Source organism: Erpetoichthys calabaricus, chromosome 13 (assembly GCF_900747795.2).
Source record: "Erpetoichthys calabaricus chromosome 13, fErpCal1.3, whole genome shotgun sequence".
NCBI lineage: Eukaryota > Metazoa > Chordata > Cladistia > Polypteriformes > Polypteridae > Erpetoichthys > Erpetoichthys calabaricus.
In genome coordinates this window covers 111,793,064-111,858,713 of record NC_041406.2, presented here as the reverse complement: position 1 = coordinate 111,858,713, position 65,650 = coordinate 111,793,064, and the positions used below count along the sequence as shown (strand labels likewise).

At 40.7% G+C, this 65,650-nt stretch overlaps 1 protein-coding gene across 1 annotated transcript; it reads right to left on the bottom strand.

Moving 5' to 3' along the window:
- Positions 1-34,193: 34,193 nt before the first annotated feature.
- On the bottom strand, positions 34,194-57,257 carry LOC114664044 (antimicrobial peptide NK-lysin-like). The gene is made up of 5 exons (XM_028818025.2): positions 57,109-57,257; positions 53,791-53,894; positions 52,678-52,770; positions 51,120-51,326; positions 34,194-34,336 (listed from the first exon to the last, which is right to left on the bottom strand). Exons 1-4 carry the CDS (start codon positions 57,158-57,160, stop codon positions 51,147-51,149), a joined length of 429 nt encoding a protein of 142 aa, XP_028673858.1. The 5' UTR covers positions 57,161-57,257; the 3' UTR covers positions 34,194-34,336; positions 51,120-51,146.
- Positions 57,258-65,650: the final 8,393 nt, after the last annotated feature.

The following is a 65,650-nucleotide window of genomic DNA, read 5'->3' as shown; positions in this document are numbered from 1 at the left end:
GTACTATGACATTGGTCTGCTATGGACTGCTGCGCCTCCTCTACTGCTTTCTTTTTTTATTATTATTAAAGATCAAACATCACTAATTGATCAGTTGCTGAAAAGACTACCACTGTCTGTCACATGTTCTGCTATATTCATATAAACTCTAAACTTTCCATGTTGTCCAGGGGATAAGTGCTGTGAGTGTCTATTGCTTTTTCGTGGAGTCTAGAATGGCCCAGAAAACCCCAGGATGAGGCGTTTGGTTTCATTTCGAAGCCAGTCATGCCTGCTTTAAGTCAAACCCAAATATATGTTTGTGGCTGTTTCGTTTCACCAGCACGATGAGACTATAGGGGCCTATTTTGTTTCGCAGTCCTGTCATATGCCATCCTGTTTTAAGTATTAATGTCCGTGCTGACTCTAAAGAGGTACGATCCAAGCACATCTCTCCAGTTTTGATGTCACTACACTGGTTACCTGTGTCATTCAGGATTGACTTTAAAATTCTGCTTATGGTTTATAAAGCCTTAAATAATCTCGCCCCCTTCTTATATATCGGAATGTCTGACGTCTTATATTCCAAATCGTAAACCTTAGATCTTCAAATGAGTGTCTCCTTAGAATTCCAAGAGCAAAACTTGAAAGAAGTGGTGAGGTGGCCTTCTGCTGTTATGCACCTAAAATCTGGAATAGCCTGCCAGTAGGAATTCGCCAGGCTGATACAGTGGAGCACTTTAAAAAACTGCTGAAAACACATTACTTTAACATGGCCTTCTCATAACTTCACTGTAATTTAATCCTGATACTCTGTATATTAAATTCATTATAATAACTATTCATTCAAAATCTGTACTAACACCTACTGTCTCTTCTGTTTCCTTTTTCCGGTGTCCTTTTGGTGGTGGCTTGTGCCACCACCATCTACCCAAAGCACCATGATGTTACAACAATGATGAATGGATTAAAAGCCAGAAGTCTGTATGACCATCGGCATCAAGTGACTCCATGAGAACCCTAATTACAAAGAGGACTATTTCATTTATGTTAGGTAGAATGCCCAGAGGGTCTGGGCGGTCTCGTGGCCTGGAACCCCTGCAGATTTTATTTTTTTCTCCAGCCGTCTGGAGCTTTTTTTTGTTTTTTCTGTCCATACTGGCCATCGGACCTTACTCTTTTTCTATGTTAACTAATGTCTTATTTTAATTTCTTATTTTGTCTTTTATTTTTATTTTATTTTCTTCATTATGTAAAGCACTTTGAGCTACTTTTTTGTATGAAAATGTGCTATATAAATAAATGTTGTTGTTGTTGTTTTGGTTTCATTTCGAAGCCAGTCATGCCTGCTTTAAGTCGATCCCAAATATATGTTTGTGGCTGCTTTGTTTCACCAGCAGAGTGAGACTATAGGTGCCTATTTTGTTTTGCACTCCAAGGCACATGCCGTCCTGTTTTAAGCATTAATGTCTGCGTTGACTCTAAAGATGTAGGACCAAGAGCTAAACGAACTTATTCCTGCTGTTCAGCAGAAAGCCTCCTCTCAATTAAAGGCTTCATTTTAATTGTGAATTCGATTGGAGAAGCGGAGCCTTCCTAATAGTGTTTTAAGGGATAAGTGCTGTGAGACTTGAAACGCGAGTGTCTATTGCTCTTTTGCAAAGTCTAGAACGGCCCATAAAACCCTGGGATGAGGCGTTTGGTTTCATTTTGAAGTCAGTCATGCCTGTTTTAAGTCGATCCCAAATATATGTTTGTGGCTGTTTTGTTTCACCAGCAGGATGAGACTATAGGGGCCTATTTTGTTTCACACTCCCGTCACATGCCGTCCTATTTTAGATAGATAGATAGATAGATAGATAGATAGATAGATAGATAGATAGATAGATAGATAGATAGATAGATAGATAGATAGATAGATAGATAGATAGATAGATAGATAGATAGATAGATAGATACTTTATTAATCCCAAGGGAAAATTCACAAAGCATTATTGTCAGCATTGATCTAAAGAGGTAGGACCCAGAGCTAAACAAACTCTATTCCTGATGTTCAGCAGCAAGCCTCCTCTCAATTAAAGGCTTCATTTTAACTGTGATGTCGATTGGAGAAGCGGAGCCTTCCTAATAGTGTGTAAGGGATAGTGCTGTGAGTCTTGAAACGCGAGTGTCTATTGTTCTTTCGCAGAGTCTAGAAAGGCCCACAAAACCCTGGAGATGACGCTTTTGGTTTCATTTCGAAGCCAGTCATGCCTGCTTTAAGTCGATCCCAAATATATGTTTGTGGCTGTTTTGTTTCACCAGCAGAATGAGACTATAGGTGCCTATTTTGTTTCGCACTCCAGGGCACATGACGTCCTGTTTAAAGCATTAATGTCAGCGTTGACTCTAACGAGTGAGGACCAAGAGCAAAACGAACTCATTCCTGATGTTCAGCAGCAAGCCTCCTCTCAATTAAATGCTTAATTTTAACTGTCAAGTCGATTGGAGAAGCGGAGCGTTCCTAATAGTGTTTTAGGGATAAGTGGTGTGAGTCTTGAAATGCTAGTGTCTATCTCTCTTTCGCGGAGTCTTGAACAGCCCACAAAACCCCGGAGATGACACGTTTGGTTTCTTTTCAAAACCAGTCATGCCTGCTTTAAGTCGAACCCAAATATATGTTTGTGGCTGTTTCGTTTCACCAGCAGGATTAGACTATAGGGGCCTATTTTGTTTCGCACTCCCATCATATGCCGTCCTGTTTTAAGCATTAATGTCCATGCTGACTCTAAAGAGGTAGGACCCAGAGCTAAACGAACTCATTCCTGCTGTTCAGCAGCAAGCCTCCTCTCAATTAAAGGCTTCATTTTAATTGTGAATTCGATTGGAGAAGCGGAGCCTTCCTAATAGTGTTTAAGGGATAAGTGCTGTGAGTCTTGAAATGCGAGTGTCTATTGTTCTTTCGCAGAGCCTAGATCGGCCCACAAAACCCCGGAGAAGACGCGTTTGGTTTCATTTCGAAGCCAGTCATTCCTGCTTTAAGTCGAACCCAAATATATGTTTGTGGCTGTTTCATTTCACCAGCAGGTTGAGACTATAGGTGCCTGTTTTGTTTCGGACCTCCGTCACATGCCATCCTGTTTTCAGCATTAATGTCTGCGCTGACTCTAAAGATGTAGGACCCAGAGCTAAACAAACTCATTGCTGCTGTTCAGCAGAAAGCCTCCCTTCAATTAATGGGTTCGTTTTTACTGGGAATTCGATTGAAGAAGCGGAACCTTCCTAATAGTGTTTAAGTAATTCACCATACACCCAATCAGCTTCACGCTTCAAGTTGTAGGCACTCAATCTTGAGATGTTGTTTTCTGCTCCTGTGACTTGGCTTTAACAGCCTAGACACTTGTTAAACATCTGAAGATTTTGATGAGCTGCTGACTTGTGGTTATTACTTTTTGTTTAGCAGTTCCTTGCACAGGATAATACTTACTACTACTGAGCTCCAGAGTTGGGTAGTAATCCGTTACATTTAATCCATTACATTTAGTAACTTTTTAAAAAAAATTGTACTAAGAGTAGTTTTACTGCACCATAATTTTTACTTTTACTTGAGTACATTTGTGAAGAAGAAACGCTACTCTTACTCCGCTACATTGGGCAACACTCGACTCGTTACTTTTTTTCCATTTACACATTAGATACGCTATATTTTTGCCAGAGAGAAGCTGCCAGTGGATCTACTGCATGACTGTTTCACCAATCAGACGTAGCAACAATAATCACATGACTCCGTTTCACAAATCAGACATAGCCATGCAGTCACATGACCACACACAAACTTCCTGTGTCTGCAGCTTGTGAGAAACTTTTTAGTCATGCGGGGCTCCTGTTTACTGCTAAACGGTCACAGCTTCACTGCAAGAACCTTGAGCGCCATCTCCTGCTGAAGTTTAACCAGCACTTCACTGAGTGAACAACAAGCACGTTTTAACCAAACATGCACAGACACAGACAGTCATGGTAAAGTGAGACTTCTTGTACGTGCACAAGCTGCCTTGTTCTAATGTTATTTTCTATCAGCTGTGCAATTTGGAGGGCAAGTGAATATGCAGTATTATACTGTCAGTGTACAGTATATCTTGTCACTGTAAGTAGTTTGCACTGTTCAAACATACATGTTACGTACTGTAGGTATTGGCTTCAAAAGTTTGGTTGTGAAAAACTGAGATTTGGAACTTTGTGTTATTTGTGCATCTTTATTTTGTAAAGACGTTATTTATTTTTACTCATTTTTTATTTTATTATTTGGAAATAGCAGAATTTGAACATTATATTTTTGTCTGACTTATTACAACATTTATAAAAAATAAATCATTTATTATCATCAAGCAGTTACTCAGTACTTGAGTAGTCTTTTCACCAAATACTTTTTTACTCTTACAAATACTTTTTTCTTCTACTTGAGTAATATTATTTTGAAGTAATGCTACTCTTACTTGAGTACAATTTTTGGCTACTCTACTCACCTCTGCCGAGCTCTGATTTTTTAAAATGGTGCACATGTCTGGTGGACGAGAACCTTGCATTCCACTTTGTACTGCTTGCTCCCTCTCTACAGGATCACATTTGGTGACAAATTTGGAATTAATTAGTAGACTTTGAGCTGTGGGAGACACAGAAGAGAAAAGAAAAGCACACTGGTGAGTGACCTTTTATGATTTTATGAGTTTTTTTCCAGCTGTTATGAGTGACACAGACATACGATTGGCCAAGTCAGCCGCTTATGGCCATTGACAGGTAAGTGCCATCCATATGATTCTCAACAACACAAAGGGCAATGACATTTTTTTGATTGTTTTTGTACTTCTCTCTTGAATGTGAACTTGTCAGGTAGGATGAAATTATAGATATGAGCCATGAACTATCAAATCTCCTGAATGGTTTATACTGTATGAGCCCTGAATGAACATACGAATTAGAAGAAGATGTCATAGGTTGAGTACAAGGTGTTTGCAGCTTGGTCAGTCCTTACAACAACCGCATTTATTTCTATGGCACATTTTCATATAAAGAATGGAGCTCAAAGTGCTTTATAAGATGTCAAAGAGAATGTTACAAGAAAAGAAAGACAAATAAGATTAAGCAAGAATATTAATGAATAGATGACAAATTTAAAAAAAAAGTAAGCATTCTTATGAAACAGGTATACAACTAGTGGAAGAGTACCATCCTTGCATACGGTATCATGATGCAAGTCTCTGAAGATAGGTCTAGTGATAAGGCCACATGGGTGGGAGGACAGAAAAACAAACAAACAAAAACTCCAGTTAAGATGGAGGAAAACAAAATCTGCAGGAGTTCCAAGGCCAAAACATCTGCCAATCTTCATTGGACATTCTAGCTAACATAAATGTTCTTAAGTCGTTCCTCATTGTTTCCAGGTTTCGTCTGAAAGGACTCGATACATTGGGTCTCATGGACAGCTGTGTCACACATCTTCATTCTAGTGTCACAGGTGGCTACATAGGACTTTGATCAGGTGGCGGTGAAGTGAAAATTAGAGCTTAGTAAAGATTGCAAATCCCTGTACAGATTGGTAATTCTATGCCTACTGTATTTAGTCTACTAAGTCAACTAAAATGTAGCTATGAAAAAAATAGGATTTTAGCAGTTTGTTAACGTTCCACAGTATTAGCCTAGTGAATGTCTGTTGATAAAGTATTCCAAATTTTAGGTGCATAACAGCAAAAGGCTGCAACACCATTGTTTTGCTTTTTTTTGGGCTTGATTTATGGAATTACAAGCAGACCACCATTAGAAGATCTACAGTTACAACCTGGAGTATAGGGGGACAGGCACTCCAAAATAAGGGAGGGTCCAGATTATTTAAGACTCTATACACCATTAGTAGTATTTTAAAGTCAATTCTAAATGGCACGGGTGACCAATGTAACAATGCTAAGACTAGTGAGATGTGCTCAGATATTCTCTTTCTACTTATGATTCTTGCTGCTGTATTCTGTACTAATTGTAGCCAACTGATGTCTTTCTTAGGTAGTCCTGTTAGGAGTACAGTATAGTAATCCAGTCAACTATAAACAAATTTCTTGCCATCCAGTAAATGTTATAAGAGGTTTAAATTTAGCAATGTTCCTTAAATGAAAAAATGCAGTCCTGGTAATCTTGTTAATATGCAATTTAAAGTTTAGATCAGAGTCAATGATTACCCCTAAATTCTTTACCTCCACCTTGACTATTATGCCTAAGGGATCAAGATTATTTCTAATACACTTGCTATTTCTATATTTACCCATCACTAAAATTTCTGTTTTTTTTTTATTTGGTTTGAGAAAGTTACTACACATCCATTCAGAAATACTGCTAAGACACTGGATCAGAGCACCAAGAGCATCAGGGTTATCAGATGCAATCGATAAATAAAGAAAGCACTAAATCCAGTGTGTGTCCTCCCTAAGTTGTGGGCTGGCTGATGTACTGACTAAGATCAAAAGAGGGCAGGAAGTTTATGAATTCTCTTTCTTTCGGGTCATACTGGTTATCCCCATGAAAACTGAAATTAGCTACAATTAGGAACCTGTTATTATTACAGGAATACTTAGTTATTATTATAGATACTACATCTGAGAATTCCTCAATAAAAGACACATTATGTTTTGGAGGTTTGTATGAGAAACTGTAACACTCTTTGAATTAGCATGGCAAGATACTTAAAAGACGTGAAAATACTAAAACCAGCATCTTTATAGTTTAGTATGCTTGAGTAAATATTCACTAAACCGCTGCTTTTTTGCCTTGGTGAACCAAAAGAACAAAGCTGTAATTTGGAGGTGCTGCTTCAAATAACACTGCCACACCATCAGAGCTGAGCAACGTTTCACTTAATGTAAGAAAGTCGATTTTACTATTACTGATAAGATCATTAATGTAAAATGTCTTGCTGGTTATGCTCTAATATTTAGTAAAGCCACATTTAAGGATGCGGAAGAGCATAGCTGAATTGGAGTGTTACAGTATCTTGAAATAATAACTAAGTTATTCACATTTATGCTGCTTTGTGTGGATTTTTATTAAATAATGGCCTGTTGTTATAGCACTATTAAGATGCACATCTATAGGTGAAATAGCAATTAAGTTATTAATATTTATACCACTTTGTCTGTTGTTTTTAGTTAGACAATGGTCTGTTATTATAGTTCTAATACAGTACACAGCTAAAAGTGAACCCACTACAGAATTATCACATCCTAACATGGAATTATCGTAAACATTAGGGCTAAAGGTACATAGTCAACAAAGACATTGTGATATTTTGAGATATTGTGAAAGAGTACCCAGGCACCAAATCTGTTTGGCTGTAGACTGTCATGTCTGTAAAAAAGCAATCATCCATGTATTTAGGGCCAGGAGTCAACTGTAGGTTTCATCTGATCCGCGGAGCATTGGACATGGACCTGTCACAACGATTCTCACAGCTGGAGTCCTCTACATCCCTGAATGAGGGAAGTGAAGTCCATACCCAGGCATTCCAACAGTCGATATCGAATGTCGTTGAAGCCAAAGTGTGTTAAAATATTCCCAATAGTCCTGGCCTTGTGCTTATCAAGGACTCCTGGGGTTCTTCTTTCTACTTCTCTCTTTTGTGTGCCAGGGAAACACAACACAAAGGTTTTACATTTATGGGATAGAGTCTCTCAAAAAAAACACGTCGCCAGTGTCTGTTTTGATGCACCAGCAGGAGGCAACCATTTACAGCAGTTTTTTTCATTGCACTCTCATCACATGCTGTCCTGTTTATGAGATAATGGCTGTGTTTAGTCTAAAACTCTTAAACCCGGAGGTAAATTATCCTTTTCCTTGTTTTGACCAATGTGTCTGTTCTCATTTAAGTGCTTAGTTTTAACTGTGAAGTTGATTACAGAAGCTGAGCATTCCTAAACGTTTTTATAGGATGAGTGCTGTGAGACTTGAAACGCGCAATTCAATTGCTATTTTACGGAGGATGGAAGTGCCCACGACATGCCGGGGATGACGAGTTTGGTTTTATTTTGAAGCCAGTCATGCCTGCATTAAATGGACTCTAAAGATACATGTCTGGCTGTTTTTGTGCACCAGGAGGAGGTGACCATTTAGGGCTGTGTGGCTTTGCACTCCCATCACATGCTGTCCTGTTTAAGAGATAATGGCCATGTTTACTTTAAAGATCTTAAACCCAGAGGAAAAGGAACCCTTTCCTGGTGTTGACCAACATGTCTCCTCTCATTTAAGTTCTGAATTTTAACTGTGAAGTCGATTACAGGAGCTGAGCATTCCTAGGCGTTTTTAAGGGATAAGTGTTGTGAGACTTGAAATGTGTGTCTCAGTTGCTATTTTATGGAGGCTGGAAGTGCCCACGAAAACACCTTGGATGATGAATTTGGTTTTATTTTGAAGCCAGTTATGCTTGCATTACAGGGAACCTAAAGATACGTGTCTGGCTGTTTCGATGCAACCATTTATGGCTGTGTGGCTTTGCACTCTTGTCACACGCTGTTCTGTTTAAGAGACAATGGCTGCTTTTACTCTAAAGATCTTAATCCCTTTCCTGGTGCTGCCCAACGTGTCTCCTCTCAATTAAGTACTTAATGTTAAATATGAAGGCGATTGCGGAAGCAGAGCATTGCAAGATATTTTAAGAGATAGGTGTTGTGCTACTTGAAGCGTGTATCTGAATTTTTTTTTTTTTTTTGCATATATTAGATATGCCTACGAAACAGCAGGGATGACAAATGTGATTTTATTTTCAAGCCAGTTTGTCTGGCTGTTTCATTGCAGTATCAGTAGGAGACCATTTAGGACTATGTGTCTTTGGGGTCTCGTTACATTCTGTCTTTTCTAATAAGTTATTGTCGCATTTCCTGTAAAGTAATTACACCCAGAGTTAAATGGAGTATCTGGACAATGAATAAACAGATTTAGATGATGATCGAATTGATGTATTTGGGTGTATTTTTATATATTTAAAATTACAATTCATGACTACAAGAGGGTGCCATTTACACACAATTCTCTATTCTGTTCTTATATTTAATCGCACTGATTTGTGTGAAGTCGCTCATTTTTAAATTCTTTTTCTTTTGTTCTTTTTGTCACATCTTGAACTCTGTTCATGAATTAAACTTATTATTGTCTTTTCTGTAACACACTTTGATTCCAGCACTGCAGTAGTGCAACTGTGTATGTCACTGAAATGAGTCCACGACGGAGCTGAATGGCCTTGCTGGGGTCTCAAAATGTCCCTGATGCTCCTTTACCAGACACTTTAATCCAAAGGGATTTACAAATCCTGGATGACCTTTTAACTTACCTCATAAAATGGCCTCTTCTAAGTTGAATGATCCAAGTTCAGCTGTTTAGAAGGTCTTGTCATTTTCTTTTGTGATAACAACATGAATCTCACAATTTAAATTTTACTAGTGGGTGACAGGGAGCAGATAATATGGACCCCCAGTCATGTCACTCACATCTGTGAATGCCAAGTCTGCCGGAGTTTCTGGACTGTGAGATGGACCCTCTGACCATTCACTGTGACATTGCAGAGACGTTCATGAGTAGACATTTTATTTCTAGAGGACAGCACTGTGTCACCTCCCCCAATGTTGATTATTTATTTTTTCATTCTTTAATTACAGCCTTGCTTGTTTTGCCTTTCTTTATTTTAATCAGACTTCATGGAAATTACTTAACTGCTTTTTTCAAAGAGACCACCAGGGGGCAGTAAAGGCTGTGAGTCTTCTTTTCCTTAACTACCAGCTCATTTTCCTTTAAATACACACAACAAACACCCATCCATTTTCTTAATCTGCTAATCCAGGGCAGGGTTGTGGAGCAGATGGAGCCAATCCCAGGAAGCATCAGGCTTAAGGCAGGAACAATCCATGGACAGGATCACAGTGTGAACACACAGACACATCAGGACTGAGCATCACCAGTCCACCTAACCTGCATGTATTTGGAGCACCAGGAGGAAACTCGCACAGTCATTGGCAAAACATGCAAATTCCATGCAAGAAGCACCCAGGATGTGAGCCCCGGTGTCCTTACTGTGAGGCAGCAGCGCTGCCACTGTGCCACCCACACCGATCAACCTCAGCCATTTACTCAGACATGGAGGACAGTCATAGAGCTCACAAAGATCTGATTCTCATGGTCATGAAGTTGACATGTTTAACATGAAAACACAAAACTACAGACACAAAAAATGAGAATTTAATCATAAGGTCAAAACCAACTTATCAGCCATATCTGCTGAGCTGCATATTCTGTTCCATTCTGTAAAAGATAAAAATGAATAAACTTAATACATGAGACTTAAAAACCCCCAGTGACCCCCCAGTTCAAATATTGTACCTGTGTTTGTGACGCGTTGTGACTTTTCTGAAGAAAAAGAGAGCTGCATTACTGAGTGAATAATCACGATTCACCACAAAAGATCACCTCTTCAGTTCTTACTCATAATTTGTATTTACTTTCATTTTCCTCTTCATTTTCCTTCAAATTTCCATTCATAAAGACCTGTTCTTAATACACAGCAGAACAACGGTCATGAAAATGGCTGGGGTGCCAAGCACAGATTTAAAATGGATTTCCAGAATTAATAGCCTACAGGCTCTTGGCTTTGAATCCGTGTGACATCTGATGAAGACGGAACAGAATTATTTATGTTTATTATGAGTGGATGTCCTACAAGTGAGATTTCTGCCCATGTTCCTGTGCCCACCAACACACATAAATGACTGCTGCTGGTGTAAATTTGTGTGACTGCAGTACAATAAGAAATGTGCCTGTCATTATAACTGTGGTGCCTGCTAGGGGCACATCTCCTGTTGGCATTTCTAACTTCTGGACATCAACTTCATAGAACGTGTTCACTCTTCACAATCTGGATGGTCACTTGAAACCAGAATTTTTGGTTTTGTCTGCCAAAATTTCGTCTCTCACAAATTGTTCTTTGTGACCCAAGGCTCTCCATGATTTTCGTGATTGTGTTTTGTCTTTACTCCGTCTTTTATTCTTTTCTTTTTACTTATTATGTGGACAGACCATCTCCTAATTTTGTCCTTGTTGGCTGTCCTTTTCGTCATCAGTTCTGATGGCTTCTAGATGCCAACTGTCTCAAGTGTCAGTGACCAGAAACAAACTGCTGTTTAAACTGAGAAACCAGAGTGACGATGGAGGACTACACTTCTCTCAGGTGACATGTGCTGTCCACTTCACTGGGTCCTGTTCACTCTTTGCGGTTTACATCTGGGATGAGTTAAAACAATCTGGTGTATCCAAATGTGATGACAGAAATCCAAATGTTGAATAACCAAACTGACTGTAGTAGATGGAGCTTTGGAATACAAACAACACACAAAAGATAAGGAGGACACTTGTGTTGTGTCCAGTATGACCAAGGTAAGGTCTGGGCCTCAAGACCCTCAAACTCGATTAATCTTAGAGATGGACAAAAGATAAGATGAGCAGGACAAACAAATCAAAGAAGATGATGAGAAGTAAACATAATGCACCTTATTGGGTGGGAAGAAATAAGACATGAGAGGAAGGCACAGGGGGATGAGAGGAGGGCAGAGTGTGTACGTGTTGATAGAAGTGTATTCATTATTAAACACTGAGCCTGTCACAGATATGGAATAAAAGTCAATAAATAGTCATGATAATATTAGGGGAAGCACTCAAGGACTCCATACTCTTCCTGACCAACACCCTCTAGGATGGAGATGTAATTACTAAGACCAAACTTTTCATGGTGTAAGCCTTGATTTGTCTTTCTTTATAGATTCCCTCCATTTACACATTTCAAAGTTTTTAATTTATACTTTAATACAGCAGGATTAAATTATTTTCTTACCAGTTTCCTTGTGCTGAAACCAAAAAGGAAAGAATCCAACTGGAGTGAAAAGAGAAGAAATTTGAGAGGTAGAGTGGGACTGATGACACCAGTCTCTCTATGCACGTCTTGTCTTGCAATCAGACACAGGCCATGGTGTGAAATTACAGTTAATTATTTCTTGATTTTTTTCCAATTTCAAATAGTATATAACATCAGTTACCCACTGACTTAAAAGAGGAGAGTTAGGATTCTTACAGTTCATCAAGATAAGTCTACATGCCAATAGAGCAGTAAAGGCAATCACAGCTTGTCTGTCCTTCTCCACTTTAAGCCCATCTGGAAATACACCAAAACAGCTGTTAATGGGTTAGGAGGGATTGCGACACCAATGCTGTTTGAAAGGCATTTAAACATTTTTGTCCAGAATGATGTTAATTTGGTGCAGGCCCAAAACATGACTTAGTGAGGCTGGAACTTGATTGTAGCGTTCACAGGTTGGATCTTGCCCTAAAAACATTTTGGACAATTTTAAACGAGACAGATGTGCTCGATATATAATTTTGAGTATAATTGTATGCTTGGCACATATGGAGCTTGAGTGAATTCTCTGCATTGCTACCTTCCACTCCTTTTCTGAGATGTTGAGTGAGAGATCATTTTCCCATTGTCCTCTTGGATCTTTGAAAGGGAGGGACTGTAAAATGGTTTTATATATTGCAGAAATGCTGTCTGAGTCCTCAAAACTGATCAATATTTTTTCCAACATAGAGATAGGCGGGAGGTGAGGAAAATTGGGCAGGTTCTGTTTAACAAAGTTTCTAATTTGAAGATAGTGAAAGAAATGTGTTGCTGGAAAGTTAAATTTGGAATGTAATTGTTCGTAGGATGCAAAGACGTTGTCTATGTACAGATTTTGAAGTGATTTAATCCCAAATGTTTTCCAGATATTAAAAACTGCATATGTTTGCGAGGGTTGAAAAAGGTGATTCTTGTGCAGAGGTGCCACAGATAAAAGCTTTTCTATCTTAAAATGCTTCCTACATTGGTTCCATATTCTGAGTGAGTGAAGCACAATTGGGTTGTTAGTATATTGGCGATAACTTGCATTTATTGGGACACAAAGCAAGGAATATAAAGAAGTACTGCAGGATTTTATTTCTATTGCGGGCCAAGTCTGTGTATGTACATCTATTTGTGTCCATGTCCAGGTTTTTATAGTTTGTATGTTTGCTGCCCAGTAATAAAATTGAAAGTTAGGTAGAGCCATGCCACCTTCTGCCTTAGGTCTTTGTAGGGTCGCTCTCTGGACACGTGGATGTTTTGAATTCTAAATAAATGAGGTTATGGTTGAATTTAATTTTTAAAAAACGATTTATTGATGTATATTGGAATGTTTTGAAATAAAAAGAGAAGCTTAGGAAGGATATTCATCTTAACAATGTTAATTCTTCCAGCTAAAGGAGATGAAGGGTTGACCATCTATGCAAGTCTTGCTTAATTGTTTCCATACAGACAGCGAAATTTTGTTGATAAAGAGCTTTATGTTTACTTGTGATGTTTACCCGTAGATATTTAAACTGATCTGCAATGATAAAAGGGAAAATGTCAAATCTAATATTGTGTGCTTGAGAATCCACTGGAAAGAGCACACTTTTATTCAAATTAATTCTGAGACCAGAAATCTTTTGAAATTCTGTTAGTGCTGTTAGGACTGCAGGCACAGTATTTTGTGAGTCTGATATATACAGTACCATATCATCTTCATATAGAGAAATTTTCTGTTCAAGTCCTTCTCTGATAATCCCCTTTATCTCATAAGTATTTCGACAGTGAACTGCCAGTGGCTCAATGGAGATTGCAAAAAGCAGTGGTGACAAGGGGCATCCTTGTCTGGTACCACGTTCTAGTTTAAAGTAGTCTGAATTAATGTTGTTAATACAAACTGAAGCTTCTGAATTGGTATACAGTAGTTTGATCCATGCACAAATGTTCGGGCCAAACCCAAGTTTCTCCAATGTATTGAAAAGGTCGTTCTATTCAATCATATCAAATGCTTTTCTGCATCCAAAGATAATAATATCTCTGGGGTGTTTGACTTTGCAGGTGAATATATTAAACAGGCGTCGAAGATTGAAAGCTAAGTGTCAGCCTTTAATAAATCCAGTTTGATCTTGTGATACTACCAAAGGCAGCACATTCTCCATCCTTCTAGCTAGGACTTTGGAGAGTATCTTAACATCATTATTCAGAAGTGAGATTGGTCTGTATGATGCACATTGTAATAAGTCCTTACTTTGTTTAGGAAAGATGGTGATTAATGCTTGGTGAAAAATTTGAGGTAGAATTTTATTGTCTCTAACTTCTGTGAATGTGCTAATAAAAGTGGAGTTAGCTGAGTGGAGAATTTATTATAAAATTCGACAGGGTAGCCATCAGGGCCTGCTGCTTTCCCACTCTGAAGTGTCTTTATAGCATCGAGTAATTCTGATAGTGCCAACGGTTTATCCAATTCCTCTGCACTAAGAGTATCTATTTGTGGTATCTGTAATGCATCCAGAAATGCATTAGATTGTGTCTTGTCTTCTTTAAACTCGGTAGAATATATGGATTTATAGTTGTCTCTAAATATGTGCATTATATTTTTATGGTATATCATTTTGTCTCTGTGTTGCTAATTGCTGGGATTGCATTGCGAACTTCTAGCTTGTGAATTTGTTGAGCTAAGAGCTTATTAGCTTTCTCTCCATGTTCATAGTAATGATGTCTTCATTTAAAAAAGAGTTGTTCAGTTTCTTTAGTTGTTAAGAGGTTGAGTTCTGAATGCAGAGCCTGCCTTTTCCTATGAAGATCCTCACTTGGACACCTGGCATGTTCTTGATCTATTCTAGTAATTTCGCTGGTTAGCTCTGATACCTTCTTGGTTTCCAGTTTATTTCTGTGGGAAAGATATGAGATAATCTGTCCTCTTATGAAGGCCTTCAGGGTTTCCCAGAATATTCCTGCAGAGACCTCTGAGGATGTATTTGTCTCTAGAAATAAAATTATTTGTTTTGATATAAATTCTGTACAGTTCTCACCTGCTAATAAAAGTGGGTTAAGACGCCATCTGTGAGATGAGTATGTGAGGCATAGTGATTCTAGTTCCAAGATCAGAAGGACATAGTTGGAAATAACAATAGCGTCATACTTGCAAGATTTACCATAAATCCCCAACGAAAAGCTGCCCCACATTGAAGGCCGCCCCATTCTGTAAGCTGCAGAAAATGCACATTTATATTTATATATGTATTTTAAAACTCTTAAGATAAGCCACCCCATGTTATTAGCTGTGGCATTACTGAATTTACCAATCTGAATTAAAAGCATCTAATTTGGCACGCCCCTGTAGGCATTTGCAACTCTATAGTGACATTATAGTTGAACATGAACAATTAAATTGATAACATTTTGCACTTACTGATATCATGCCATAACACAAGTCCTATGCTGAAGAATTTAAGCTCCAGGTTGTTGCTTTCGCGAAAGAAAAAGGCAATCGTGCAGCTGGATGGCACTTTGAAGTAGATGAAAAACAAGTGAGAAACTGGCAGAAAGATGAGGAAGCTTTGCGCGTGCTTCCGCCACGTAGGCGTGCTAGGCATACAATGGAAGCAAAAATGCCAAACTTGGAGAAGCAACATAAAGATTGGATTCTCACACAGCGTGAGAACAATCAGATAGTTTCAACAGTCGCCATCAAATTGAAGGCATGAGGAATGGTGACTGAAATGGAAACTGAAGACTTCAAAGGGGGTCATAATTGGGTTTCTCGCTTCATGAAATGAAATGGTCTATCTATCTCAGCCAGAACGATGTTGGGACAGAGACTGCCAGACGACTGGGAGAAGAAACTTGACAGTTTTAGAGAGTTTGTAGGCAAGGAAATTGAGACACTGAAACTAACACCGGATGACGACATCAGCATAGACAAGGTCCCAATGCAGATGAATATTCTATCAACATGCACTGTCGATAAGGTTGGTAAAAAGACCATATCAGTTGCTACCACAGGTCACGAGCAGGCAAGGATTTGTCATGAATGGTGATTTGACCCGGAGAAGCCTTTGATTTATGGGGCAAGGCAGGACACTGTCTACGGCCAGATGTAAATGACTTGCGACAAGTCATTGAGCAAATCGCTTTTGATCTCCTAATAAATGCCCTTCCTGATTACCTTGCCCAGACAGTCCAGCAGCCGTCTTTTAAAAATATGGAAGCTTTCATCGATATCACAGAACATCACAATCTGAGAAGGCAGAATGGTCTAATTGCCATACCGGTGCAGGACGTGTTCTGAATCAAAAGCCCGCCTGCCAGCATGGAGACCGTGTCAAAGCCGAAGGACAAACACACAAACCCCCTGTGCTGTTTCAAGTGCGGGGAGATTTGGTACACCAATCCCCTCTGCCCTCAACTCAGTGAGCTCATGGAATGTAGTTGGGCAAAGGGAAAAAGGTATTGTGCACTTGCTAACCCTCTGTCTCTTCCCTACAAAGGAGTGGTACTAGTTAATGGGCATAAGGTGATGGGTTTAATAGATTTCAGGCAGTAACATTTCCATTGTTGCTTGCCGTCTTGTGTTACAGCAACAGTGGTTGGAGAGTAAGACCAGTCTGACCTGTATCCACCACAAAATCTGATGGTACAAGTTTCATCAACTATAAGGGCTCACTAAAAACACTCACAGTAGCAGTCCTCTAGAATTCTCCATATCCGGTGATACTGTGACAAGACTTCTCTGACATTAAAAGAAGTTTTACACAAACCACTCTTAAGAAAGTTTTAGGCCTAGTAATAGACGGGGATACTTTGTCACAAGCTACCTCCACGCCGTGTTTACAGCCAGCCTTGGGGAGTCCTGTGGCCATTCAGTGTGATGTGGCAACTCCTGGAATATCACAAGACAAGACTCAGGATGAAACCATACCGAATGAGGTCGACCTTCATCCTCTCGCTAAATTATTTCAATTCAGGCAGAATTCCGGCCTCCTTAAAAGAGGAGCCATGGAATGATGATTACATTATGTTTGTAAAAAAAAAAAAACAAGTCATTCTGGTTAATTTCCAACACACTCGGGGTACCATGTGACAGGGCCCACACTTTGCCCTAAATAACAATCTTCTCTATTGGGTAGCCAAGCATGAAGGGGAGGTACGGTCGTTGTTGTTAGTGCTGTAGTCGTACTTGTGGAAAGTTTTGAACTAGCATACACCCATCTCCTATGAGCCCATTTGGGAACTAAAAAGACTCTAGAGCACATTAAGCTCTGATTCTACTGGCTGGGGATTAATGAGGATTCCTAAAAAGGACTGAGCTCCACTAGTCCCCATTCCCCTTATTCATATTCTCTTTGAGTGAATTGGGGTTGACCTAGTAGAACCCCAAGAGCCCTCAGCTAGAGAACAAAAATATATTTTGCTACTTGTTGGTTATGCTACCCAATATCCTGATGCTGTCTCTCTACATACACCTACTACAAAATCAATCGTACAGGAATTGGCAGGGGTCTTTGTGAGAGTCGTCATCCCTCAAGAAGTCCTAACGGACCAAAGGATACCTTTCACCATGGAGACGTTCAAGGAAATGACTGTTACTCGATGTGTAGCATTTGAAAACCTTGCTATACCATCCTCAAACCGAAGGTTTTGTAGAGAAGTTTAACCAGATCCTAAAACAAATGCTATGTAAGGTGGTCAGTGAGGATGGAAGGAACTGGGACCAGTTACTTCCCCTTCCACCACACCTCCATGGTTTTCTCACCTTTTGAATTATTATATGGGTGACAAACCTGCAGCATATTGGACATTCTAAAAAAAGGTTGAGAGCAAAAGGCACTCCCTTTGACAAATATATCAGAATATACTCTGTAATTATGTGATAGATTTGGAAAAATCCAGCCTGTCCTTAAAGAAAACACAGAAAAGGCGCAAGCAGCACAGGCCCGTACTTATGACCGTGGTAAGTTTCTTCAGGAGTTCTGCCCTGGAGATTGTGTCATAGTCCTGATACCCACCTCCCATTCCAAATTATTGGCTCATTGCCAATGCCCATACAACATTAAGGAGAGGAAAGGGCTCATTGATTATTTGGTGAATCCACCGAATTGTTGAACAAGTGGACAAATACATCACTTGAACTTGCTGAAACATGGAAGGATAGGGACCCTGGTCCCTCCTCTGAACAGCCCCATTCATTCTTTGCTCGGAAAACAGCACTTAACTTCAGACCCAATTTGACGGACAATTAGACTGGAGCTGGAATCAGTTATCCTGTCTGTCTTAGGTGTGACAGAGGAGAGTCATTGCTCCTGGTCCAGTTGTATTGTCTTGGTTCCTAAGCCTGACAGAAGATGGAGGTTTTGCAATGACTTCTGTCGACTTAATCAGGTTTCATAATTTGACGCTTATCCAATGCTGAAAGAAAGAAAGAAAGAAAGAAAGAAAGAAAGAAAGAAAGAAAGAAAGAAAGAAAGAAAGAAAGAAAGAGTAATGGCAAATGGAGATGGTAATAACAAAAGGTAAAGTTGACGTCTTGTCACCCTCTTCTAGTAGCCTTAGAAAGCTCCAGTACATAATGAAGTTATTTAGAGCTTCATAAAAGTGTTCACTATGAAAGGCACTATATGAAAAAAGAAACCAGAGTAATGGAAAATAATGAAACAACACAAGGAAAAAGTGCCTTCTTGTTGCCCTCTTGTGGTAGATATATAGAATTGCAATTCATAACTTTTTTTTTTGAAGATGCGCCTATGGTCAAAGCCTACGGTACGTCTTTCTCATTGACTTGACATACCTGTAACAGATGCTCAGTATTTTATGGTGACATAGGGGTTAAGGCTTTGACAGAATGACCCCCGCGACAGTGAGCCAGCCCTGCAATGGAACCTGAGTGGTAGGGAGTCTAGAAGAATGATGGTAAGCATTACTCTATCTTTTATTTGCAGCATCAGCAGACAGATTGGTTCTTAAAAGTGTTGCAGCTCCAGTGTAATGGGGATCCAAGGAGCAGCTCTGCACCAGACCACCAGCCAGGACCGAAGAGGCAGTGGGCTCAAATCTCACCTCTTAGCCTCATCAAAAGAAAAGCTACTTTTCATCCTTTATTGGAAGAAAGAGCAGACGTCAATTGCTTACTTTTAATAATAATATTAAAAAAGAAAACTGGCTATTCTCCATTTTAAAGGGAATCAAATGATAACAATTACACAAACTTAATAGTAATACATTTATTTAGTGCCTTTTCTATGCTCAAAGTGCTTTACAAAATAATATAATATGACATACAAAACAATATCCACATAAAACACTAAATAAACAAATATAAGAAACACAAAGATGTTAATTAAAAAGAAGGCCCAGTCTGCTATTCTGCAATCAGGTGCTTGATTACTCATTTCCGGCAGCACTTCCAGGTGTGGCAGAAGATCTGCCCATAAGGGCTCAGCAGCTCCTGCTGCAGCACCCCCTGGCGGCGCCTGCAGATCCCAACAGGGCTGCACCACACTCCAACTCCCATGAAGCCCTGCGGGAGTCTGAGGCACCACTGCACCCCAGCGGAGTTGCCATCTAGAGTCCTGGGGGAGGTAACACTCTAACCTCCCAGCATGGAGGCATCCCGGCCAGGCAAGGGCTCCGACCGCACGCTACAACAGTAATTAACACAGTCTACAAAATAATATTAAAAGTGACACATCAGAGATGTCATCGTGCAAGTTTTGCACATATCCTCAAAACAATCTTGTGTGAGTGTGTGTGTGTGTGTTTGTTGAATTCTTGTACTTTAAAATTCCCTGGGTTTTGACTCTTTGCTCTGTCTTATTCCTACAATTCAATGAGTAGTGTTTTGGCAGTGATGAACAATCGGACAGATCTATGGTTTCAACTTTGGCTTCAATTTACATTTGTTATTCCAGTTATCCCCATTTCTCAATCTGCCTTTCTTCTTTCACCTTGAGAAGGATCATTTCCAAATGGAGAACATTCAAGACAGTTGAAAGTCTTCTGAGGAGTGGGGATTTGAGGAAATTCACAAAAAGCACTAAACAAGTAGACATAATTAAAAAGTTATAGCCAAAACTTCAAGGACTGGGAAAACTAAAGGAAAACTTCTAAATGCTTTCAGAGGCGGTGATCAGCATGAGCTCAAGCGCATGCAGAAGGAACTCAGAGTCCAGCTCAGGGCGGCGAAGGAGCAGTACAGGAGAAAGCTGGAGCAGAAGTTGCAGAATATCAGCATGAAGGAAGTGTGGGATGGGATGAAGATCATCACTGGCTGCAGCTCGAAGTGGGGTGCCACCATCGAGAGAGACGTGAAGAGAGCAAACCTGATGAACAACTTCTTTCACAGGTTTGACCACTCTAACCCACTCTCACCTCAGAGTACTGCACCCTCCATCCATCCTTCTGCTGATACCAGCATAGGAGAGAGTTTCCCCCCACCCACAATTACAGCAGCCCAGGTAAGCAGAGAGCTGAGGAGACTTCGTGCCAACAAAGCAGTGGGACTAGATGGAGTATCGCCATGACTGCTGAAGGCCTGTGCACTAGAGATGGGGAGTCTTCTACAGCACATCTTCAACCTGAGCCTGGAATAGGGGAGAGTCCTGACACATCTTGCATCACTCCAGTCCCAAAGGTATCACGTCCTAGTGAGCTGAATGACTTCCAGCCTGTCGCTCTGATGTCACATGTGATGAAGACACATGTGGAGCAGCTGCTGCTTCACCACCTGAGGCCACAGGTCCACCACGCCCTAGACTCTCTGTAGTTCACATACCAGGAGAAGGTGGGAGCGGAGGATGCCATCATCTATATATTACACCGATCCCTCTCCCACTTGGACAGAGGCAGTGGTGCTGTAAGAATTACGTTTCTGGACTTCTCTAGCACCTTCAACACCATCCAACCTCGGCTCCTTAGTGACAAGCTGACAGAGATGAGAGTAGATTCATACCTGGTGGCATGGATCGTGGACTATCTTACAGACAGACCTCAGTATGTTCGTCTCGGGAACTGCAGGTCTGACATTGTGGTCAGCAACACAGGAGCGCCGCAGGGGACTGTACCTTCTCCGGTCCTGTTCAGCCTATATACATCAGACTTCCAATACAACTTGGAGTCCTGCCACGTGCAAAAGTTTGCTGACGACACTTCTATCGTGTGCTGCATCAGGAGTGGGAAGGAGGAGGAGTATAGGAACCTAATCAAGGACTTTGTTAAATGGTGCGACTCAAACCACCTACACCTGAACACCAACAAAACCAAGGAGTTGGTGGTGGATTTTAGGAGACCCAGGCCCCTCCTGGACCCCGTGATCATCAGAGGTGACTGTGTGAAGAGGGTGCAAACCTATAAATACCTGGGAGTGCAGCTGGATGATAAATTGGACTGGACTGCCAATACTGATGCTCTGTGCAAGAGAGGACAGAGTCGACTATACTTCCTTAGAAGGCTGGCGTCATTCAATATCTGCAATAAGATGTTGCAGATGTTCTATCACACGGTTGTGGCGAGCGCCCTTTTCTACGTGGTTGTGTGCTGGGGAGGCAGCATAAAGAAGAGGGATGCCTCACACCTGGACAAACTGGTGAGGAAGGCAGGCTCTATTGTTGGCATGGAGCTGGACAGCGTGACATCTGTGGCAGAGCGACGGGTGCTCAGCAGGCTCCTATCAATTATGGAGAATCCACTGCATCCACTGAACAGTATCATCTCCAGACAGAAGAGCAGCTTCAGCGACAGACTGCTGTCACTGTCCTGCTCCACTGACAGACTAAGGAGATCGTTCCTCCCCCCACACTATGCGACTCTTCAATTCCAGAATCATTTTTTTTCTATTAAATATGTTGTGCTTTTCAGCTTTCTGTTTATTTATGCCGTTATTTAATTATAAGCACACTAATAACACTAATGTAGCTGCATTCTGTGTTGTTTGCACTGGTGTCTGCTCTGCCTGTCATTAATTCTCAGTATTCAGATATAACTAAGAGAGCAAACACCACCTCGGGGACATTAACATTATACAAAGTTATTGTCTTTTTTACCTGCATTTTTATCAATCTTTAATTTAATATTGTTTTTTATCAGTAGGCTGTTACTGGAGTATGTGAATTTCCCCTTGGGATTAATAAAGTATCTATCTATCTGTCTAGAAATATCCACAATCTTAAACAACCCAGACATCCTAACATAGCAACCTGAATAGAAACCCTAAACCAGTGACCACAAAATGGCAGCATACATGGAAGACAAAATGCTTTTATATCACAACAAAAAAGAAGATGAAGAAAAATAGTAATTTGTCATAATTAAATCAAAAGTGAAAAATAAATGAAGTAAATTAAATTTTCCATGAAACAAGAAGATATCATTTTCAACACTAGGAGTACTTTCAAGAATGGATGATGAGAAAAGTGAGATCTGTAAAGAAGTCAAGTATTTGGATATCTCATAACCAGTTAATAGTTTAAGTTAACAAACACCAGTTTGCTGAGTTCTTACTACTGAATCAAGTGTCATAGAGATAAGATGTATATATTGAACAAAAGTGAGCCACACATAATAATAATAATAATAATATTTCTTTACATCTACAGTATATAGTGCTTTTCTCACTACTTAAAGTGCTTCAATGACTAAGGAGCCACTTTAACCAACAGTACTGTGTAACCTCCATTTTTGCACCAGTATGCTCACCACACATTAGCTGTTAGGTGGTGTAGGGGTGAGAGAGGTTGCCAGTTAGAGACAGGGGATGATTAAGGAGCCATAATGACTAGGCCGTGGTGCCCAATTTAGCCAGGACATTAGGATACACCCTACTCATTACGAAGGATGCCCAGGGATCTTTTATGACCAGAGAGAGTCAGCACCTCGGTTTTATGTCTCATCTGAAGGAAGGCACCATTTTTACAGCACAGTATCCCCATCACTGCACTGAGGCATTGGGATCTCCACACAGACCATAGGGTAAGCGCCCCCTGCTGGCCTCACCAACACCTCTTCCAGCAGCAGCCCAAGCTTTTTCTGGTTGGTCTCGTATTCAAGTACTGGCCGGGCCTGAAGGTGCTTAGCTTCAAGTGGATGACCTCTTCTGAAGTTCATGTAGTATGGTTGCTGGTATACTTTGAAAGGGGGGCTACAAAAAGCTCTGTTAACCATTAGACACAACAAAAATAACTAAAAGAGAGGAGAACTGTATCCTAGAGGTAAGGATGACATGGCATGATAGGGAACCTCGTGTGATGCAACTGCCATGTAAGAATGCTAATCAATCTGTTTTACTGTCAAGTGCAGGTACCCGCCTGTGGGTACAAGTTGACAGCAACGTTGTGAGCTGAAATAGCCTTAGTCAGCACTTGTTAATGTATCAGAAAACCAAGCAGGTGGGAATTTGGCTTCCAACAATAATATGAGTTCCTGTGTGTGTTGCCTTTTGAGTTTTCACACTCCTACGTTTCAGGCAGATCATTAATTTATTGAAAAGTAGGTCATTTTTGCAAAGATGACACAATTATGAATGACAAATCTTTGTAAAAATATTTAAAGAAGTCATTAATGTGTGTTTTCTTTTGTCTGAGCATTGCATTGGCTGGAAGTAAACCCTGCAGAGACTACCTCCTTCTGTGACAAGATTTAAAACATTCAACTGGATTAATTTACAGTGCAGTACAACAGTTTGAAATTTGGCATTATATTTGGCTGTACTGTATATTACTTTTTCAGATGTATAAGCTTAGCAATGGCTCAGCACCAGTCTGTGGAATTGGATCGAGCACAACACATTTCTACCCCACTGTGGAGACCCAATGAGTGAATGGGGATGACAGGAAAGAGAGAAAGATGCACTAGGGCTCAGGAGAATTGACAGAAAAGCATCCCTATCATAGTTGTGTTTTAACCTTGATTTTACCTTCAGTGGATTTATTTATTTATTTATGGATTGGCTTTTAACTCCCACTGATGAGCACTGGATTTTATGAAATTGTTCATTTGGATTATTTATTTTACTGAATTGCACAATTTATTGGACAAAATAAGCACAATGCATGTTTGCACCAACCGTGTTGTATTGAGTCCTCATTGCATTAGTGAATCCTCAGTTTCATTACTATTGACATCCCAGATACAAGAAGATGCCAAGGCTGTGAGCAACCCGGGCATCACAGGGGCATCTAGCATAGGCAGCATTTCCTATACTTGTGCATACTTGTGTAGTCAGGATGAGGCACTTTGAAGATGATAGAGCCCAGTTTAAATATTACAATAATTACAGTTTGAAACTACCGTACTTCCTATGCTGTTTATTTGGATGTTGGTTTGAATGTGTTGAAATGCAGCAAGAAGCAGCAAGCAAAGTGATGGCAGTGGATCCTTCTGTAATAATTGTTCTGTGTTTAGAATTTTATCATTTAATCAGTCAATTTTTTGACATTTATTAGAAAAATTCACTGTGGCAGTTTTACATGTATGGTTTTCTACTGAGTTTATGTACATAATCATTTTTCTTAAACAAAATCTAAATAAAGAATATAGCAGTCTTATTGAATTCATATCATTGTGTACTTATAGCAATTAAAATTTGTGGTCTACTTCCATAAATCTCATTCCATTGGAGCAAAGTACATTGTGCTTTGCAATTAATTATCAGATCATTTTGCTAGAAGTGTACAATAATTAGGATCCATTCACACTTGAGAAATGCAACTGTCCAGTATTTGTTTGGCATTTATCAAACTTTTTTAATGTTGCTTTACAGATGTTTTTCAGGCCTTTTTTTAATCCAAGCAGTTTTCAGCCGCTATTTTGTGGGTTGTGCTTTTAATCCTGGTGATCACAACACTGAAGAGGAGATTGGGTTCTATTCTGCAGCAAAGGGACCCATTAGAACAATCTGGACCAGAGCAGGCCATTCAGCCTAACAAAGCTCATTACTTTTATCCACCTAATTCTTCCAAAAAACATCAAGTCCAGCTTTGAAGGTCCCTAAAGTCCTACAGTCTACCACACTACTTTTGTGTTCTCTGTTTGAAGAAAATATTTGTGCAAAATTTACCCTTAACAAGTTTCCAACTGTGTCCATGTGTTGTAGTTAAACTCATTTTAAAGTGTCGATCCACTATATTAATTCTCTTCATATTCTTAAACAATTTAATCATCCATCCATCCATCAACTTCCGCTTATCCGAAGTCGGGTCGCGGGGGCAACAGCTTGAGCAGAGATGCCCAGACTTCCCTCTCCCCGGCCACTTCTTCTAGTTCTTCTGGGAGAATCCCGAGGCGTTCCCAGGCCAGCCAGGAGACATAGTCCCTCCAGTGTGTCCTGGGTCTTCTCCGGGGCCTCCTCCCGGTTGGATGTGCCCGGAACACCTCACCAGGGAGGCGTCTAGGAGGCATCCTGCTCAGATGCCCGAGCCACCTCATCTGACTCCTCTCGATGCGGAGGAGCAGCGGCTCTACTCTGAGTCCCTCCCGGATGACTGAGCTTCTCACCCTATCTTTAAGGGAAAGCCCAGACACCCTGCGGAGGAAACTCATTTCAGCCTCTTATATTCGCGATCTCGTTCTTTCGGTCACTACCCATAGCTCATGACCATAGGTGAGGGTAGGAACATAGATCGACTGGTAAATTGAGAGCTTTGCCTTACGGCTCAGCTCCTTTTTCACCATGATAGACCGATGCAGAGCCTGCATCACTGCGAATGCCGCACCGATCCGCCTGTCAATCTCACGCTCCATTCTTCCCTCACTCGTGAACAAGACCCCGAGATACTTGAACTCCTCCACTTGAGGCAGGATCTTGTTCCCAACCCTGAGAGGGCACTCCACCCTTTTCCGGCTCAGGACCATGGTCTCGGATTTGGAGGTGCTGATTCCCATCCCAGCCGCTTCACACTCAGCTGCGAACCGATCCAGAGAGAGCTGAAGATCACGGCCTGATGAAGCAAACAGGACAACATCATCTGCAAAAAGCAGTGACCCACTCCTGAGTCCACCAAACCGGACCCCCTCAACACCCTGGTTGCGCTTTGAAATTCTGTCCATAAAAGTTATGAACAGAATCGGTGACAAAGGGCAGCCCTGGCGGAGTCCAACTCTCACTGGAAACGGGTTCGACTTACTGCTGGCAATGCGGACCAAGCTCTGACACCGGTTGTACAGGGACCAAACAGCCCTTATCAGGGGGTCCGGTACCCCATACTCCCGGAGCACCCCCCACAGGATTCCCCGAGGGACACGGTCGAACGCCTTTTCCAAGTCCACAAAACACATGTAGACTGGTTGGGCAAACTCCCATGCACCTCCCATCGGTGGTGAGCCCATGGGAAGACAATTTAATCATGTCATCTCATTCCTGACTCAATGTGGAAAACACAGGCAGCATCCTGCAAAATTCCAGGATTACATACTGCTGAAGGGCTCTGGTGATGGTACTTCTCCATTGTTCTAAGGGTTGGAACTCTATCATAATGGCTCCTTTACCCTCCCTCTCCAGTGTCATAGACGCCCAGGGTCATTGCCCCGCTGGGACGCAGGAAAAAGCAGGGGACCGGAAATGGGACAATATTTTCCCTGGAGCGCAGGTGGGCCACCTCCCTGGAATGCATGGGGGTCATGGAGCTGTAAAGCTCAACCCTCTGCAAAAATGGAGTCACCGCCAGGGGGCACCCGGACATGGTTGGAACCTTGGAGAGTGGCACTTCCGCCACACCAGGAAGTGCTGCCGGACAAAATTCCAAGGACACCCGGAGTGCTTCCAAGTGCCCTCCTGACACTTCCGCCACACCAGGAAGTGAGGTCAGATGGAGCACCTGGAGCCCATCCGGGTTATTATAAAGGGGGCCGCCTCCCTCCAGAAGCTGAGCCAGAGTTGGGAGGAAGGAGACGAAGCTTGTGAGGAGGGGAGTGGAGGTCATTGAGAAGAGGAAAAGAGAAAGAAAGAAAGAAAGAAAGAAAGAAAGAAAGAAAGAAAGAAAGAAAGAAAGAAAGAAAGAAAGAAAGAAAGAAAGAAAGAAAGAAAGAAAGAAAGAAAGAAAGAAAGAAAGAAAGAATTGCTGGGATAAGGCATTGTGGTGCTATAAATAAAAGGAGTGTGCTTTTGGACATTCTGGTGTCTGTCTGTCTGTGCCCGGGGTCATGCTTTTCACAATGGCGCCCAACGTGGGGCCCTCCGCCTGCTAAAAGGTGGGGACCCCACTTTAAAAAATTTTGTGAAGGCAACCCGCACAGCAGACGAAGGCGCACACGCATTGCGGCATGCATACCTGGAGCAACAGCTCGTTAAGGCGCTCACCAAGACCCACACCGAACAGACGGATAGCTCGATGGGGAAGAAGAAGGGCAAACGCGCCCTGAAGGTAGCAATGCCAGTACCCAGCGTCGTCTTTGTGGACGCAAGGGTCAGCAGAACAGCGGAAGAGGCCACCCAGCCACAACACGCTCAAGAAGACGGGATCCACGAGGTAAGTCTCGTGCATGATGGCGATACACTTTGCGGGGAATACCCTGCTGTCCCCGGTCTTGCTTTTTAGCAGGGGACTGCCCGAATCCGCGTCTGTGGCTGAAGCACACCGACCCATAGAGTGATGGCGAGATGACAACGGAAGGTGAAGAGGAGCTGCTTCTGACTGTAGAAGGGCTGCGGGGTGGAAGCTACCCGGAAGACTCTTCCCCGACCGAGCCCCCGCATAGGGTGGAAGGAGCGCAGGAAGACTGGAAGTCCCTCCCAGAAACAGGCACAGGATTGGATGGAGTGTGTTGTGTGCCCGCCGGCGAGTGGTCGAGGGCGGGTCCAACAAACATCAATCCTGAGATGGACATTGACCCAATTGAGCATACGCAGGAGCTCCTTGGCTCGAATTGTAAGTTCGCTGCCGGCTAATGTTCTGATTTTGTTGGCGGCTGTACGTGAACTCGAGGAAGTCCTTCGGCCCGTACAGTCGCTCTTTCAGATCCTGCACTTAATGCGAGAGGTGATCGACGGGCTGGAGAAGAAAACGGAGGCTTCCCTGACGACCATAAAGGATTGTTGGGGGGTAAGTACAATGTGGGATTCTCCAGCCAGAGCGTTGATGAGGTGCAGGTGAGTACTACCGGCACCGTAAAGGAAAGGGGAAGTCCCAGCGAAGGGAGCCGAGACATGGGTGACCAGACTCAAGTAGCGGGGCGTTCGACAGTAGATCGGGGGACGAGTACTGAGCAAGCAGCAGGAGAAGAGATGGGGGGACGGTGCCGGCTTGTATGTATCGGCACCCAAATCACCCCGCTCCAAGAAGCTGCGTCGCTCGGACCCCGATCAAGAGGAGTGCAAACAGCACGGGGTCCCTCTTTGTCCCATAAGGGGATCCAGGCTGTTGTAGTACCCCAGAGTAACGGGAGGCCCCGGAGTAAGAAGGGAGGATCTCCCAACAGAAGGAAACGTGAGCCTGAGAGCTCACGTACGTTGAGAGAGCACTCTCCACAGGGATGGAGAGAAGCCCCGAACCGGGCCGAGAGAGAGGTGGAACAGAGATTTCCCGTTTGTTTTCATGTCTCTAGGGAAGGGGCATTAAGAGGGCGCCGGTCTTACAAGTGTCATGGCATTGGGCACATGTGGAGACACTGTCCATAAGGCAGTACAGAGGACGCCTGGAGGTGGCATCGGTACAGCGTCTCCATACCTTTTGCTTATTTTGCAGAATGTACCAGCCCTCGCGGGAAAGGCCGCCTCGTCCTATGGACTTCAGCTAGGGGAGGAACGTTGCCCCGCCGGGACGCCAGAAGAAGCAGGGGACCGGAAATGGGACAATGTTTTCCCTGGAGTGCAGGTGGGCCGCCTCCCTGGAATGCATGGGGGTCACGGAGCTGTAAAGCTCAACCATCTGCGATGAAGGAGTCACCACCGGGGGGCGCCCGGACATGGTTGGAACCTTGGAGAGCGGCACTTCCGCCACACCAGGAAGTGCTGCCGGACGAAATTCCAAGGACACCTGGAGTGCTTCCGAGTGCCCTCCTGACACTTCCGCCACACCAGGAAGTGAGGTCAGACGGAGCACCTGGAGCCCATCCAGGTTACTATAAAGGGGGCCACCTCCCTCCAGAAGCTGAGCCAGAGTTGGGAGGAAGGAGACGAAGCTTGTGAGGAGGGGAGAGGAGGTCATTGTGAAGAGGAAAAAAGAAAGAAAGAAGAAAGAGTTGTTGGGATAAGGCATTGTGGTGCTGTAAATAAAAGGAGTGTGCTTTTGGACAATCTGGTGTCTGTCTGTCTGTGCCCGGGGTCATGCTTTTCACACCAGATGGGAACATTGACAACTTTTCCACTGCTGTCACTCCTGGTGTGTGTCCACCTGGACCCCCGTCTTCCTGCTCGAAATGGTCTTAACCGGAAGAACTTTTGCAGTCGTATCTAGACTCCCACCTGAAAGGACACAACTTAACGCTTTACCTGCCTTTTACTTCTCTGTTTTTTAAGACTTCAGCTATACAGGGTTTGTGTACGGATGTCCAAAACTTCTTACTGTCTTTGTTATAAAAACGCAGACATTGATAAGAATGCAAGTACAGTGATAGCATCTTTATGATGTCATTGTCCATTTTATTTTAGATTTTTTTTAATGTAAATGATACTAGGCTGATGTCACAATTTCTACTTAGGTCTGTACAGAACCATGTAAAGATATATTTAGAAGCTTTCATTTATGTAGAATTTTTTAAGCATATAAAAAGGTTCATATCTCTCTCTCTGTCTTCAAAGGCTTATAGAAACACATTTTTACTGACATGCATGGAGTGAGTATTCTGTATGTTCTGATACATACTCAAGTATTAAAACTACCATTGATGATTAAGGTGCAAGGCCCAGGGCTGTCCTTCTTCATCGCTTCATGCTTTAATCATTTGGAACAAGCAGACAACAAGTGCAAAAGTTATACTTATTACGCCTGTAAAGCTCTCTTTTTTATTTTAACCAGCATTTTATGAGCATTATTATTCATCTCCCACCTGAAAACTTCTGCTGACAGGAATTTCCTAAACCACTGCTTTGTAAAATGCTTAAATGTGAATAGTGTCATTAAAAATAATGAGAAATAACTTTAGAAGTAATTTAGAGGTGTTATTGTCTAGCATTACTTGTAAAATACTAGAAAAATATTTACATGTGAATGGGCCCTAATTATAAACTGAAATTAGTAAGACTGCAGTGTGGTTTGTTTTGTCAGTCAGTCATTCTCCAGCCCACTGTATCCTAACTACAGTGTCACGGGGGTCTGCTGGAGCCAATCCCAGCCAACACAGGGCGCAAGGCAGGAACTTATCCTGGGCAGGGCACCAGCCCACCGCAGGACACACACACACACAGGACAATTTAGAATCGCCAATGCACCTAACCTGCATGTCTTTGGACTGTGGGAGGAAACCGGAGCGCCCGGAGGAAACCCACGCAGACACGGGGAGAACATGCAAACTCCACGCAGGGAGGACCCGGGAAGTGAACCTAGGTCTCCTTACTGCGAGGCAGCAGCGCTACCACTGCGCCACCCGTGGTTTGTTTAGTTTTTCTTAAAAATAGTTTTTCTTAATTGAATTTCATTGACATGTCCAAGCAAAAGTTCTTCAAATTCAATTGCCATACAAAGCAGAGTATATTATATTTTATATATATATATATATATATATATATATATATACACACACACATATATATATATATATATATATTATGAGAGTGCCACAGAGGACAGACGAGCATCCCGGGTGAACGACGGCATGACCTCTGTACAAGATGGAAGGTGACAGGGGATGGACAAGCAGAAGCCAGACACCAGGATCAGTTCCATCCTCATACATTAGGTGGCAGTGGTCTGCTGTAGGCATCCCAGCTAGGACACCTGCAGGTGTTCATGGGAATTAGAGTCTGGAAGTGCAACCTTGTCAGGGTCCCTGGGTGCCACAAGATGTGCTGTCAGAGAGGACTTTCCTGGTTCTCAAACAACCTGAAAGTCATGCCGGGTCACCAGGAGCTGTGCTGGGTCTAGTATAAAAGGAGCCAACTGGAACAACACTCAACTGGATGCAGAAGGAGAGGAAGAGTCATTGTTTTGTATGATTATTGGCTGTACTTTATGGTACTTGGTGGATTAAAAATCCTTTATTTGAACCCGTGTTGGACATTATTGGGTTTGAGGCTCAGTGGCATCACCTACTGGTTACTATATACATCTATATATCTATATCTCTCTCTATGCATATATATCTACTGTATATCTCTATCTATATACATACAGTACATACATACATATATATATATATATACATACTAGGGGGCTTTGCCCCCTGCTCACTTCGCTCAACCAGATTTGCACCAACCACATCGCGTCTCTGCTGCTCACGTTGTGAAGAGGGGGGCTGAATACACCCCAAGGAGATGCGATCGCTCCTCCGACACCTCCTCTTAAACGGTGATACAATGGGAAACACGTAAAGTTTTTTTTACCTCCTTTTTGCACAATCAGCTGCTGATGCTAATGCTAATCTGCATGTCATGCGGCACTTCTGTCATATCACCTACGTCCATATATTTGATCTCTTTTCATGTTTACCTTTTCATCAATATCGCATTGAATTTTGATTCCGTGTTTGGAATTACATTGTGACAATGCAACGTATAACTGCCTGTGAGTGAATATTGTTTCTTTCTCTCTACAAGAAATGTGTCTGACATAACCACACAGGACTTTTCCAAATCTCTTTGCATAAGCTCTTGTCTTGAGGGGTTTGTGTCCCCAGGTGTGGTTACATCTCTTGGCACGAAGACTCGTCTTGCGGGACTTGAAAGTGTCTCTCTGAGACAATCACGTCTCGTCTCCTTCCAAGATTTTTTTTTATAATAGAGAGACATGCATACATACATATTGTGGACAGCAGGGGGTGCGCCAGCTTCCCAGACCTGACACAGACAGATGCAGACACAAGTTCAATAACACACACAGGCTTTATTCAGCTGTCGGAAACTCTTCCCAATAGTTTCTCACCAGCACAGTACACTACAAAGCACCAGAAGCACAGTAATCAATAAAGCACCCATCAATTATTTTCTTTCTCGGTCTTTCTCTCTCTTCTTCCCTTTGCTTCCGCCTCCACTCCTCCTCCAGCAAGCTTCGTCTTCTCCTTCCTGTCTCTGGCTCTTAGAGCAGTGGTAGCTGGATCCTTTAATCATGCACCTGGGAGCATTTCTGGTGGTCCATTAGCATGGTCCGGAAGCACTTCCAGGTGAGGTGGAAGCCCAGTGAAATAGGGCTCTGCAGTTCCTGCAGCACCCCCTGGAAGTACCCACAGAACCCAATAGGACTGTGCCAAACTCCAACTCACCTGAGGATCTGTAGGAATCTGAGGCACCAATGCTACCCCATAGGGGCTGCCATCTAGCACTCCAGAGGAGATCATAGCCTCTCCCTTGGTCCTTCCATATATATATATAGTGTGTCTTAATAAGTACAATAAATTTTCTTGTTATGTATAATCTGCTTATATATATCCTCTTTAATAAAACCCCTGTGTGCGTCCATGTGTCCGTGTGTGTGTTTTCTGGTGAAGTGCGCATGCGCAGGGCACTCTTTAATAAAGGACATCATTGCTGGTGAAAGTGCTGATTGGGTACTCACGGCCGTGCACATAACATCCGTTGCTGGGGAGACGCCACACATACAATAATCAACTGCACGCCAGCACAGATTAAAATACTTGCTGGGGAACTGCACAGTACTTGCTGGAGAGATGCCACAGTCACGATTATCAGCTGCACGCCACACATTACATCAGTTCCTGGGGAGACTCTGCTGATTGCACACTGTTGTGACAGAAAATTAAACGTTTATTATGGACAAGGCGGAAGTACAGGGAAGGGCGGAATGAGTGTCAGCGTCACCGGCCTCTAGCAGATGCTTCAAAGGCCGCCTGACGCGTCACACAAGACAGAGAGGGCAGGACCTATAAAATATTGTGCAGCCGATCCAATCATATTTCGGTAAATGAGGTAAGACCTAAAATATAAGGCACGAAAAATCCAATCGGGTACTGAGACGCAGAGACCAGCTTCCCCAAAGAGGTGGGATTAGTGTTTGTTGTTGTGCAAGTGTTCACTCTGAGGATGTCAGATTTGCGATTAAGAAGCTTGGCCCGGTAAAGTGTAAAGTGTCAGTCGTTGAAGGGGTCTTCCTAAATATACGAATTTTCATGATATTACAATAGGATGAATTTTAAAAGTAGATTTATTTTTGCGCACATAAAATCCGTTTCTGGGGAGATGCCACACATACAATAATCAGCTGCACGCCAGCACAGATTAAAATACTTGCTGGGGAACTGCACAGTACTTGCTGGAGAGACGCCACAGCAAGCTAAAATAAAGAGAGGCAGGATAGGAGATCTTCAAACAGACAACACATCAATCAACAGCCACAGAGGAGAGGATAAATCTAATATTAATTATACTTACTGTATTGTCATAAACGTTTCTATTGTATTTTTATTATTATTTTACTTTAGGCTTCTTGCAAATGTAGACTGTTCCTACTGATATTTATGCACTACTGTTCTAGCACCCGTTATTGTAATGGGCTTAATGTCTAGTACTATATATTTGAGGATATTTAATAATTCCATTTTTTAAATCTAAAATCACTAAACTGTGCTCAACAACACTAATTTTTCCTAAAACTACTGTTTTAATTTAACTTCAGCACTTTCAATGTAAGATACTTTCATATTTACTGATGTAAATTTTTGTCTATGTAGTAATACTTCTACTTGTGCACATTTGTTTAGCACTTTTCCTACCTCTGATAGTTTGTGATACCCAGGCCTTGGGAAATAACACAAATCACTCATCTTCTCTCTCAGTTTGTTGTAGTTAAAGATTAGAATTTCTATTTATGGTTGGGACCTTTTTGCAAAGTTATTTTTGACATCAGCTTTAGTTTATGAGCTTTTGGTTTAATGATCTCTTTTTTATTCTTTCTGGGATTATAGACCCTAGCCTGTTTCCAGACCATAACTTTTGCCTGCTCATTTTGTGACCATCACCTCCTAGTCCCTGGAAACTTTAATCTCTCTTGCTAAACATAGCCATTCATAATGTCTACATGCAAAGACTAAATGGTATGGGTCTATTGGAAAACTTTAAAGGATGGGATAAAAATAAAGTAAATGACAGGACTTGTAGTGTTCTGTTTAACGTGCCTGTAAACTTGCTGGTGCAAAACTGAGTTCAATTGGTTTTCTAATTTACATTGTGTAGATTATGTGGTGCTTAAAAGACTTCAAACTGTACTTCTTTTTGAATCTTTCAGTCACTCTTTATTTCATATTTATGTGAGGGTTAGGAAAGGTGCAGGAATTTTGAGTTTTTAGGACAGCAGAAATAACACAGAACTTACAAAAACTTCATACTTGCTTGGCTCTCCCATGGAAATTCTGAAAGAGAAAGAAAAATCTCTTGAGCATAACAGCTTGCAGGATTAGGACTGTTTCATGCAAGATAGGCAAATGGTGCCCAAGGGAAGTGTACTTGAAGGGTTTTCTTTCTTATGGTAAACTGAAAATGTGGCACAGTTAGATCATCACTAATCGGAGACCACTGGGACCTGAGGAGTGACAGATTAGTAAAAATCCCAGATCACAGAAGGAGCACCTCTAAACAGTAGCTAAACACCTCCTCATACCTTGAAAATATCATGTAAATCAATACAAGATAGATAATAAGAAAAAACAACAGAAACATTAAATGAAAAAGCAAGTGAAATTGTAAGTACTTTAAGTAAAGCACTGCACTGTACAGGCACAGGTAATGAATGTGTAAAGGGTTCAGGTAAACAACAGGCAAAAGTCTCATCCCGCCTTTAAAATATCTGTCATGATTTGGTATGATGTCGGATCCTTGAAGGCCAGCAGTGTTTTTCCTTCGTTATGTCCACTTCCAGCGTTGCTATGGCGTGGCCAATGAGGTCGGAACGCAAGCGTAATCGACACAACGGGATAAAAGGATGGCTATGGGTGCTAACTATCCTTATCTGATGTGTAGATTCCAGATCTCTGAAATATTCAAAGTATATATTTGTGTTTTTTTTTTCTCATGTATACTTTTGGTTTTGACCCATTTGTTCTCTCGACCACGATTATTATGTCTTGTATTGGGTTTTGGTTTCGTTTACTTTGTTTTGTCTTTTAAGCGCTTCTCCCAGAAACTTTATGTGCCAGTTCCCTGACAGAATATCAAAAAATCAGCACAAGTTGGATACCAGCAATTAAAGAAATATTAAATAAAAAGTAAGTGCAATTTTAATTAAGATTCGACTACAGGAATTAACTGACACAAGAAAATTGAGCATTTCCATTTCTGAAGTTAAGATCTTTAATATACTGTATGTTCGGACAAAGCTACATGTCTGCAAGTGTGTGGCTGTGAGAATCACCAACATCTTCAATAAACTTACACTATGGATAATACGGCGATTATGGAAGGATGATCTTACTCAGGAGTAATGACAGCTATCGAATAGCCCTGTCTTGAAGCGAGTGTGTTGTGTAGTAACCATGGCCGGATTAAGGTGGGTGCTATTGATGCTGCAGCATTAGGCCCATTCCTGAAATAGGCCCAGATGAAAACAGATGAGAATTTTCCGGAAGCTGAACAGTTTTCCTTTGCTATATTAACCTCAAAATAATTCTTAGAATGAAATTTGGAGTCCGATTTTCGGACGTCTAGACACAGCGTTACTTATTATACAGTTACTATTGTTCTTTGCACTGTGACGTGACTATAATGTCATTGTGTTTATTGTTAACTGAAGATTTGAAGTTAATGCTATCAATTTTACGTTAAACAGTTTACTTAGTAATTTAGCTGCATTTTTTGCAATATCTTGGGGATTCTTGCCCCTTTATTATTGTTCGGTAAGTGCCACGTAGTAAATTTTTCACCTTGAAAGTTAGTTGTACAGTAAAAATCGATGGCTATTTAAATGGTTATCTGTAAAGGTAAAACTAAAAGCCAGCCTGCGGGCCCGGCATGAATGTTTAGAATTTTTAAAATCCTCGACAGGATTCTGGTCTATTATGAAATTTAAATTGTGGACAAATTTTCACCCTCAAGAGCCTGAACTGAATCACTTTGACCCAATGTCTCTGCAAATTCATTTTTTCTTACTCTGTTTCGTAACAGAATTGCAAAATTTTGTATATTTCATTGTTAGGTTTTCTGCATTAAGTGCACTTTTCAGACAATTGCTATTGAATGTTGATGTTAATCTCGAGTTGTTACGATACTACGTCGTTATTATTATTCATGTTCAATAAAAGCTGGCTGGTTGCGTCGCAAGCAATTAAGGCTCGTTGGTCAGTCTGAGTGCGAATTGTACGGTGAGTGTCGAATGCACATGCACCAATGCCGAGAAAAAATAGGCCTTTTTTGCGCTGCAGCATCAGGCCCAATTTCGTCTTAATCCGGCCCTGGTAGTAACAGCACCATGTTGTGCTGCGAACCGCAGCCAGGCTCTTCTCAGATTTTTCCGCTGTGCAAATCATTTCACACAAACATATAATCAGATTAATATAGCGGTGAGACTCGGAATCCATATCAGAAATGGAGACGTTGCTATTGAGTGGTTAAAGCATCAGACCCACAGTCGAATCCCCCTCAGCACCGTGACGATCATGGCAAAGGTGCTAATTCTATTTGAAGTGTTAAATGAAAAAGCTGCACCTGAGTTTGATGTGCACTTCACTGCTATCTGAGGATGGTTGGATCACTTTAAGATGCATTTTGAATTGCACGCTGTGAAAGTGAGTGGTGAGGCTTTAAGTGCGAATACGAAGAAACCTAAAAAAATTGAGACAAAATTTATGAGTGAGAAAGGATATCTGCCTAAATTATGAGGGTCCGCTTAATGATGGAAGTTACTTTACAGCCACCTGCTCGGAGCCATATGCAGTCATTAAGGGGTGCAAACCTGTAAATGAAGGAAAACAAGAAGGCGATGCTTGTCGGTGTTTACAAGAGCGCGTCAACACGTAAGCGCAACCAAAACAGTGCGCAGTAGGTGGGTGCTGGCCCGGGAATTTTGGAAATTTTGCAATCAATGTCAGATTCGCGAGGCGGCACGTTGGCGCAGTGACCTGGGTTTGCTTCCCGGGTCCTCCCTGCGTGGAGTTTGCATGTTCTCCGTGTCTGCGTGGGTTTCCTCCGGGTGTTCACACGAATGAGAGGTGAGATTACCGTGTGTGTGGTTAAATATGGTTGAGAGGAGGGCGTGACTTAAAAAAATCTCATGGCCAAGATGTCAACTCGTGGGACTTGAACAAAATCATCCAAAAAGTCTCAGGATTTTTTTTATTACAATAGAGAGATATACTTTTGGGACTTGACAAGGCAGAATATGGGAAGGAATAAACCTCTAAATGTCACATACATGTCATTAACAGCATAAATTGAAATGACATGTAGTCACTTCAGCTCTCCTAGTCAGTGGTTGCCTGCTCCGACCTAAAGGTATAAAACAATGATGAAAATTCTACCTTTTATCATTTTTACAAATAGAAAAAAACTTTCACATTTTCATTTTTAGAGCAACCACATTCACATTATGCTGTTCTCCATCCATCCATCCATTTTCCAACCCACTGAATCCAAACACAGGGTCACAGGGGTCTGCTGGAGCCAATCCCTGCCAACACAAACAAACCCACACACCAAGCACACACCAGGGCCAATTTAGAATCGCCAATGCACCTAACCTGCATGTCTTTGGACTGTGGGAGGAAACCGGAGCGCCCGGAGTAAACCCACGCAGACACAGGGAGAACATGCAAACTCCACGCAGGGAGGACCCGGGAAGCGAACCCAGGTCTCCTAACTGCGAGGCAGAAGTGCTGTTCTCAAAAACACAAATTCATTTTCTGAATATGTTTTTTCTATAAAATACTCCTGTAATTCTCTTGTTTATGGTCACTGAGACTCTAATCATTACTTGGATTTCTGTGGGGATATTATAAGGGTCTAATAAAAAAGCTACATAACAATCTGAGTGTCTAAACATTCAACATATTTTATGGGGTTTTTTTGTCTTCTTTCTTGCATTTTTGTTCTATTTCACAAATTCATTGTCATTATAACCATTCCATTTTTGTCAGACCAGTCTGGAGTTTCATGTTTTTGTAAAGAAGGGTGGCTCCTAAATACAAGTTTTCAGGACTACTAATAGTAATACGACTTGACCTCTCATTGTTGAGTCTGTGCAGGCCAAAAGCCTGCTACTCAAGTTTGGGCTTAGGCTAGCTTGTGTTTACTATGCTCCATTTGAAGCCTCAGGCCTTCTTCAGGTGATAAAGCCTACATATTTTGAGTTGTATGTTAGCCAGGCAGATCATAACAAGGACCACCAAAGGTTGTTGCTGACAGTGGCTGCAGTTTTTTTTTTCTGTTTGTAACAGCTGACCCATTGAGCAGGCAACACCATGAAACTGTTGAGCAACACCAAAAACCATACCCATTCCCAATCACCTTTACCAAAGTGTAAGATTTAGTGAAATAAATTTAATTGACTAAAGTTTTAAAACGGAAAGCAAAGGTTGTTTTAAAAAATTAAACAAATTTCAAAACAAGCAAAATAGAAAAAACGAGCACAAATTATTACTCACCAAATGTCCCTCCAAATGCATTACGATAAGCTTACTTTTGAATATTTACAATAGTAGAGAAAACGATGAATACTACATTTACACAAAGTGAACAGATACACATATCACTCAATCAGAACACAATAAACCAATATACAAAGACTAATTCAAAATATACGGGAGGGTTATGAGCTGTGAGTGAAATTGGCCATTTCAGACAGTGACTCAAATGCACAGTGCTATCCCTTCTTAATAAACTGGACTGATTTCACCCTTTTAAACTAAGTCATCATTCAGCATATTTCCAGAGCAGTGACTTAAGGCCTCCACATCAGTTGAGAACACATAATCTTTGAAGTTGACCACCACAGGACACAATTTTAATGTTGACAAAATATAGTGCAGTACAATCTGACAAACTGTCCCCCAGCGTTCTGCTCTCTCTCCCCTTTTCGTTGGTCACAAAGTCTTTTTTATGTCCCTCAGGCAGTGAGTTGCTATGGCATCTCTGAAACAGAAGGTTCTCTTATCTCAAATGGTTTACCATCTGTGACCCCACAAAATATCATACAATACATGAATATGGTCAAACAATAGCCAGTGGCAATGTACGGAAACCAGAAATAAAACATAGTATGCGATGGTTATACACGAGTAAGCAGAACTAGTGAAAATGCCAAACTGGCACCTATTTTTTCTGTCCCCACATCAATAAATCATGCACTCTGAAGGCATCTGCACCAGGGGGTGCTGCTTGACACCTGGAGAAGTAAAGTGTGTAGGCATCAAAGCCTGAAAATGGAATTCCTTCATCCTATTAGATTACATCTTGCCTGAAGAAGGGGCCTGAGTTGCCTCGAAAGCTTGCATATTGTAATCTTTTTAGTTAGCCAATAAAAGGTGTCATTTTGCTTGGCTTTTCTCTACGTTCATAATGGCTAACATGGTACAACACCCTAGTACTTCATCCTATTATAAATTTGAATGGATATCTACCTACACAAAACAATAAAAGTTACTAATTACTCACTAATGCAAGAGTGACTCAGCATATACCATAAAAACAGGTCATTGGTTTGTGGCTCTTTATTCAGTTTCCTTGTGGCTTAGCTATATTGTGAAATCTGCCTTTTCTTGGTTTCTTTAGTATTTTCTGTGTAAACGCCACACAAAAGATAGCATCTAATGCTGAGAAAGAACTGATATTGAGAACTCTGTGTCCACATCCGGGTGGCCAATTGCCCTAACTCTGTGAAAAATTGAAGGTTTTGATTTGATAAAAAAATGTAATAAAGTGTAATCAGAAAAGTTCAAATTTATTGTCACATCATGTTGTGTTACTCAGCTTTGATCAGAAAATTTCCTAATACAACAGGCCTCAGTTGGAGTGTATTCACTGTAACTATGTAACTAACTGAGTACTTTTCCATGTCTATATTTATAAGTCATATGAAAAACTTTGGGAGCCCCTCTCAGCCTGCATTATAATTTACTCTGCTTTCAACAAAAAAAGATAACAGTGGTATGTCTTTCATTTCCTAGGAACATCTGAGTACTGGGGTGTTTTCCGAACAAAGATTTTTAGTGAAGCAGTATTTAGTTGTATGAAATTAAATCAAATGTGAAAAACTGGCTTGCAAAAATTTGGGTCCCCTTGTAATTTTGCTGATTTGAATGCAGGTAACTGGTCAATGCTGATTACTTGCAACACCAAATTGGTTGGACTGGCTGTTTAAGCCTTGAACTTCATAGACAGGAGTATCCAATCATGAGAAAAGGTATTTAAGGTGGTCAATTGCAAGTTGTGCTTCCCTTTGACTCTCCTCTGAAGAGTGACAGCATGGGATCCTCAAAGCAACTCTCAAAAGATCTGAAAACAAAGATTGTTCAGTCTCATGGTTTAGGGGAAGGCTACAAAAAGCTATCTCAGAGGTTTAAACTGTCAGTTTCAACTGTAAGGAATGTAATCAGGAAGAGGAAGGCCACAGGCACAGTTGCTGTTAAACCCAGCAGGTCTGGCAGGCCAAGAAAAATACAGGAGCGGCATATGCACAGGATTGTGAGAATGATTACAGACAACCCACAGATCACCTCTAAAGACCTGGAAGAACATCTTACTGCAGGTGTTGTATTGTATTCTACAATTCAGCGCAATTTGCACAAGGAACATCTGTACGGCAAGGTGATGAGAAAGAAGCCCTTTCTGCACTCATGCCATAAACAAAGTCACCTGTTGTATGCAAATGCTCATTTAGACGAGCCAGATTCATTTTGGAACAAAGTGCTTTGGACTGATGAGACAAAAATTGAGTTATTTGATCATAACAAAAAACACTTTGCATAGCGGAAGAAGAACACCGCATTCCAAGAAAAACACCTGCTACCTACTGTCAAATTTGGTGGAGGTTCCATCATGCTGTGGGGCTGTGTGGCTAGCTCAGGGACTGGGGCCCTTGTTAAAGTCAAGGGTTGGATGAATTCAACCCAATATCAACAAATTCTTTATAATGTTCAAGCATCAGTCACAAAGTTAAACAAAGTTACGCAGGGGTTGGATATACCAACAAGACAATGACCCAAAACACAGTTCAAAATCTACAAAGGCATTCATGATGAGGGAGAAGTACAATGTTCTGGAATGGCCGTCACAGTTCCCTGACTTGAATATCATCGAAAATCTTTGGGATGATTTGAAGCAGGCTGTCCATGCTCGGCAGCCTTCAAATTTAACTGAACTGGAGAGATTTTGTAAGGAAGAATGGTCACAAATACCTCCATCCAGAATCCAGACACTCATCAAAGGCTATAGCAGGCATCTAGAGGCTGTTATATTTGCAAAAGGAGGCTCAACTAAGTATTGATGTCATATCTCTGTTGGGGTGCCCAAATTTATGCACCTAATTTTGTTATGATACATGTTGCATATTTTCTGTTAATCCAATAAACTTAATGTCACTGCTGAAATACTACTGTTTCCATAAGGCATGTCATATATTAAAAGGAAGTTGCTACTTTAAAAGCTCAGCCAATGATAAACAAAAATCCAAAGAATTAAGAGGGGTTCCCAAACTTTTTCATATGACTGTATATATATAAAATCCAACATCAGTCTGTCTGTATGTCTGTCTGTCCGCTTTTCACAAGAGAACTACTTAACAGATTTAGATCTGGTTTTTTCTATAATTTGCTTGAACATTCCGGTTGATTTTGCGACTTCTTTCGTTGCACTAAGTATCATAGTTCGCAAGCTTGCAGAACGCTCGTCAGTTCTGTGGCGAAAAGGGGATTACAATATACCTCTCGTTTCAGCATTATTATTGACAAATAAGAGAAAAGCCAAGCAAAATGACACCTTTTATTGGCTAACTAGAAAGATTACAATATGCAAGCTTTCGAGGCAACTCAGGCTTTTCTCAGGCTTTTCTCTACATTCATAATGGCTAACACGGTACAGCACCCTAGTACTACAGATATACTATTGACAAATAAAAAAACATGGGTTGCCTCATTTTCTTCTTTCTATTTAACTAAGCTTCAATAAAATCAGTCAAAGAGATTTTAGGATATTTAGTTTTTTAGTATTGTGAGGGGGTTCCCATAAATATTGATACAGTATTTCGAAATGTCCTTTGATTAGTGAACTAGCCATCCCAGCGCAACTTCGCCTGCGTATTAGTGAAACAGGACAGTGAGGAGGGTCCCGCCCAGCTCTCTATTCCTGACGTCACTCTTCCCCCTCCCCTTGGCCCGCAGCCTGTCTTGGATTGGTGCGAATATATCACTCCTGCAAGCGAACTATGATTCTTAGCGCAATGAGAGAAGTCGCAAAATCAACCGAAACGTTCAAGCAAATTATATAAAAAAAAAATGATCTAAATCTGTTAAGTAGTTCTCTCGTTCGCTAACTAAGAGGAGTTAAGGTTACGCCCCCGAGGCAGATGTGTGAGTGAGGAGGGCCCTGCCGGTACCGCAAGTTAACTATGATACTTAGCGCGATGAGAAAGTCACAAAAACAACGGAATGTTCAAGAAAAGTATAAAAAAAACCCGATATAAATCTATTAAGTAGTTATCTCGTGAAAAGCAGACAGACATACAAACAAGTCTAAAAAACTATAAGAAATTTTGTGCTTGTACCACGAATTTTTTAAAACCGTTTCTTAGCGAGCACCTATGGGCCAAGGATAACCTACATTCCAAATTTCAAGTCCCAAGTCCTCATGGTTCGGGAGATTTCATGATGACTGAGTCAGTGGTATTTGGCTTTTATACTGTACTAGCAAAATACCCGAGCTTCGCAGCGGAGAAGTAGTGTGTTAAAGAGGTTATGAAAAAGAAAAGGAAACATTTTAAGAATAACGTAATATGATTGTCAATGTAATTGTGTTGTCATTGTTATGAGTGTTGCTGTCTTTTATATATATAATATACACACACACACACATATAAACATATATATACATATACATATATACATATATATACATATCTACATATATATATACATATACACATCCACATATATATACACATATCAACATATATATATATACACATACATACACACACACATACACATATATATATATATATATATATATGAATGGAAGAGAAGGTCTGTGATACGGTTTGCATATTTGCAGTTGGAGATCCACAAAGGGAGAAAAAACGAATCACGTATCATAAAATAGTTTTATTCCTGAGCTTTCAACCCCTGTCAGGGGTCTTCATCAGAGGATAATGCTTAGACTTACAAGAATCAAAGGCAATATATAGCAACACATTCAGTGGGGGGTGGGTGGAGGTGACTAAGTCAGTATGATCAAAAGGGGGGGGGGGGTTATCGTTAAATTAAAGTGCATATGTCCTTCTTAAGTTGGCATATGCTGGGTTTATGTCCAAGTGTCTGTTGATGGCATTTTCATCTGATAGCCAAGACTCGGCCAACTCTCTGGCGCTTTTTGTACTGGCCTTAAATTTTACTTTTACGTTGTCCCAGTTGAATGTGTGTCCTGTCGATTTAGTATGTGCATATATCAAAGATAGTGCGTCTTTTCATATATATATACATATATATATATATATATATATATATATATATATATATATATATATATATATATATATATACACACACATATATATATATATATATATATATATATATACAGATACAGATATATATATATATATATATATATATATATATATATATACATATACACACACACATATATATATATATATATATCTGTATCTGTGTATATATATATATATATATATATATATATATATATATATATATATGTGTGTATATATATAATATATATCTGTATGTGTATGTATATATATATATATATATATATATATAGCAAAATACCCGCGCTTCGCAGCGGAGAAGTAGTGTGTTATAATATATGTGTATGTGTATATGTATATATATATATATGACAGCAACACTTATAACAATGACAACACAATTACATTGACAATCATGTAACGTTATTTTTAAAATGTTTCCTTTACTTTTTCATAACCTCTTTAACACACTACTTGTCCGCTGCGAAGCGCGGGTATTTTGCTAGTATATATATATATATATATATATATATATATATATATATATATATATATATATATATATATATACACATACATATACACACATACATGCAGTTTCAATAACATAGAAATCAATATAAACAACATTAACATCATTATCATATGAGAATATGAAGTAATATATAAGAAGCACATTTCATATAAATATAAATTATTAAACAGTAAAATCTTCTTCTGTAATGTGCTACCGTGGCTATTCGTTTGTCTGTCCAGGATTTTAAATCACCTGTAGCTCGCAAACAGTTTCACCTATTGACTTGAAATCTGGTACACATATAGAACGTCACGTCTACTATCCGCTTTATGGGTGATGATTGTATTACTCTTTTAATCCATCCATCCATCCATTTTCCAACCCGCTGAATCCGAACACAGGGTCACGGGGGTCTGCTGGAGCCAATCCCAGCCAACACAGGGCAGAAGGCAGGAAACAATCCTGGGGTTTTATCTTTATTTTATTTTATTGTAGAATCAACTCCTATCTGCGCACACCAGGGCGGCCGTGGGCGGATGCGTATGGTGTATTCACTCCATGTTATCGTGCATTGCGCTGTCACTGGTATTTTGATAAAAGAATTTGAACAACATATAAGAAGCGTATAAATTATTAAACAGTAAAACATTAACATTTAAGAAGTAAAGTTACATTAAGTACTACTGCAGTGCCTTCGGGTATACCTCATTTTTTGTTTGCTCATTACATGCTTAAATGTATACATTTTTTGGTGCACCTACCCAAGAACACGCGACATATAACCGAGCGTGGGAGAAGCATGGATTTTAAACACGCGTTGAGTTCATCTGCTGGTCTCCCTCGTCGAATAACTGGTAATGTTTGACTAAAATCTACAGCGAGTAAAACGACATTACCTCCTTTTTTTTTTTTTTACGATCTCTGAGATCTTGCTTTTTTCGGTTCAAGGCTTCATAAGCTCTTTTATGTTCTATGGTGTACTTATCCCAAACCATCATCTTTGAATGTTGCAAGACTTTTGCCTTGTATGTAGATCGGGGTAATTACATTCATTGCATTCCTAGTCTGAATCACAATCCGATTGTATGGGTGGTTACCTGGCACTGTAGGGTTGCTACCCGTCCTTTAAAATACGGAATCGTCCCGTATTTGAGAATGAAATTGCGCGTCCCGTTTTGAATCAATACGGGACGGAATTTGTCCCGTATTTTTTTTATCATTTTTTTTAAAGCAGCGTCTCATACAAATCATCCCACACGCATTTTATGAAGATGCCTCCTTTCCTACTTTTGATTGGGTAATACTTGATGTCATTGTTAGTTTGATTGATCTTTTTAACTGTCCAGTGAGGAGGGCGGGTCTTTTAAGTAGAGTCTGCAAACTGTTGGCACTGAGATGTGGCACCCACTGCAGTATGCGTCCCTTATTTTTTTGTATTAAAAGTGGTAACCCTACCTGGCAGGTAACACTTATGTTTGGTCATGAAGTTGTCTAAAATCAGCCACGTGCCCTCTTTTAATTGTGAGAAGCAGATATATATAGTCAAATTCTCGTGCTTCGTTGCGGCGAAGTACTGCTTTTAATTTTTTAAGAAGAAAGTAAAACCTTTTTAAACGGATCGAAAATATACCAATAACAATTTGTTAAGGATCTGTTTTTTTGTGAACCTCGCTTTTCACAGCTGTCCCGCTACGGCGTGTGTTTCGTTTATTTGACAGTATGTAGATCGTGGTAATTAAATTCATGGCATTCGTTTTCTGAATCACAATCTGACTGTATGGATGGTTACCTGCCAGGTTACGCTTGTGGTTGGTCAGGAAGTCGCCTTACATCCGCCACGTGCCCTCTTTCTGTTCCCAGAAGCTGATCATAGAATGGTTTTAATAGTTTACTTTCAAATAATGCAAAGAGTATGCGACACGTGTTACTCCTTAATTCTGGGCTCATCAGGCATACACACTCACTGCATCCCCTCTCGAGAATCGAATATCGTCAGCACCAGAGTTGAAGCCCCTAACGTTGCGGTCAGCAAGTGGGCTAACATCCGCCATGTGCCGTCTTTCAGTTGCGAGAGGCAGATCATAGAATGGTTGAAACTGTTGCCCCTAACGTTGCGCTACAGCGTGTGGTTCGTTTATACCTCGTGTCTTCTCATTAAACTTTTATCTCGCGAATATGTTATTGCAATCCGCAGCGGGAGCGTTTCTATAAACTTAATTTAAACTTACGTTTTACACCGTGCTTTGTTTCCCTTATGAACATGCTTGTATGCTTCACTCGCTCCCTTCTCAATTGTTTAGTGAATTTTTTGTTCTTCGCTGTTTGCGGCTCCTCCTTCATTTGTCCCTACTGCGTTCACAGTCTTTTCACGTGATTACGTGGGAGGCGTGATGACGTGACACTCAACTCCTCCTCCCACGGCCATCGAGCTGCCGTCCATTACAGTATATTGTGAAAAAAGAGGTTCCAGTTATGACCATTACGCGTTGAATTTCGAAATGAAACCTGCCTAACTTTTGTAAGTAAGCTGTAAGGAATCAGCCTGCCAAATTTCAGCCTTCCACCTACATGGGAAGTTGCAGAATTAGTGATGAGTCAGTCAGTCAGTCAGTCAGTCAGTCAGTGAGTCAGTGAGGGCTTTGCCTTTTATTAGTATATATATATATATATATATATATATATATATATATATATATATATATATATATATACTAATTAATAAAAGGCAAAGCCCTCACTGACTCACTGACTGACTGACTGACTGACTCATCACTAATTCTCCAACTTACCGTGTAGGTGGAAGGCTGAAATTTGGCAGGCTCATTCCTTACAGCTTACTTACAAAAGTTAAGCAGGTTTCATTTTGAAATTCTATGTGTAATGGTCATAACTGGAACCTGTTTTTTGTCCATATACTCTAATGGAGGAGGCGGAGTCACGTATCGCGTCATCACACCTCCTACGTAATCACTTGAACTAAAAACAAGGAAGAGATTTACAGCACGAGTCAAACGCGGGAACGAAGGTAAATGACGTTAATTTTTGAGTGTCTTTTAATACTGTGTAAGCATACATATTAAAACGTGCAGTTAAACATGTGCATTTACGGGGTGATTTCTCAGGCATAAAAGCTCGCCTTTTATCAAACGCGAGAACAAAGGTAAATGACGTTCATTTTTGAGTGTCTTTTAATACTGTGTAAGCATGCATATTAACACATGTGCAATTAAACATGTGCATTTACGGGGTGATTTCTCAGGTTTAAAAGCTCGCCTTTTATTAAAAAGGTAAATGCTAACTGTTTTCATTCTGAAGGGCACAAACCACGTTGGATTTTGTAATGATAGTTGATTAGTAAGGTCTATTAAGGGATACGTACAGAATGATTAGTAATGCCTGTGAATGCCGATGCAAGTAGGAGAATGGGCGTGAACTAAAGAACGATTAGTAACTTGTACAGTAAATATCTCTAAAGTCTGTCTATTAAAAAGTTATTATATCTTTCAATCGTGTGTATTGATTAAACTATGAACCTAACAAGATCACTACATGGTGTCAGAAGTGGCGGATTGCAAGAGGAATGTGAAGAAGAGGTTCAGCTTTTGAACGAGTCGCGTGTCTGTTAGTAACCCGAAAACGTGATCAGAAAGCGCTAAGACGTTCTAGCAAAAGAGAAAAACAAATATGTTAGGATTACAGCCCCCACCAAATCTCCAGTTAAAGGGAAATGTAGCTGAAAATTGGAAAAGATTTAAACAGAGATTCGAGTTGTATCTTGCTGCGATTGAAGCAGATAGGAAAAGTGAAAAAATTAAAGCGTCTATGCGTCTACATGTAATTGGTGAAGAGGCGCTAGAGTTGTATAACAATTTTCAGTTTGAAGAAGATGGAGACAATATGAAATTGAACAAAATAGTTGAAAAATTCGAAACGTATTGCAACCCAAAGCGCAATGTGACGTTTGAGCGGCACAAGTTTTTTTACATGTTTCCAGAAAAGTGGAGAAACAATAGAGCAGTATGTGACGGAATTGCGTAATAGGAGCTGTTCTAAGAAGAAACCGTCAAGACATCAAAGGACCAATAACCTCTAATCAGAACACTAACACCAGCGAAACAAATATTAACGAGAAAACAAGTATAAATCAGGAAAGAACATCTCAACTGCAAACACAATTAACCAGAATATCAAAATGTCAAGTAAAACCACCAGAACGACTCATTGAGACATGTTGAGAATTAAAGGAACATTTTCAATTAAGAAATGCTGAATTCCTTTAACAGTTGTGATTTTTATACATAGTTTGAATGCTGGATGTATGCCTGAAATGTTCTGGATAGTTCAGTTGTTTGAAGTGATCAAGAATTAAACGTGTGCATTTATGGAGTGATTTCTCAGGCTTAAAAGCTCGCTTTTTATTAAAAAGGTAAATGATAACTGTTTTCATTCTGAAGGGCACAAACCACGTTAGATTTCAGCCGTTAAACGAGCAAAAATGTCGGTACACCAGATAAATAAGCGCAACATATTATCAGTTGTATTGTATGCTTACAATACATATAGAAATGTGTTAATCGTTAACTAATAGTATCGGATGGTGTTTTTCGACTCGTGCCTTGATTTAAACGATTGCATGTCTTGGTGGGTTTGCGTAGCTTATTGTCAATATCTTTACACCTCTTTTTAAGACTTATTGACTGAAACGGGCTTTCATGAAAAAACTTAGGGCTTTGCTACAAGATACACCCTCCACAAGTTAAGGAAGTAAAAATAAAAGGTATATATTTCTGTTTTATTTAAACCTTTTAAGTTCGTATGCATAGCCCCATTTGGTTAAGTTTTTTTTTTTCTTCAGTAATATTTAATCTCCTTAAAGAAAAACAACATATGCATTTTACTTTTTTTGTATCTCTTTAGTAATATTTTAGTGTAAAAGGATAACCAGTATTTAAACCTTTTATGTTACTTTATAAAGTTATTTTACACAATGTTGAAAAATTAATAAGAAAGCTACATATTTTGGCAGCTGCTGCTTTAATTTTCAATGAAATGAAAAAAGCTCTCCAAGAGAAAACGTCAATGAAGAAGAAACAGTTTGCACTATCTAAAAACGAGAAACCCTCATTTACAAAGGTTTGCTGCAGATGACTTAACTGAAAATAAATGAATAGTTCCTATGTGTATAATACATATTTATCTATTTGACTTATGCCTTTATTCCAGCAACTTGCAACATCTGAGGTACAATTTGTTACATTACTTTTGTTTTTAGCAGCACAGGCAGGTGAAGTGACTTCCTCAGGGTCACACAGTGGTGTCAGTACCACGATTTGAACTGACAAGCTCCGGGTTTGCTGAAATATTACTGAAGAATGAAAAAAAACGAAAACGGGCAAATGGGGCTATGCATACAAATGTCCATCCATCCATTATCCAACCCGCTATATCCTAAATACATGAGCCAATCCCTGCCAACACAGGGCACAAGGCAGGAAACAAACCCCGGGCAAGGTGCCAGCCCACCGCATGGCGCACACACCCACACACACCCACACACCAGAGACAATTTAGAATCGCCAATGCACCTAACCTGCATGTCTTTGGACTGTGGGAGGAAACCAAAGATATGTGTATATGTAGATATGTATATATATGTATATGTATATATATGTTTACATAACCTCTTTAACATACTACTTCTCTGCTGCAAAGCGTGGGTATTTTGCTAGTATATATATATATTCCTACTGCTGTACATGAACAAATGCCTTACATTCCTGACAACTTTCAGCATTTTAGCTAAATGGGAAATAGTGTTTTTGTTGATGGGTGGGTGAGTAAGTCAGTCAAGTTTACATTACATATATAATATATATATTGACCCACTGGAAGAATAAGCAGAGAAGATAATGAAGTCAAAACTGAGTGCCATTATGAACAACGCTGCACATCCTCTCTCTGGCACACTAACACTGAGGACTTTAAGTCAATGAATTATTCAGCAGAAGTGTGTCAAGAAACACAACTAGAGCTTAGGTGGTAATATGCCTTTAACATGTCTCAATGCAGCTGTGACTGCTCTTTATTCTTTAGCCAAGTTGGAAACTTTCTTTCTTTTTGGTAATGTCCTGTTAGGCCTGTTTATTTGTTTCTTTATTGAGATTCTACAAAAAGCCAAATTTCCCCCTTGAGACAAATAAAGCACTAGTTTGTCTAGTCTGATAAACCTGCCTTTATCTTTCTGTATGTCATCAATGTAAAATCCACCAAAGAAATGACACACTGAGGCAGCTGGTGAGTTTTGAGGATGTACTGTAAGTATTTTGTATCATTTAAAACTAATTGACTGCTCATCGGTCTCTCTATGTATTCTCTGCTGACCCCTATCGTATCTTAGTCATCTCTCCTTTTGGAATACCACACACACACACACACACACACACACACACACAGACCCGCACAAAACAAACAAGCACAAGATATAATACTGAAAAGTTAGCAGATTTTTCAATGCTGCTTAAAGTAGTAGCTAACATACTGTATATATCAGGCCGCGGTTTTGTGTTTGTTTTAGTCGTCTGTTCTTGGGGAGAACATCTGAACTACGTTGTAATATGATAAATTAAGACTTTTTTTTATAAATCTGACCATTTTTACTGATCTTGTAGTCAGCTTGTACATATGATTTGTTGGGTGCAATCCTTGCCACATACTAATGTAAATGAAGGCCAACGTGTCCTGATATCACAAATGTATCTAATGCTGGCAGCCAACCCTCATTTTTGCATCTCAAATCCACATTTCATTTGGTTAACCACCAGGTAGTCACAAGTACTTGACCCAAAGCAAGACTCTGTGTTCAGTAGATACCCAGTCAGAGTAAATGTTTTAGTGAACTGGAGTCTGAACATTAAACTAACATGTCTGGTGCAGATTTCTATATATTGGGCCACAAAAGAAAAAAACAAAAAAAAACAGAAAGACAAACCTGAGATGTCCCAGCTATGCTTTCTTCCTAGTGATAAAAGGTCTTTGCAGCACAAAAGCTCATGGTTTGGCAGATGACTTTTGGATTATCATTGGCCATGATCTCTTCGACTAGTCGGCCCAGGAAATTTGAAACAATATTCTTGCAGACTGAACGGAACACAGGCAGTCGGTCACAAACAGTGTGGAGAAGGTGAATGACCCCATCCTGAAAATTAAAAGAAGGAGAGCACAACACATGGTGATTTAGTCAGTCAGTCATTATCTAACCCGCAATATCCTAACACAGGGTCATGGGGATTTGCTGGAGCCAATTCCAGCCAACACAGGGCGCAAGGCAGGAACAAACCCCGGGCAGGGCGCCAGTCCACCGCTGGACACACACACCAAGCACACACACTAGAGACAATTTAGAATCGCCAATGCACCTAACCTGCATGTCTTTGGACTGTGGGAGGAAACCGGAGTACCCGGAGGAAACCCACACAGACACGGGGAGAACATGCAAACTCCACGCAGGGAGGACCTGGGAAAAGAACCGAGGTCTCCTAACTGCAAGGCAGCAGCGCTACCCATTGTGCCAATGTGCCACCCCATGGTGATTTAGCTACAATGAAGAAGGTGTCAATGAGTGGGAGGGAGGACAGGTGTTTCCATAATGTACTGTGTCCCTGCAAGTCTGACCACTGAATAACATTTCAAAAGCTGGATATTTAGATCCTATCCTTGGCAACTTTAGGATCATGACAGGACATGGCACCAGTCCTTTGGAGAGACTTTACATGTTCACAGTTACATATGACTGATTTAGAAATGTCAGTTAACCTAACACACACACACCTTTGGGGATGGTGGAGAAAAACCTAGAGCACTCAAAAATAAACCTTATAGATATAGGGAAAGCATAAAAAACTCCATAAAGACAATTAGCAGGTGTGGGATTAGGGTGTTGTACCATGGGATTCAAACTCTTGATCTGTGAGGCAGCAGAACCAACCAGGGCATCGCTGTATTGCCAACACCTGTAAATTATTCCATCCATTTTCAAGCCTACTCAATGCCCTGCGGCATTACAGGAGGCAACATTGGATTCCATTCCATTAAAGGATTGTACTGACTGTGCAGGGAGGCATCAGTTTTGAAAATAAATGTAATTAGGAGAAAGTTAAAAGTGTAATCTAGCCAAGGTCAACTAGCAAGAGATGAAGAATTTAGTAAACAAAGTCAGTGAGCAGAACCAAAATCATAGTCTGGAGGTATAGTAAGAGTGTCGAAAAGCAGCATATGCATATAAACTGAGCCAAAAGATGTGGTCAAAAAAATAGAAAGCCTTCCATAACCATCAATGAAAATGATGCCCTCAGAGAAATGCAAGAGACTTTTTGATTGAATCCACATGAAGCAGGGCATGTACGACGCTGACCGGCTCGGAAATGATGTCAGACGTTGCAAACTCCCAGCATGGACCCAACAACGCTGGAAGCAGCTGAATAGTTTCAAATCGAGATTGAGAAACTAAAACGGGTCAGATCATAAAGAGCTCCTTTGAGTGCACTTACCTTAGGGGTTCCTGGAGGGATTAATGCTTTCACTTTGCCCACAACAAATGTGCATATTTTGCACATTATGAAGTTCGGAGAGGTCACATTCACCTGTAACACAAACATGCCAGTCAGTTCTTGGATATTTTTTTGTTCTGACAGCACTTTATAAACATTCATAACATTCCAATGTTTATTCATTGCATTTCAAATAGAAACAAGTGTTCGGTTCATTTTGTAAAGTGGACTTTTCCAGTGTATGACTGAAGTAGCCCCGTTAGTTATGAGGCGACTACAAATCAGGCTTATTAAAATCATCAATCTATCAGTCATGGGAGGAAAATAAAGTCTTTAGGCCCCTGGAGGAAATCAACCTACACAAACATGGGAAGACAAATCGATCATCAGGATGAGTTCCAACTGATGTGGGGCAGCAAAACAACCCATCACATCAACAAGTCACGATAGGTTTTGTTTCACACTGTATGTCATTTTGTTTTGTTGTATGTAGGTTGGAGCTAAGTGCACAGATGTACTGATAACTAAAAGTGGACCTCATAAGTGAGTCAGTTAAGGAGGTAACAAGTTTGAGCTTGAAGGTTTTGGTTTATTTTTTTGCTTTATTTCTACATTACAAATAGACCTGAAAGGCAATGGCTGACCTTGCTGCTCTTTGAATTTTAGTCCATCAAATAACGGTACAGCATAACACTATTAAAGTTGATCAATACGTCTAGGGGTCTCAGGGATTTGCTGTTTATTCTAGAAACATGGGTACAAGTCATGAATCTGATCTGGATGGGACACCATTTCAGCACAGTGTCCAATCACAGATAAACACAACATTTTTGGAGTTGTGTGAGGCTAAGCTGGAGGAAAACTCACACAGAAGTGGGCAAACATAGAAACTCTGTGTGGACAACGATGAAACGTGAGAGTAGAGCAAAGGACAACAGTCATGCGCAGGGTCATTCCATCAAAAATGTTAAGCTCGTAGACATGTAAAATGTATTCATATTTCTTTAAAAATGGAGATGAAACAGTACAATGACTTCTCAAATAGTCAATAGAAACAGGAGCTGAACAAACATCACTATCATTTTAGAAAACTTTCAGAAAGTCAGCACTCACCTTAGTCACATCACTGCAGACGGACATTACCAGCTCTTCATAAAACTCATTTTCATCAATGCTGATTTCATTCGTGAGTCTATCAGGGTGCACTTTAAGAGACACTACAAGAAAAGACGTTGGTCTGTTACTGCTTGCAAAAAATCTTAACAAATAAACTGATTGCTTTCAGAGGAAATCCAGAGGAGAGAATACTTTACAATAAGTAGATCTCCTGAATCCTTTGATTCCAATTTGTAATAATGTCCTTTGCCCCTATAAAATTCCCTGTGTATTTACAAACACACCATTAAACCAACACACAGTATGCAAACGTTGTGTACATTTAATTACATATGCATAACAGTTATAAAAAATTTCTCAAGTAAGAGTTCTGTGCAAGACTGGATGCATTATGGATCAACAGATCCATTATCTTTCTTCTCTTCTTCTTTTTTTTATAACACAGTATTCTTGACTATTCTTCATTTACAATTGACACATGTCAGTTTGTGAAGGTTATATAAATGTGTCTACAATAAGTCATCACCTTGTGTAACATGCAACAGAATATTCTGTTTAGTTTAACGTTCCACACTTCCCCTTCACAAAGCGCTGTATGCCTTGGCAGAGGTTCACCACATCACGTTTGGGTTTTGCCATTCCCAACATGATAGGTTTACTGAAACTATGACTGTCCTGACAATAACTGCATTACCGATTTTGAAAGTGAACTGTTGTCATTTTTGACTGTCCGTTATCTTTGCAAAGTGCTGTTTGGGAATGGAACATTCCAGAGGTGTCAAGGTAAGGCCCGAGCTTCACCAGCTGACAGTGGTTCTCAAACTCAGTCCTGCAGATTTTGTTTTTAATTGGGCTCCTTACCTTATTAAACAAGCTGTTATTGTTGACATGCAAGTAAGAGACTCATTGCGCTCTGTATAAGTGACAATAAATGTAATGCTTTAAAAAATTACAGTGATGAATAAAACAAATGAAGTTTACATGTTATACCCATTGGCATGCATATTATATGAGTTTAGGCACCAACCTCCTATAACGCTGAATTGGATAAATGGATGCTATTTGGAAATAATAGAAGTATATGAGGATTGTTCTTACATGCAACTTACAGATTCCTGCATTTTATTGCATAAGGTTTTAATTCAACTTGACACTTTTTTATATGTTTTCTCTTTGAGGTACATTTTGGCCAGTCACATTATTTAAATTGGAGCAGCTCAATGACCATCAAGATGAGTAGCAGTGGACACTCAATTGACAAAACACCATCCATCCATCCATCCATCCATCCATCCATCCATCCATCCATCCTCTTCCACTTATCTGAGGTCGGGTTGCGGGGACAGCAGCTTGAGCAGAGATGCCCAGACTTCCCTCTCCCCGGCCACTTCTTCTAGCTCTTCTGGGAGAATCCCGAGGCGTTCCCAGGCCAGCCAGGAGACATAGTCCCTCCAGCGTGTCCTGGGTCTTCCCCGGGGCCTCCTCCCGGTTGGACGTGCCCGGAACACCTCACCAGGGAGGCGTCCAGGAGGCATCCTGATCAGATGCCCGAGCCACCTCATCTGACTCCTCTCGATGCGGAGGAGCAGCGGCTCTACTCTGAGCCCCTCCCGGATGACTGAGCTTCTCACCCTATCTTTAAGGGAGAGCCCAGACACCCTTGCGGAGGAAACTCATTTCAGCCGCTTGTATTCGCGACCTCGTTCTTTCGGTCACTATCCATAGCTCATGACCATAGGTGAGGGTAGGAACATAGATCGACTGGTAAATTGAGAGCTTTGCCTTACAGCTCAGCTCCTTTTTCACCACGACAGACCGATGCAGAGCCCGCATCACTGCAGATGCCGCACCGATCCGCCTGTCGATCTCACGCTCCATTCTTCCCTCACTCGTGAACAAGACCCCGAGATACTTGAACTCCTCCACTTGAGGCAGGATCTCGCTACCAACCCTGAGAGGGCACTCCACCCTTTTCCGGCTGAGGACCATGGTCTTGGATTTGGAGGTGCTGATTTCCATCCCAGCCACTTCACACTCAGCTGCGAACCGATCCAGAAAGAGCTGAAGATCACGGCCTGATGAAGCAAACAGGACAACATCATCTGCAAAAAGCAGTGACCCAATCCTGAGTCCACCAAACCGGACCCCCTCAACGCCCTGGCTGCGCCTAGAAATTCTGTCCATAAAAGTTATGAACAGAATTGGTGACAAAGGGCAGCCCTGGCGGAGTCCAACTCGAACGCCTTTTCCAACACAAAACACAAGACATCCATTTACCTCCAATGAAGTCAGCCTCCACACACTGACCTGCTTACGTTTACATCTGCATTTAATTATTTGGCCGACATCTTTATCCAAAGCAACTTACAACATTTATGATACAATTGGTTCCATGCAGACCCCGTGACCCTGTGCTAGGATATAGCGGGTTGGGCGATGACTCACTGACTGGTTCCATTTCTTCTGGCTTTCCAATGGGAGAACAGGCAGGTCAGGGGACTTGCTTAGGGTCACACAGTGTCAGAAGTGGGATTTGACCCCACAACCTCAGGGTTTAAAGTCCAAAGCCTTAACCACTACTTATGTCCACTAACATTTCAATCAAATATGAATAAACCAGTTATTATCAGTCAAGTCACTTTATAACGTATACAAAAATAAAATACATATGAAAGGAGAAAGTTTACATTATAAATGGGGATGTTTCATATTTGTTACTGCTGTACCAGTCTTGAATGAATATATATATATATATATATATATATATATATATATATATATATATATATATATATATATATATATATTATTTGCAGGTACATTCATAATGCCTTTTCAGCTGCCCTCATTCTTTCATTCATATTCAGAAACTACTTATTATAATATAAGTGTGGGGTCTATCCTGACAACATCAGGCACAAGGTTTGATTCTTATGGAATGGGTGTCTGTCAATTACAGGGAACTCTGATTTATGTCTGAACGGTTTGAGGCTGTCTCGTCTAACTGCACGTCTTACTATGTTGTCAAATCTATAGTAGAATACGATGAAATACAGAAAAATGGGGGAAACAGGCAAACACCACATAAGACAAAGACCACATTAGCAAATTATGCCAAATCTCTACAACACTGAGGCAGCAACGGTGAACAATACAGGCAATCCAAGACAAAGCCACATGTAAAAATAGATTTTGTTTAAAAAAAGGATTAAGAAGACCACCCTGCCTTGGCTCATTTCATTGTGTTTTTTTCATTTGGACAGAGAAGCACTTAAAGCAACAGATGAAGCAGAACAAATCAAATGAAACACTTACCTGAGGGAGTCAGGAGCAGGGCAAATAACGCAAGGTAAATCATCATCATCATCGTCACTGTTCAGTTTGGAAGTGCTTCGAACGCAGCAACTCCAACTCAGTTGGAAAGCCTTTTATGCTCGAGCTGTGACCACAGAGATTTACAATATTGATGATGGGGGGAAGATCTATAGGCAGAAGTAGCTGAATGGATGAAGGAATGAAGGAATCGTATCACCCACAAGATATTCAGTTTGGTTAAAGGTGTCATGACTGTAACAATTCACACATTCATCATGGTGATCACATATCTGCTTTTTTGCACGTTGTCTGTATTTTCTCATTGAGACTAATGAATTCAGAGAATGCTATCCAAGGCTCTGCACGTAAAATGTTTTTCTTCAAGTTACATTTTTAGATATGTTGTTGTAAAAGAATGCAGCCATTGAGGAGATTTTATTATTATTAGTTCATACATCAGGAATGAGAGAGTGGTGATTGAGACACAACTGACAATTTTTTCAGTCTGTAGTTTTTCATATTGTGTCTTTATTTTATAGAGTGTTTCTCAGAATGATTTGAAGGCAGACAATAATGATGTGTTATCTTATTGCTTTCATATGGGCAGGTGGAATGGCACGCTCAGGGTCCATCATAAGTAAGAAATTGAATATGTCTGAACTGGATTTAGATCAATTACAGCTGAAGATGGAGTCACCCAAGTGCTACTCATATGGCATCCCAGCAGCTCAGTATTCTTGGTGGAGGGGGGCGATCTTCTTTTTTGGTCTCTGCTATATGCTGATGCTAGGATCCTAGATTCACCAACTTTATATAATTAATCTCTGTGTTGATTACTGTACAAGTACAAGTTCAAAGTCTCAGTGAATAACTTCAGCACACCTGAAGGATCCTGTAATCCCCGTCAGTATCTTGTATTGCTTTACATTCCTTATTCTCCTAATGATGTGCCTCACCAGTTCATTTTCTTCAGGGTCTGGTTTAGTTTGTGCGATATGATAACCTTTATATTGCATGCAATGTGCATATTTATTAATTACTACTTAAATATCTCTGCCTTCTCAATATAATGTATCCAAATGGAGAAGAATGTCACTACGACATTATACAGCGATGTGACGGTGCACACCTTCTTCCTAGTCCATGGTTTCACATATCAAGACTAGCAATTGTCCAATCCTCACCAAGTCTTAAGATATAAATTTAATCTCCGGTGACAAGCAACACAAAATATTCTATTTTTGGTTCAACAATAAGCCGATGTATAAAAGTCATGTGTGAAAATTGTGGATATACTTTGTCACAGATGACTGGGGTCATTACCTGGCCGGGATGCCTGGAGGGACCGGAAAGGGACAGTAATAGCTTCCAGGTCACAAGGGGGCAGCCGCCCTGGATAAAAAGAGGACCACGGGAAAGGGACAAAGAGGTTCTGACCTGTTGGGAACCATGGCCACCGCCAGGGGGTGCCTTAAGCCTCATGGGACCTGGGGAACTGTCACTTCCGCCACACCAGACAAGATGGCGGATGAACCTGCCAGGGATGCCCAGACAGTATGGTTCGGTATGGTTCAAATTTTTATAAGATATTATTATTATTTATTGTGAAATTTTGCAGCCCCCTAAAAGTGCTGCCCGGGGTGGGCCGCCCCTGCCACCCCCACTACGCTACGCCACTGTGCCCGGAGTGCTTCCGGGGCAAAGGGCAGCACTTCCACCACACCAGGAAGTGTTGCCGGAAGATCGTAATCAGCCACCTGTAGCACATCCGGGCGGGAATAAAAGGAGCCGCCTCCTAACAGGCGGGGAGCCAGAGTCGGGAGTGGGAGTTGGACAAAGCTCCCAGGAGGAGAGTAGAGGCGGATAATGACTGAGAAAGAAGGTTTAATTGGGGTGATTATTGTTGTATGCATTGTGTGGTGTTTGGGACTGTGTTTATTTGATGAATAATAAATGTGTGGATTTTATAAAGATGTGGTTTCCGACTGGTGGTGTCCGGGCAAGTCTCACAACTTGATATTTCCATATCAATGAACTAGGTAATTTGCACCAGGTGCTGCTGATCACCACCAGGAAGTGTTGCCACTTCATCAGGAGCATTCAGGTTTGTAGTAACACCATGACAAGGACAAAAGACATACGCAGTATTTCCAAAGATACAATCATTGCTGCTTATGAATCTATGAATGTACGAGTTATGAGACACTTTCCATATACTTTAATTTGAAAGTTCATCATTCTGTAATGAGGATTATGTATGAACTGAGACAATTCAAGAGCGCTGCCAGTTTTCTTAGAATTGGATGAACCAACAAATTCATCCAAAACCCAGACTGTATGGTGCCTAAGGAATCAAAAAAGAGGTTAAAAACTACTTCTATAGATCTATACACCTCTGTCAACATTTTAATTATTATAGTTTATTATTCCACCACCTGAAAAAGGCTGAACCAGTCTGGGTTTAATGAAGGAGCAGAAAGGAAGAAGTCTCTCTCTTCAAAAAGAAAATGGCGGCACATCTTAGGTTTGCAGAGTTTCATCTGAATGAACAAGAAGGCTCCCATAACAATGTCCTTGCACTGACACACAGTGAGGTCTGAGTCAGGTTACAGGTAAAGGATGGAGAAGGAGATGAAGTGTCTGTCACTAAACAAAGCAGGGTCAGAACCAAAAAGACAAAATATCGAGCTTCAAAACAGTATCAAAAGTCAAAGTCAAAATGGAAGGCAAAAAGTTAACCAAAAAGGTATCTGAAGGACTCTCGGACTGAGAAGCAAGATTGTCTATTCTGATGAAACCAAGATTAAACAGTCTGGTCTCAGTCCGGAGGAAAACCAGGCACCGCTCATCACCGGTTATGTCTCAGCCAAGGTTCTTCTCCTGGCTGGGGTTCAAATGCTTGTTTTTTTAGCCTTTGTTGTACATTTTTGATGTATTTGTGTGTCTTACTATTTCTTTTGCCTTTGCTTTACACTATTCTTTATGTGTTTTGTATCTGTATCGAAGTCTGTGTTATATACCATGTGTTTTGTGGGTGGTCCCCTCCAAGAGGTGGGGTCACCTGCCGATCACAATAAGCAACTGGCTGACAGGAGAGGAACGTGACGTGTTCTTCTGCTGTTGTAGCCCATCCAACTCAAGGTTTGGCATCTTGCACATTCTGAGATGCTTTCCTGCTCACCACAGCTGTACAAAGCAGTTATCTGAGTAACTGTAGCCCTTCTGTGAGCTTAAACCAGCCTGGCCACTCTCTTCTGACCTCTCTCATCAAGGTGTTTCAATCTGCAGAACTGCCGCTCACTGAATGTTTTTTGTTTTTTGTACACTAAAAACTGTTGTATATGAGAATTCCAGGAGATTAGCAGTTATAGAAATACCACCTGTCTGGCACCAACAATCATGCCACAACCACCGAGATTACATTTTTCCCCATTTTGGTGTTTGATGTGAACATTAACTGAAGCTTATGAGTTGTATCTGCATGATTGTATGCATTGCACTGCTGCCACATGATTGGCTGATTAGATCATTGCTTGCATATGCAAGTGCACAGGTGTTCTTAACAGTTTGCTCAGTCAGTGTAGATCACATGTAAACCAATAGTAGAGAAACTTATATCAGTCTGGTTTATATGCAAACCCATGGTGTATGAACACAAGCCATTGGTTTTCATATGCAAACCAATATTACAAAAACACAAACCAATATAGTATGTACAAAATGTATGAGTTATGAATGTATGGAGTTTGGCCCTTCATAGTAATGCCTGATAATTCAGAAGAGTATTGCAGAATTCAAAGAGAATGAAATTAGCTGTCACTTTTCAAGCACTCATTCAAATAATGCTACCAATCTGTCTGGTTAGGAAAGGGAAAGAAAGGCAGCTAAACCTGAAAGCTCACCCAATCATTTATGTCCATCAGTCTACTATTCAAAAGTCCATTTCAAACAAAACAGTACGCATTGGCAAATAAAGTTCTCAAGCACAAGAGATGCCATTTGTGGAATGGGATAGGATTAAAACAATTATGGGAGAGGCAGCTAGGACATTTTGCACAACTCATAGAAGTCCATTTGAATTAGCTTATCACACCCCTCCATCACTAGTATGAGTAAAAGAGGTCTTCAATTATTACTGGATGAGAGGTTAGACGTTAACAATCAAGACGTGCAATAATTGTAATAAAACAATGACGATAATGTTACTTTTTGAATGGTTTCTTAACTCTCACATTACTAATTAAATTAGTTGGAAAATTTGTTTTCATATATAGATTGTGTTTTTATCTGTTTCTGTCTAACAAAGACAGAACTTTCTAACAAGTTATTTTAATTATTTATCAGTTAGATTTGGATTGATGCTGTACGTTTGAGTGTTGAGATTTAGAATCAACATTTGTATTTATATGTTGCAAGTGTTGCAGTTTTGGTGTTGTAGATGCCACACGAGTTGGATGAGCATCCCGACCAGAGAAAGGAAGGAGCCAGACCAGGAAGTGATGGCTGGAGGAGATGGATGAACAGCTCAATTGAAGTGAAAGATATTGCTAGAGATTTTTTATTGCTCCAGAACAGGAGATGGCAGCCACCCTCCATATCAGCACCCATTTGGGAACCAGTAGGGAATGCTGGGAGATGTAGTCTAGCAATACAGCCCTGCTGGGGACCATGGGTGCCACTAAAACAGGACTTCTATATGACCCGGAAGTACTTCCGTGGGGTAGTGGCCCAAACACCGGAAATAATCCCAGGTCCTTACTAAAAGGGACCGCACTCCCTTGTCCAGGTGAGACGGAGTTGGGAGGACATAGAACAACACTCAACTAGAGGAGGGTAGTGCAGTGGTGAGAGAGAATATTGTGAAAGGAGAATAGATTATTGTGGAGAGAGAGAGAGAAAGAGAAACCTTTGCTTTTTGTTAAACTTGAAGGGAATTTGGTTAATAAACCATCTTTTATTTGAACCCGGGACTCTATGTGTGTTCATGTTGGGGTTTGGGGCAGGCTGATGCACCGGTTTACATCACAATTGGTGTAGTCGGCAGGATTTCTGGCTGTCTGGTTGGCAGAAACCTATTTAATATAAATTGTATTGTGAGTGGACATCCTCCACACGATTTCTGCTAATTTTTATCTTTGTTTTTCTTTTTTTCTTTTTCCACTTCCATGACCATTTGTAGTGAGAATGGGTATGAAATCCACGAGAAAGAATTGAAAAATCCCAAGAAGTCAGACACTAGACAACGCCGCTCATCTGTGGACTTACCTGGTAGGTGGCGAGGAGGACAGGGTGGCGCTACAACCGGTGGTGGTCGGAAAATGCAATGGACAACCTCTGCAACGTTTACACCAGAATGGCGGGTGCGGAGGCATGTGCCAATAGTGCGCTAAGGTTGCCAAAGAATTATTTTAATTAATGTTCTGATCCCTCTCTGTGCAGTGTGAAAGACGCAGCTGCTGCCTCAGGTTATACCCCACCTGGTCAAGATGACACAGACAAGCAGTCCAGCTGATCTAGCTTCACAAATCTAGGAACCCTATTTGTCGAGGACAGTCACATGTATCATCCCGGGGCAGGGTAGGAAAATCAACATGGCACATGGAAAGTTGAAAGAAAACCCAGCCGAACCACAGAGAATAGCAAGATGGGTGAGTCCTTCTCTAATATCTCCTAGTGGTGATCGATCAGAGTAGGACGAATGTTCCAATCCCAGCAACATATTTATATCACCAAGACGGATCAGTCCTGTCCACGATCAACTAAAGCCATACTTCTTACCGGTAGCACTGGCGGAGTCTCTGCTGGAAGTTGTGGTCATGTCCAACTCAGCGGTTGGTGTCAGAAATGCACAAAATCCTCGCTGACAACCCATGGAAAAGCCCAAAGAGCCAATCGAATGGGAACAGCTTGTAACCCTACTGGAGCTGCTAAAATCGTTTATTTTACTCCTCATCAACATAGAGACTGCTGTTAAGAAGGTAGAAAAGCTGATCAGACTCCCGTTTGAAGCTCTGAGCCATTTCCTTCATCAGCAGGGCATTAATACCATAACTAAAGTGGATTCGGCTATACAGGTGAGTGAACCCTGCATAGTACATAATAAAGGGGAGCAGTGTAAAATAATCCCTGATCTAGGTGAAAGGGGAACTGGGTAATAGTCACTCCAACAGCTACATCAGCTCTTGCTGGAAAATTTACCCTGCTTGATCCGCAAATCTCAGAGGATGTTACTGAGGATGCTAAGCTCAGGAGGGGAAAAGAAAAAGGGATGCCATCCGAAGAGACCCTGAATCACTCGATAGGTTGTCGAGTAGGGTGGACTCCCACAAAGGTACTTGTAAGGCCATGCAGACAGTGATGGGTCCCTCTTTAATCAACAGAGCATCCAGACTGTCTGAAGGCCATATACAAAAAATGGGCGGTAGGTCAAAGGGGAATGACACGGCCGATAAACTAGAGTCAGCCAATCAAAACTACCAGCCCGTACCATGTGAGTTTATGTCCCTGCCCAGGTCAAGTACATTGGGGGACACTCTGACCATTCAAAATGACTCACAAAGATGTTTACCCAGCAGAAGGGTCAGGAAGTAGAAATGTGGCCATGGAAAGGAAAAAGGACTTTACCCTGAAAGTGGCATCAAAATGACCACCAGTAATTATATAGAGGCGGCAGTATGTCAGAGACGTGATGTTGCACTGGTGTGTCATTTTCATTCACTTTAAATATATGAAGTTCTTTCTACTTTTATTCTTTTCCTTACATTTTGTGCTCCAAGGCTTCACACTGATGGTGCCATCAAGTCTACACAGATGAAGATGCATATGCATGGTTTCTTAGGGGCATGTGTCACTGTGGCCATTTTAAGTTTAAATGTAATTACCAGTGACTTTCCTTCTCTGAACTTTATCTACTTACTGATAGAGAAAAGCTGAAACATTCTGACTAATGTCTTATGTTCTCAGAAAGTTCTAAGGTAGAATGTATTTAGTAGTAGATTATAGCTGAGCTTCAGAAGGAATTATCAACAAGGTTCCTGTCCACAGGAAAGGTGCTTACAAAATATTTCAAGAAAATGTTGGTGTGTTTTCTTTTAATTAATCATCATGGAACTGAAGAGCTTTCCTCCTGGAACCCATACTTTGAATCTGTAATTTTAGTCAGAATCTCAGTATAACAGCAACTTGCACTTTGCATTTGCTTCTGGGGGTGCTTGGTGTAAAATTTGTAAAACTCACCATCATGGGAGCTTTTACTACTCAATCTAACGGCCCTGTTGCCAACCCGCTTTCTTTCAAAAAACAGGAGGGTGCTTATTGAAGGTATTAGAGCCTGGATGATCTGATATGCTCATTTAATTCACACAAGACTTTATTCTGATGTTTGCCAAGAGTGGGAACAAGACACTTGAGAAAGCTGGAATGGCAGCAACTACCAAATAAAACACAAGTGTACGAAAACCTGATCAACACATTACCTTTGAATGATACTGAGAAGACAGGTACAAGGCCACAACGGTCATAGTCACACCATATGATGCATGGTGGACATGCAAAAAATAACCTTTAGAAGGACTTTCAATTGACTCTCACGGTTTGTTTTCTGCTTCCTAAATCAACTTCAACTGCTTTCACACTCGGTATGAAAAGTGTTATCTGCTTTTATAAAAGTGGTCACTTGTTTATTTTCTTATCTTTAAACATGAGAATCGCTTGATCAATGTACTCCAGATAGACAGCAGCAGTTGTCAGTTTGTGTGTTGCACAATATCTGACAAAGAGTTGAGCAATGCACTTCAGATCTAAGATGTAGATAGATGATCTAATATACTAAAAGGTTTAGATTTTAGGGGTATCGAAAGTGACACAGTCAATGGAAGGTAGACTTTGACCTACTACGTTATTTTCAGTAATAGTCAGTTGACATGTGATGGGCATATTAAAAATAAAAACTGAAAATCACTCAACGGAGTGCCACAACACTGGGTGCAGGCTCAGCTAAGTTATGTAGTACCACCTCACAGCGAGAGGAGACGTTGTCACTAACCTTGCCACCTGTTTCTGCCTCCAGAGCTCCAAGAAGACACCAAGTGAGGGCAACTAACTACACTCCTTCTGGGTCAGGTCCTATAAAGCTGGGCATCCCCAGAAGGAAGAGTCCCACTTTAAGTTGAGCAAACCTAGAGGACAGATCTCCATGAGAAGCAAGGACCCACTCGCCTGAGCTACAGCATTGTTAAAGAGCATATAATAGATAGATAGATAGATAGATAGATAGATAGATAGATAGATAGATAGATAGATAGATAGATAGATAGATAGATAGATAGATAGATAGATAGATAGATAGATAGATAGATAGATAGATAGATACTTTATTAATCCCAATGGGAAATTCACATTCTTCAGCAGCAGCATACTGATACAATAAATAATATTAAATTAAAGAATGATAATAATACAGGTGAAAAAACAGACAATAACTATGTATAATGTTAAATATTAACGTTTACCCCCCCCGGGTGGAATTAAAGAGTCGCATAGT

Bases quoted from the DNA above. Each gene is read 5' to 3' on its own strand.
- LOC114664044 (XM_028818025.2), bottom strand. From the start codon at position 57,160: ATGATGATGATGATTTACCTTGCGTTATTTGCCCTGCTCCTGACTCCC. The intron at 52,771-53,790 runs GTGAGTGCTGAC...TTTGTGTTACAG, and splicing joins TCTGCAGTGATGTGACTAAG to GTGAATGTGACCTCTCCGAA. The intron at 51,327-52,677 runs GTAAGTGCACTC...TTTAATTTTCAG, and splicing joins TCCCTCCAGGAACCCCTAAG to GATGGGGTCATTCACCTTCT.